Below are 72,089 nucleotides of genomic sequence, written 5' to 3'. Positions count from 1 at the left end.
ATCATCAAGGGAATGCAATTAAATTCCACTGAGCCCAGCCGTCGCGTTTTCCTGCATCGCTCATCTCACTCTGACATTTAATATGCGCTCAGGATGCAACTAATTGAATCCGCTTCGATTACTTCCGTATAGCTTCTTTGCTGATCGCTTCCAGGCCGCCGCCTCGAGTCTCGACCAGGTGTCGACAGACTTTCTATCGGAATTATTCAACGACACTCGTAATGAAGGCGTCGGAATTAATAAAGACGAAGGTAATATCGTGATACGCTCGTGACGATTTCAGTGACAGTGGAAACAATCTTCGTATCTCTTTACAATCAATGGAAACAATTCACACGTAGGTGCGAACTCCTGTGAGTTCACTCTTACGCCCATCGCTAAGAAGAGTGGCCGAGGCAAAAATCTGAGACTGCAATTGAAAGAGAAAAGTTGCATTGTTTGGCGATATCAATCTCACGTCGGAAGACATTCCTAACTCTATATTTAAAAACTCTACAAAACCTTCGTTTAGGAAACGCGAACCGATCCCTACTTAAGTGGTTTATCAGCCACCAGGAACGAAGAACGCTATTTTTTATTAGTACTTAACTCTCCAAGTCTAAGTTAACGATCTTGATTGGATATCTAAATGTTTTATTTTTTTTGATCATTTAGTTTGCCGACGGGAATGGCAGTCTCATTTAGTTCACTAAAACGACTCTGTTAATTTATCTCGATAGAAACTCCGTGTCCTTTGAATGTTTCAACCGATTCAAAGTTGGATTGATCTGGAAATCGAATGATTCCATTTTATACAAGTTAGGCCTGAATATTTTCATAGTGCTAGTCAATGGGGAACGACGGAGTGAAATGAATTCAGAAATATATTAAAAATATGAGTTGATCGCATTCATAAAACATGACATCTCATATATAATATGTAAAATTTAATACTACATCTTATGTTAATAATTGATAGAGAACTCTATTCCTTGGGTTAGGGGTGAAGGGGAGGGCCATGAGAATGAAGTGAGGCTCATTTGATTTAAAAATTCAGGTTTCCAAGGTTTAATCAAGCCATGTTCCATTTGGACCTCAATCGTACAGAACTAGCTTTCATTAACATCTTCTGATCTTAAGTTGAAGTAAAACACGCCGTGGAACTTGATCGACGTCGATAAAGAAGATTTTTCTAAATTTCTGTGTTGCCGACGTTCGTTTTTATATTGACAGCTGGGTCGAATTATATTGGGTATTGTACTAAATGGCATACACTACCTGTCGTTTTCGTACAATAATTATAAAGAAATCGCCGTAAAACTCCAGAAATCCTCTGGATTCATGCTTTTTGGGGCCCAAATTGACTGCAGAGGGAACCCCTGCGCCATTTGTGATTTCCGGGTCAATTAAATTTTCACTCCGAGACCTCGTATTCTCATCGTTTTAGCATAGAAGGGCATAAAACACTTTTTTTTGCCTTTATCCCGTTCAAATGCGAGTTTATCGACTACCAGAGTATTCTAAATTGTCATAAAATTGTACTGACGCTTTCGTTTCTTATATCAGAGCCCTCGATGATTGATCGAAATATGAGAGTTCGACGCCATTTTAGTTCTGGTCTGGGCCAAGTTAAAGAAATGTTTTCCAAAAATTCAAATTTTGAATGTATCAGGACAATTCTTAAATGATCACAAGTCATGTGTCAATGTTTCGGGCAGTTTGGTCCAATACCCTTAAAAAAAAGTGTTGTATTCGAATCGACTGATTTGAAGGGGGTTTCAGTTCACCTTAAATTCTCGCGTTATATTCCAATTTCTCACGCGCGATCGTGAGGTTTTCTATGAGGTAAACGTTGCCGACACGTGTCCCAGCTGTTGTGGGACCGGCGTAAAGAACGCGAAGCTCCACATTCTGGACATTTATATTTTTTCAGCATTTCCATAAGTTTCAGCGTCAAAGTTTTCATTGATGGCGCAGAAAGCAAATCCGGTGGTAAAGCGGGACACTTCCGGTAAAATAGACGGTGAGAATGCCCTGTATCGTGGTTACGTAATTGCACCACTCTCGAGTGACCCGAATCCGAAGGCTTGGCACTCCGCGGCCTAGCGTGAGATTCAGTTACGGAGGGTCGTAAGTCGGCGTTGCTGGTTCTCCTTGAACCGATGCGGTAAGTAAGGCTTAGGCTTCCACCACGCCTCGGCGAGCCAGTCATGAGACGCCACACAGGAAACGTACCGTTATATGCTGGCGCTTTTACCCGCGTCGACTCAACTGTTCTCGAAAGTCGTTACCAGGTAAATTAGATGAACGCGGTTCCATACCGGTCCGGCATAAGTGTGATACGTTAAAATGTGGTTTTATGCTCTTATAAGGTTCCGAGTTGGAATCGGCCCCTTTCCTTGACTGCACTCCAGGCGTCGTCACTTTTACTCTCACTTCGGCGTGGCGCGTTCTCGAATAGGTATTATCCCTGTCCAATAAATCCTGTACGAGGATGATATAAGTCTACCAGACAATTAATAACTTATAATAGAAAAAAATACTCATGGGTTCCATTTAATTTCGTTTTTGCTCTTTCATGATTTAAGGTGAAGTAAAACATCCTTCAAATCAGTCGATTCGAATACAACACTTTTTTTAAGGGCATTAGATCAAACTGTCCGAAACTTTGACACATCACTCCTGATCATCTAAGAATTGTCCTGACACATTCAAAATTTGGATTTTTCCAAAAAATTTTTTAACTCAGTCCAGACCAGAACCAATATGGCGTCGAGCTCTCATATTTCGATCAATATACAATTATCGAAGGCTCTGATATGAGAATCGAAAGGGTCAGGACAATTTTACGACAATGTAGAACACTCTGGTAGTCGATAAACTCGCATTTGAACGGGATAAGGGCAAAAAAAGTGTTGTATGCGCTTCTTTGGTAAAACGATAGGAATACGAGGTCTCGGAGTGAAAATTTAATTGACCTGGAAATCACAGACGGCGCAGGGGGTCCCTCCGCAGTCAATTAAGGCCCCAAAAGGCATGAATCCAGAGGATTTCTGGAGTTTTACTTCGATTTCTTTATAATTATTGTACGAAAACGACAGGTGGAATATGCCATTTGGTACAATACACAATATAATTCGACACAGCTGTCAATATAAAAACGAACGTAGGCATTTAGAAAAATCTTCTTTATCGACGTCGATCAAGTTCCTCGACGTGTTTCATTTCATCTTAAGATATTGAGCGAGGCTGTATCCGTGTCGTAACTCCTCGGATAGTCAGGCCAACAAACCAGAGGATTCCTGATGTGGCTACTTTTACTTGCCGAACGTTGATCTTGGAAATGCTGCGGAAGGTAGTATTTCCAGGAGCAACGTTCGGCTCCTCCGAGGACACCTCGCTTGACCTTCAAAATTTAGCCTTCCGAGTTAAATCATGTGTCCATTAACAACTAAATTTAAAAAAAATATTTGTAGACATTTTTTATCGATCAGCTTAAGTAAGTGGCTCACCGGATTCCCCTAATCTATCTCATTATTGGTCCTAATACAAATATCTTCTACCTCGTTTTTTACTGGAAATTTTTTTCAGATATGTGCCCATAATTATGAAAGTGGTCTGTCACATATTTTTTGTTTCGAAATTACATTGAATTAATTTAGTTTGAAATAATGTGGGGTGAAATAACTGATAAACTCATTTTTTGTTCAATTTTGACTTAGACCACTTTCATAATTATGGGCACATATGGGATACAAATTTTATAAAATGTTTACAGATAAAATGGATACTATGCTTTATAGATTTAGTACATAAGTGTATTAATATTTCTACAGAAGTTCCTAAAATTATAACGAGATGTTAGAAAACTATAAATCTATTTGCAAGTTCGCAATAAACGTCCTAATTCACTTTTAAGACATCACGTTTATAGTTTTACAGGGCCGTGGGTACAAAAAGTGTATGAACGTTGTAAATATTTTTAACGGGGCAGCGTCTGCGTTTAAACGTAACGGCGCAAGTAAACTCCACCTCCTAGGTGCTCTAAGAAGCCAGCGTTTGTATTTTAGACATAAATCACTATAGTCCATTGTTTATCAACGGTACCGCAACGTGCGAATACACCGCAGAACTCGACAGGGGAGAACGTACGCTCCCAAGCATTGACAGAACGAATTGTAGACACGTGAGATCCTCCCGGCGAATCCTAGTCCGCACCTTAACGCTCGTCTAGCCGCCTGAATTACCGTGGAACCCTTTCTCTAAATCGCAGCAGGCTGCGCAAGTCCGGAGGCGTGCATAGAAACATAGTCTCGTCAGGAAGATCCAGAGCGATGCGAGGCGTCCTTGACTCGCGGTGCCGCAACATTTTCCACCAATCGTGGGAGCATCGTTTCGCACGTGCGAGTAGTCTGGCTGTCGATACAGTTTCCCACGAGGGATCCTCGCATTTCAGCAAGTCGAAATGCCGTCTTTGCCTCGCAAAAGACCGTTAAGGTGAAGTGAAACCCCCTTCAAATCAGTCGATTCGAATACGACCCTTTTTTCTTTAAGGGTATTGGACCAAACTGTCCGAAACATTGATACATGACTCGTGATTATCTAATTGTAAGAATTGTCCTGATACATTGAGAATTTGGATTTTTGGGCAACATTTTTTACCTTAGCCCTGGCCAGAACCAAAATGGCGTCGAGCTCTCTCATATTTCGATCAGTATACAATTATCGAAGGCTCTGATATGAGAAACTTTCGTTCTTGACTTCGTAAGTGCATGCATCGAGCTGGGCTCAATTGCCTTTACATCCATAGTCAAGACTTTGGACCACGAGAATCAAATCAGAGGAAACGGGATCATCCATCATTCTAACTGTAAAACCTTGTTAAGTTATTAACTTATGACAACACCGAGTGGGTATTCGAATACAACACTTTTTTTAAGGGTATTAGACCAAACTGTCCGAAACTTTGACACATCATTCCTGATTATCTAAGAATTGTCTTGACACATTCTAAATGTGGATTTTTTATATAAATTTTTAAACTTAGACCAGATCAGAACCAAAATGGCGTCGAGCTCTCATATTTCGATCAGTATACAATTATCGAAGGCTCTGATATGAGAAACGAAAGGGTCAGGACAATTTTACGACAATGTAGAACACTCTGGTAGTCGATAAACTCGCATTTGAACGGGATAAAGGCAAAAAAAGTGTTGTATGCGCTTCTTTGCTAAAACGATGGGAATACGAGGTCTCGGAGTGAAAATTTAATTGACCTGGAAATCACAGATGGCGCAGGGGGTCCCTCCGCAGTCAATTAGGGCCCCAAAAGGCATGACTGGAGTTTTACTTCGATTTCTTTATAATTATTGTACGAAAACGACAGGTGGAATATGCCATTTGGTACAATACACAATATAATTCGACCCAGCTATCAATATAAAAACGAACGTCGGCAACGCAGGTATTTAGAAAAATCTTCTTTATCGACGTCGATCAAGTTCCTCGACGTGTTTCATTTCACATTAATGAACGCAAACATGGGACCATCGGAGAGAAACTGGGGACGACGAATGGTCGGTATCGGCACTTCCATTTGCTACGCGCGTGGCGTGATTCGAAGAGGAGATATACCATCTCCCGACGAGAGACCCCGAAGAAAGTGCCGGAGCGGCTGAAAGTTAATTCCCGATCGTAGATGCAATCTCTCAATGGCAGACAGGGAGAGGAAAAGTGGAAGTTTTCTGGACTCTACGAGGCCGTATAATCTGTTCTAAGTGATTAACTGAACAGCTGTAAAATCCCCACCTTCCAAGATCACCCCCGGAAAAGCGCCCAGGGAGAAAGATAAACTGTTAAACTTACAGAAAAATCACTGAAATGTGCAGATTTTATCTGTCGAAACAGGGACAGCAGATTATATCCCTTAGCGTTACGGTAAATATTTAGTTACTTAACTCCGCAAAGTTTACAGATTAATGTCTATAACGATTACACACAAGTAATTGTAAGTTCCAATTACAGATGACTCACGAAGAAATGTATTTGCTACCTGTACATGTATGGAAGCGAAGCCAAGTGGATTAATCCGTTAATGGGACAGTGTTTAACCGTATCGAGAACAAAAATTCCCAACGGATAGTCTTCTGTAACTTTAAGGCTCTTATTTTTCTCCGAGTACAAAGGCCTTCGGCTTACAGAAGTTCGAGTTGTCGAGGTTCTACCGTACTTTCCGTAAACGGGGGAACGAGAGAGCGCCGAGGAAAGCCTAATGGCTTGGCTGATCGATCGGCGAGATAGGCCGCGAAATCCCCGACGAATCGATACGGCCGATCGGTGATCGCACGAGCAACTTTGCTATCTCAACAATGCCCGCAATGGGGCCGTGTAAGTTAATGGTTCCGCGGTCCGGAAAATCGTGACGCCCGGCTATGTAATCACTGTTGGGAGCTCCGTATCGCCACGACCGCACGTATACAGGGAGAAGTGCAAACACATTCGGTCGATCTGGTTGAAACCGATCGCGGAACCACACCTCGTCTTCACGCTGGAGCTTTCCAGGGAAAGGAGAAATCGTGCCGACTATGGAAATTCGCCGAGAAAACGAGGTTATTCGGCAACGACATAGCAACGAGAGCTTCCAGCAGTTGGCGGAACCTCGACGATCTCGAGCTTCGTTAAGGTAAAGTGAAACACGTCGAGGAACTTGATCAACGTCGATAAAGAAGATTTTTCTAAATGCCTACGTTGCCGACGTTCGTTTTTATATTGACAGCTGTGTCGAATTATATTGTGTATTGTACCAAATGGCATATTCCACCTGTCGTTTTCGTACAATATTTATAAAGAAATCGAAGTAAAACTCCAGAAATCCTTTGGATTCATGCCTTCTGGGGCCCTAACTGACTGCGGAGGGACCCCCTGCGCCATCTGTGGTTTCCAGGTCAATTAAATTTTCCCTCCAAGACCTCGTATTACCATCGTTTTAGCATAGAAGCGCATACAACATTTTTTCCTTTATCCCGTTCAAATGCGAGTTTATCGATTACCAGAGTGTTCTAAATTCTCGTAAAATTGTCCTGACCCTTTCGATTCTCATATAAGAGCCTTCTTNGCCAGTATTGGGTCGCGAGATATCTCGTCCAAGGTAACGAAAGGGTTAAACGGACTTCCTTCGGACTTACTGCAGGCTTGCGTAAATTTCAAATTGGGCTGCTGCGGATCCATTTCGCTCTCTTTCCGGACCTACAGCGGTCACGTTCGTACAGCAATCTTATCGCGTCAGAAATGTCGACTCGGGAGATTTTTAGTAGAGCAATCATTTTAGAGGGTACTACGAAAAAGAAGATGGCGAACGCGAAGAAGCGGTTGGGCTCTTTATCAGGAGCCACCGACCAGGAATCCTGCTAGAAATAATTAATCGCCTGCATTACAGCGACACTTTTCCTGAGCACTTTCCAGGACGAGGGCAACGATCCGTCACGGCGATCGCATAAATCCGCGCGAATCGAATCGACGTTCCGAGTGCTGGAGCCGTGTAGCCTGGAAGACAGTCTCGGGATCAAGGAACTCAAACGTCGCTGGGACGAAGACGGGGAGAAAAGCTCGAGAGAATGTCACGGTTAAAAGAAGGATTAATTAAAGATTTTAAGCTTCCGCTGTCTGAGTTGTTCTTTAAATTTCTGATGGAAACGTGTCACTGTTCATCAGCGTCTACCCCGATGAAGAGAACTGCAATGATTGCGAAACATCGGCCCCCTGGCGATTGGTCATTCCCGGAGGCCACCACAAATTTAAGGATCAACTAATTCCATCTCTTCCTCGCCGACTCGGAAGTAACGCTACATCTGACTAATTTCAAATTCACCCAATAATCCTGTAACTCGTTTCGACGCATTTTCCAATGCACATTTCAGAGGTAACATCCGTGACTATGGCTTATAGCCACGTCCAACATTCATGATTAATTTCATAACCACTTTCTTATTTTCCCCTGATTTTAAATTCTATACTTTCTTTAATGGACTGTTCAAAACATTCATACAATTCACACACCTTTAGTACATATTACTGCAGAAAAGTTATAAATTTGTTATTTTCCAAGTGAGCCGATACTTATGTTAAATTTTTAAATAAATGTGTAATTTTTTTATAACATGTTAGAATTTTTCGAAATTCTGTAGGGAAATTATTACACTTATGTGCTAAAGATATAACATACGTTATAAATCTTATTTGAAAATATGTGATAAAATTGATATATCGTGTCTCAACAAAAGTTCCAGGAAAAATATTAATATATGCTGTTTTATTGTAACGACGTGAGGGTGAACGATGGTGGCTCGAATGCCGCTAGACAATCACAAATTATTCCTTGTCATTGATTCGAGGCATTTCCTGTTACCGTTAAGGCGCGCCAATGCTTCCGTGCTCACAAGGACAGAAAAATGAAAGTGAAATCCACCTTCACGCGGTCGATCCGCAAGTATGAAGGCACGTAACACCGTTCAGGTATGTTGGCATAGGAACATACTGCGGTTCTGGTGCACAATTAACCTTTGCGTAGCGAGTTGCGTGGCAACTGAACGCGTTGCATGGACGTTTCTTTGGACTCTCTTTGGACGACCGTGCACGTTAAAGTCGGTGTAAAAAGGAGGAAAAAAGGGAAAAAGAATTTCTGTTCACGTTCAAACCTTTCTCCACTAGTTTGTGACTTCTTCGAAGTATGTTTGATGTATGCATTTTACACGTTATTGGAGCATCCACATTTTCATCAATTAAATACGTTTAATAAACGTATAATATATCCCTATTTAACAGGCATTTATACCTGAAGTATTACACGTGCAAAAGACATCTAATATATGTATGCTGTGTGCATATTAAAGGAAGGAACGTTAATTTGCCGCATGCATAAAGCTCATACAAAATTAAAATGATGTCGCGAGATATGTGCCCATAATTATGAAAGTGGTCTAAGTCATATATTTTTTGTTTCGAAATTACATTGAATTAATTTCGTTTGAAATAATATGGCGTGAAATAACTGATAAACTCATTTTTTTTTAATTTTGACTTAGACCACTTTCATAATTATGGGCACATGTATCGTTTGGACACGGCGCAAAGATGGCGGCGGTATGGTCAGCCCGCAATATTGGATACTGGTTTCTGGTCTAGATCATTCTTTGGACACATGAGTATCTGCCAGTTCTACCAAGTTAGAAATAATTTAAGAATATGGAGCTCACCTAAGATCTGGTAAAAATTACTTCTCTTGGTTTCCAAATGTGCTAATAACATTTAAACAAACGAAACACTCGTCGCTCGGCTCTAAAAACAGAGACCTCCCTAAACTTGAGAATATACCGACTAAAATGTATGGCAATACGTCGCGGCACGGAGACTACATCTTCATGATACTCGAAATCCGGGATTGATACATCCACTGGAACGATTCCATCGCTTTCATAAATTTCTTATACTTCTTCACTATCTATATAGGCGAATCCGGAGGGCCCCCTCCCCCACCTTCTCAGACGCTCCCCCAAAAACTAACCTAACCTACCCCCGGTTACAGGACTGGGGAAATATTACACGACGGAGATGCATGAGTTGCGCTTTATAAATGCTCTAGACCTAGTTAGTTAATTAGTTTTCTTTGGTGGGTTTCAGGCCTTGTCTTAACCACGATTTCTTTTGTTTTATTGTATTATATTTTTAAAACGTGATTGACTCCTCTGCTTTTTCCCTGTTTCAGTGTTTTGTCGTGTTATATCTTTGTTTAATCAGAATTTCGCTTAATTGCGTTTAATTGCGTAGTTGGTACTGGAGACTCCCGACGATCCCGGTGATGGACATCCATCCACCACCGAGATCGCCGGGCTACTCCTACTCTAGACCTAAACTGGAAACAAATATATCCCTGCCACGAATTGTGTACCATATGAAAGACTGCTACACCTTAGCAAAACTATGATAAATTATGTGTCCAAAAGATTATCTAGACCAGAAACCGGTGTCCTATGATGCGAGCCGATCGCACCGAGGTCATCTTTTCGCCGTCTTCAATAATTCGTGTCCAAACGGCCAGTGTCCAATTGGGACCCTTCCGCTGAGCCAAACATAACCTTGAGAATATTTAGAACAGCATAGCGCATAGAATAGAGCACTAAGAAGTCTGAAAAAAATTACAGAGGTTACAAATTTCGATTCCCTTCAATTACCCAAGATATGAGACCTTTACGAGTTGCGACAATTGACATGTAAATACATATACTTGAGCCGACACCGAATGTGCTGTTAAGAAACTCGGTGCCGTTCGCGCACACGTACGTATGTTGTACGTACGGTATTAGTAATGTAGTGTTAGTGCCCTGTGCGGTCCAATAAAGTTAATAGAATAAAAAAAAATGAAAGCGTTTAGCTATACGAATAGTTGTGTCGCCAATAAGGCAATAAAGATTAAGAATAAGACTAAATAGAAGTTAGAGTGAAATGTAATGTTTATATGATTGTGGTGTGAAATGAGAAGTATTTAGTATACTTTGGATTAAATGACAGCTCGATAGGTGATACCGTTTATGCGTGGTTGAGAGTTCGTGAAGTGCGAGCGGCCGTGTGACTCAGTGAGTGAGAATTTTGACGCACAAAGAAATGTATTGATGAGTGTGGGAATGAGAGAGTGAGGAATATGAATTGAGTGAGAAAGAAATTAGAGTGAGGCTGGATGAGAATGATCGAATGGGTGTTAGTTCTGACTGAGGAGAACTCGAGGGAAGTCGGAGGGAAAATCAACTCCCTTTTTCTGAGATCTTTAGGACGTACTCTTCAATGTATTCAATTTCTTTATATTAATTTTTATTAATAAATCAACCGTTCATGTTAATCCTGACACTTGAAATTTGATCCTACAGTATTTTGGCGCGAAACTTTTCTGAGTTTCTTGAAACAGGAATATTTTTGGCGTATTTTGTTTAGTAAATATTAATTAGCCTATAGTCATACGGTGGATCTAAATCTCGGCTTCGGAGAAGAACCGGCGACAGAGTCTGCACTTAGAATTGTTAGAAAGGGGTGATGGAGAGCGGTCGGTGATACGCGTCGACAAAAAAGGTCAGGCTTCTGTTACGGCTAGATGTCTGGCATAACTTGTAGGCTAGCATGGGCACATGGGCGTTGCGAATACTTCACTTTCGTTCTTGACTTCGTAAGTGCATGCATCGAGCTGGGCTCAATTGCCTTTACATCCATAGTCAAGACTGTGGACCACGAGAATCAAATCAAAGGAAACGGGATCATACATCATCCTAGCTGTAAAACCTTGTTAAGTTATTTACTTATGACAACACCAAGTGGGTATTCGAATACAACACTTTTTTTTAAGGGCATTAGACCAATCTGTCCGAAACTTTGACACATCATTCCTGATTATCTAAGAATTGTCTTGACACATTCAAAATTTGGATTTTTTATATAAATTATTTAACTCAGCCCAGATCAGAACCAAAATGGCGTCGAGCTCTCATATTTCGATCAATATACAATTAGCGAAGGCTCTGATATGAGGATCGAAAGGGTCAGGACAATTTTACGACAATTTAAAACACTCTGATAATCGATAAACTCGCATTTGAAGGGGATAAAGGCAAAAACAGTGGTGTATGCGCTTCTATGCTAAAACGATGAGAATACGAGGTCTCGGAGTGAAAATTTAATTGACCCGGAAATTACAGATGGCGCAGGGAGTACCTCTGCAGTCAATTAAGGCCCCAGAAAGCACGAATCCAGAGGATTTCTGGAGTTTTATTTCGATTTCTTTATAATTATTGTATGAAAACGACAAGTGGAGTATGCCATTTGGTATAATACCCAATATAATTCGATACAGCTGTCAATATAAAAACGAACGTCGGCAACGTAGGCATTTAGAAAAATCTTTTTTATCGACGTCGATCAAGTTCCTCGACGTGTTTCACTTCACCTTAACCCTTTGCGATCGGTGCCGTCGCAGTAGCGGCTTTTTCAGAATGTCGTAGAAGTCGGTGCCGCCAGTTGATTAAACGTGCTCCGACTATCTGATACTTCCATCACAGAAATTTCCCGATCGCAAAAGGTTAATACTTAAAATCATGTAGAAATCAGCTGGAAATTGTTGGAAACCCCCAAGCATTGTCATAATTTTAAGGTCGGGCGTCACGTGTTGCTGAATCACATTGTTGTTTATCATATGAAATCAAAGACAATCGGTTCTCAAAGAAGGTAATTGTGTTTACGGATTTCTGAGTGAATAGCTCCTCGAACAGCAAATTTGTAACGCTCGCGTAGGTACACGAGCGTTACAAATTTGCGTTACAACGGGCTTTACAATTGTGATAGATGCACAAGCGACCTTAGGCGCAACGTGCATCGATTTTGGCTGAGGTTACACGAGCGATTTGTTGATGTTCGTTGCGACATATGTAGAAGAGACCGGAGTTAGTTGAACCACTTTTCATATTATTGAATCTCATTGAAATATTTAATAAATATTGGATTTTGTGGGCACAATTCATCGTATCATTCAAAGTAGGGTCATTGGTATGCGTTAAGGTGTATTCTCATGTCATTGTTCGTTGCCCTGACAAGTTATTGAAGAATATCGAATAATTTAACAGTACGTAATTTTGTACAATCTTTTTACCACACTTTCACATTCTTGTTATACGTATGAATATACTTTTTAATGGTATATTCTTTACTTGGATCATAAAATCGTTAATTTTAATTATTGCTATTATATTTGAACGGGTTGCGGGCTTTAGGAAGGTCTAACTTAAATGGCTCAACCGTAAATCGGTGAAAGTAATACGCCCCGTACCTTATTTCTAAACGATTAATTCGGGATTCAATTTTGAATGGTAATTATTATTGGCAATTTTGCGCGGAATTAGACCTTTTAGTTGTTCGTTTTACGAGCAGGACGAAGCCGCATTTCCGCGAGAATTTGAAATGATCGAGATCTCTCCTGACACATGCTTTTAAGGTGAAGTGAAACACGTCGAGGAACTTGATCAACGTCGATAAAGAAGATTTTTCTAAATGCCTACGTTGCCGACGTTCGTTTTTATATTGACAACTGGGTCGAATTATATTGGATATTGTACCAAATGGCATACTCCACCTGTCGTTTTCGTACAATAAATATCAAGAAATCAAAGTAGAACTCCAGAAATCCTCTGGATTCATGCTTTCTGGGGCCCTAATTGACTGCACAGGGACCCCCTCCGCCATCTGTGATTTCCAGGTCAATTAAATTTTCACTCCGAGACCTCGTATTACCATCGTTTTAGCATAGAAGCGCATACAACACTTTTTTTGCCTTTATCCCGTTGAAATTCGAGTTTATCGATTACCAGAGTGTTCTAAATTGTCGTAAAATTGTCCTGACCCTTTCGTTTTTCATATCAGAGCCTTCGATAATTGTATATCGATCGAAATATGAAAGCCTGACGCCATTATGGTTCTGGTCTGGGCTAAGTTAAAAAATGTTTTCCAAAAATTCAAATTTTGAATGTGTCAGGACAATTCTTAGATGATCAGGAGTGATGTGTCAAAGTTTCGGACAGTTTGGTCTAATACCCTTAAAAAAAAAGTGTTGTATTCGAATCGACCGATTTGAAGGGGGTTTTACTTCACCTTAACATAACGTGTTACGTTACACCCGAGCAAGCATAATCTGGAATGAACGGACGGCAACGAGAATTTGTTGAAATGTGTTAGCACTGTTAAGTAAATGTGATGGAATTCTTCGAGAGCCGCAGGAGGCGGCACGTTGTACAACGAGAGCACGAAAAATGGAGTTCAACAATTCAGCAAGGGTTGCGGAATATCCTGGTTGAAATTCGTGTCACGGTTAAGAGAACGTATTCTTCAGAGTGATTAGAGTGGAAAGAAATAACATCTTTTGCGGAATAACTGCAACACTGCCCGGTATGCGGCGTTCAGACAACTCAACGCGTATAAAAAAGTTTCTTTTTAAATTTGTATAGATTTTATTTCTACGGAGAAAAATCCCGACATTGAAGGGAATAAGGTGAAGCGTTCTACGTGCTCGAGAAATTGTCTTGGTTCCGAGCCAAATGCACTCTTCATCGAGCTCAGGCTACTTCGTTTATTATCACTATTATATCGCCTAGAAATTATGCAAAGTTTTGCATGGTTTAACCGTTTTTGTGAAATCTTTTATTTGAAGGGAAAATTGGTAGTTTAAAGTATTTAGTTACTAAGTGTTTTAAAGTTAGATCGGAAGTTTGTTTACAATTTAACATTCGTTCCTGTAAATGTAGTATACACCGGTTTGCAAGTGCTACTTTTATTGCAGTCTAATGGGCCCTGCATGGCTATTGAAGTATACCAGTTAAGCAACTTTAAAGTTGTTCTGGCCAGTTAACATTTCCAACTTTTCCGGTCTTACATTTCTCCGTAATCGGAAATCTTTATTGTTATCTTTCCTGCGAGGAGTATTCGTCAAATGCCTCAAGCGGACTTTTCCTTATGTCCAACAAGCGTGTATTTTCGTCGAAACGATTTGTGCACTCTCATGAGAGTCGACGTTTGGATTTTATGGAAATTGCTTCAGTTTTGCTCGCTTTCGTTTCCGGATACCCGGACGTTATCGGGTACCCGCCTTGATTCGATATCCGTAGAGAAAGGTTACTTAAGAACGATTCAACATGGAAGTCCTATTTGAAATCAGTGCCCGCTTTGAAATCATTCTCCCGTAGTTGGCAGTGAGAAATTTGTGCGCCTTAATTGATGATTATCTAATGCGCCTTATTAACTTCGAAAATGGGCGCGGAAAATAATTTATTTCATCATGATTTCGTTGTGAAGCGTGGTGGCATGAGAAAGTAACGCGAATATCTAGGAACACGGAAACAAATTGCGTAGTAAAAACAATTGTAGATGTTTTAGCGGGATATAATGTTAACGAGAAATTCAAGCTCATCCCGATTAAAATTGAGATTCCTCATAAAAACTTCACGAATACGATGATTTTTCAACGTTTGTATTTTGTTTCCGTATAGAAATCCCGACGCCTGCTCCTCTGTGAAATGTACTTGTCGCGAACCTTAGGAAAACTGCGCCGACTACGCTTCGCTGACTGCGTTTTAGATATTAATATTTAATTAATAAAATTGAGATTCCTCATAAAAACTTCACGAATACGATGACTTTTCAACGTTTGTACTTTGTTTTCGTATAGAAATCCCGCCGCTTGCTCCTCTGTGAAATGTATTTGTCGCGAACCTCAGGAAAACTGCGCCGACTACGCTTCGCTGACTGCGTTTGAGATATTAATATTTAATTAATAAAATTGAGATTCCTCATATAAACTTCACGAATACGATGACTTTTGCAACGTTTGTATTTTGTTTCCCTATAGAAATCCCGACGCCTGCTCTTCTGTGAAATGTACTTGTCGCGAACCTTAGGAAAATTGCGCCGACTACGCTTCGCTGACTGCGTTTTAGATATTAATATTTAATTAATAAAATTGAGATTCCTCATATAAACTTCACGAATACGATGACTTTTCAATGTTTGTACTTTGTTTTCGTATAGAAATCCCGACGCCAACTCCTCTGTGAAATGTACTTGTCGCGAACCTCAGGAAAACTGCGCCGACTACGCTTCGCTGACTGCGTTGAGATATTAATATTTAATTAATAAAATTGAGATTCCTCATATAAACTTCACGAATACGATGACTTTTGCAACGTTTGTATTTTGTTTCCCTATAGAAATCCCGACGCCTGCTCTTCTGTGAAATGTACTTGTCGCGAACCTTAGGAAAATTGCGCCGACTACGCTTCGCTGACTGCGTTTGAGATATTAATAATTAATTAATAAAATTGAGATTCCTCATATAAACTTCACGAATACGATGACTTTTCAACGTTTGTATTTCATTTCCGTATAGAAATCCCGACGCCTTCTTCTCTGTCAAATGTACTTGTCGCGAACCTTAGGAAAACTGCGCCGACTATGCTTCGCTGACTGCGTTTGAGATATTTGAGTATTTTCTAATGCCTGTAAATGGGGGCTCATGTAATCGAGGAAATTTTTATGTTAGATCATGAACCGGTAGAGTCAGAAGTACTGCAATGGTTAATGTCCCTTATTAAGAGTGACGACTTACGCACATTTGGCGTTAAGGAGGCGACTTTTTTCCCGGGGCTCGAAGAGACTCTTGCTGGAAAGAGATAAAGCAAATGTCGCAGGATTCGATCGATAACTCGAAGAAAGCGCAAAGGCATGCTTCTGTTATTTATATTAGCTTCGCTTTCGCAATTCAGTGTTTCGAGTTTTCTCCGTCATAGGTTTCTAAGATAGAACTGGGTCTCGATGTCACTGAAAATCGTGGCTCCTTGGAATGGGTGGCACGTCTTAAGTCGTTGGACGACTGATCGCATTAATTGGGGATCAATGAAAGGAAAGTGATGATGCAAACGTGACACGGACTTTCAACGGTATGAACTATTTTAATGCAGAAACGTGATTGTAAGTCGATTTATTCTTGCCCTATTTAAACCCAAGCTGCGCTATCAGATCGGACTATTTAAAAACGCTTCGTAGCATTTCAAAAATCGAATAAAAAAAATAATAGCGGTTATTAAAAATGCAAAAGTCATGGTAACATTACAAAATTTGATGGGAGGGAGCCAAAAATTAGACACTTTTTGATGAGCGATACATTCTGGGTGATTTCGTGTCAGGTCTATAATTGGAATATTAACGACTTTTAATTCGTTCTCGTGATTCATCGTTTTTCATTCGTCGTCGTATCCCGCATTTGTCAAATTGACGGATATAAATACAAAATAGGCGGATTGTTGTTTAAGGCATTGAAAGTCACGCGAAACTATGATGAGTCATTTTGGAATCATTGCGCAACGTGGCCTAATTTTGGGGTTGATTTGCCTCTGAAATTCTGAGCCGATATATTTCTCTTACTCGACTCTAGGATTGAGAAGAGTTCGTTACACGTCTTGCAGAAACAGAATGAACTTATCAGAGCGAGTCAACTTCTCGCATATCATCTCGGATGCGACTCGTCTTCACGGAATCGTATCATTTCAATGACTGGTTGACACAAAGAAAAAGTAAATCCGACACATTCTCACGTTGAAGAAATCCCATGCTGGATACTTTATCTGAAATCCTACTAATCCTCGCCTATAATTTTCTCATTACATTCACTACAAGTCATAGAAATTCCAAATCAAAGCTGAAATTGTTTGCATTTCGTTTTTAATGAAATATCTGGAATCTGGAAGTGCGAATTGGTGTAGATATATTTTCTTTCATTTAATTTCACAGCGGACTGGAAAATAGTCACATGTCTAGTTGAAAGTGAACGAAATTAATAGAGCAGACCGAGTCTCCGCGCATCATAATCAACTGTTAAAAAAAAGAAGAAAAAAGGAAACGCTGTCAACGAAAGTCGCAGGCACTTTCCCTAAAGGAAGAAATTAGCGGGAATCACCGGAAGAGAGATGAATCCGTTAATTAAGTATAGTTGATAAGGAAACCATCTCTGTGGCAGTCAAAGAAGCAGCGTTAAGAAGTTCGAAATAATCAGGTGGAACCTTTTTTCCAAACCTCTATCGACCCAAATCTTGAGGACCTCTTTTTACAACAAACCGCAGCTAAAGATCCATAACCACAAACGAGCGTCTTCAACCGCTGTTAAAAGCGTAAACCTAGAACCATCCGGAAAACATCTCGGTTGTGGGGTTCAACAAGGTTGTATCGGACCAGTTTTTAGTCTCCAACCTTTCGATCGAAGTTAACAATTGCAAGGTTACCGTATATTATTATTCAATAATATCTTAATTACATAGATGTATCGTCCGATCAAAGCCTCGATCAATTTTATATATGAAAATATGAGTATTATTTAACAATTCAGTATTTAAATGAAGTGTCCATTTATGACGTCACTTATTATGCGTTAAAACTACGTTAAAATTTTATATATGAAAATATGAGTATTATTTAACAATTCAGTATTTAAATGAAGTGTCCATTTATGACGTCACTTATTATGCGTTAAAACTACGTTAAAATTTTATATATGAAAATATGAGTAATATTTAACAATTCAGTATTTAAATGAAGTGTTCACTCATGACGTCACTAATTATACGTTAAAACTACGCCCCGAATTACTTGAATCGCATCCGTAACGTTCTTGGAAAGATAAATAAACAAATTTCCCGCCACTTAGGGGTATATTATAAAAAACGCGAAACATATAGCGCAATTTCGCGGCCGTAATAGTTCTATAACTTGGTACTATTTAGCCTCGAAACGGTTGGTATGTTAATTTCGAGTAACGTGTGATACCACATGGGAGTACTTTCGTTCCTCGCGTTTTCTTAATTGTTCCCGCGCATGTGCTCTGGTACTTTTTCCTCGGAGCAGGCGCATTATTCATTTGAGACTTTCCTTCCTTTAAATACGCCAACGGTTCTTACGGAATGGGATTAATATTAATGAATGGTCTGCGCGAATTTACGATCGGAGGTCGGAGGAAAGAAGCGAGTCCGTCGACTCGGTTAATCGAGTGCAGGATAGGGCTGACCTATCGGGATTACGAGTCTTCGGGCCGATTTCAATTACTTGCCAAAGCATGGTAATCGTATTCGCAATTATGGTACCTGTAGAAGACCCAATATCTGGTCTTGAGCGAATATCTTTACTGCGCCAAGACGTGATCCTTGGTACTTCGAGTTCCCCACAAATTCAATCAGTCAATAAAAATTCATTTATTTGAAGGCTTTAAACATTTAGACGACCGTCTTGAAGAGAAACGAAGAAAAAATTAACAGATAGGCTTCTGTAATTTTAAAGTTCTTATTTTTCCCTGTACAAGGTCTTATGGGAAACTTCCGAAAGCGTCAATCCCGAGGCTTCGATACTTTTTGCTCTTACCAAATCGCGACCAGATCGCGATTAGTCAGTCAATAGGTCCGTTTTATGATCTTGCAAGGCCATCCCGAAGAGAAACGGAACTTAAGCGAGGAGAAGGGAACGTCGAGCCATAAAAGTGTGAACTGGAACGTTCGAACAGGGTCCCTTAAAATCCTGAAACGACGTTGCTTTCGACGAGTTTCAACGACTTACGACGGTCTTAAAGTCCACTCGGTTTCATTTAACGTATCCACTGGGCTTTTCGGTGGAACAATTTCACCAACCCAGATGGGTCCTATTTAAAGGCCAAGAAAAAAGGGAAACAGCGTACCATCGGGTCAGGTCAATTAACCCTGATTGCGAAAATCCCACGAAAGCGCGACGTGGATGGTTATGGAAGGTCCTTTCCCACTTAAACTGTAATCGTTTCGGGAAACGTGTTATTAAGTCACAAAGCGGCCGTTCTTAGCACGAGACTAGAAACCCGAATTTAGAACCCGATAATACCGAGACGTCCACCCGAGTCGAAATTATCGATCTCGATTGAACCACTAACTTCTCTCTTCATTTTATCATTTAGTTAGTCGACACAAATTTCAGTTTGATTTAATTCACTGATAACCTCATATGTTTCATGAGAACCTTCAAGTCTGACGATTTATCGTACCGTACTCCAAATCCTGACGTGCGTTCACAGAGCATATAAGAGGCAAATATTTTCGACTCGGGCAGCAAGAAACGGAACGTTGTCCACCGCGGAATCGAGCGGGGGAAACGTGCTTTTTGCAAAAGTCTGCTGAACGCAAGAGATGGAAGCCAAGAAGCTCGGGTAGAATGGGGGCCCATTTCGCGATTGCAAAACAGGTCCTGAAATCTAAGTACGCCTGATATCACCCTGGATCGTGAATAAATTACGACCCCAGACCGCCTCCAGCTGTAAAGTTGGGCTGTAACGCGTGGAGTGGTGGGTCTGGATACGTGCTCGTTTTTCATTGAATTATCGAAGCCATTTTATCTTGTAATAGCAATCGTCTGCACGCGTGGCCTTTGCAAATGGCAGCCCAGTCTCAATCCTTTCCTTGAGTTAGGGGATAGATAAAACTATGAGATAAGGGTAGGACGGGTTGGACTCGTCTTTGGTAGTGACCACAGGACATACATGGTGCGGAACTCAGTCGACTTCTTTGGTCGGTACATTATCTTGATGATTGGAATCGTAGAGAATATAGGTATATCGATGATACCGATTCCTGCATGACAAATTCTTAAATTCGTGCAAGAAAAAACACCTTGCCGAGCACCCCATGACGCACGCCCGGATAATTGCGGAAAATTGCGAGGGAGATTATTATGGGAAACCAGCGAAACGCTTACGAAAGCGTCAGGCAATGTCTGGTAGGATAGACGGATCGTAAATGTACACCCTAGCGTGTATACGTGTACCCATAATGCGAAGGGAAGCTGCGATCTCGCGAGCTGACATTTTAAGTTGGGGTCTTTAACCCGAGTACTAGAGACTCAGACTCCTACACGGAACAACCTTCTAGGACTGGTCGTCGCTATCATTGACAGTTGCTATCCCAGATGCCAAATGATCCTATCGGAAGTCCTTGAGAGAATAAATTTTTATAAAAATAGAATACGAAAAGTGAAAATCACCGCGAACCATTCGATTAAACACGCGGGCCGGTGCTATCTCAACCAAGTTACCACAGCCTTCAAATCTACTCATCCAAATATGCCACTCCAAAATCAACTTCCCTAATTTTGAAAAAGTCCGCATTCACGTTTTGAGTTCTAAAAATTAATTTAAAAAATGTCATTATGCATTTACCCACGAAATTAACATTACTCCTAGTTGGGCCTATTAGCAGATGAGAAGTCTTCAAAGCCCGACGAGAAGAAGCAGGAAATTAACTTTTCTTTGGCATATTCGGAAGGTAGTATTTTTTTTTTTTAATTAGGTTACGATCGAAACACGCTTTACCAAGACGCGGAACGACAACGAGTTGATCATACTTGCGAGAAAACTGGATTGTAGGAATAACGTACCAGCAGTATAATCCTCATGTTGCGCGTATGTCGCTGGAGGGGTTGACGCTGAAGAACGGACCTCCGAGAGTTTCACAGAGAGAGTGCAGCCGGATACTAGCAGCGGCGGTCCTTTATAACCTATACGAGGCTTTTACCAATAGTGGGGGCCTTTCTTGGATGGCTACGACTTCTCCGGGGACGCAAACTAGGTCCCAGGGCCCGACGCATGGCCATTGCCAAACGCCCCGACGCCCCTGAACATTGCTAAATCCTTCATCATGCATGTTTCCAGCGTAGACTCGCCATTTTGCCAGGCACTAGGCGTGACTTAAATCAGCGCGAAACTGTGAGAAATGGTACTTGAAACACGAGAAATAAGTATAACATAAAAATCGTTGGTTCGTTACTCTTTAAATGCAAGTTGGCGGCACGTGGACCTGCGTAAGAGAGCTACTACGAGGGAGGGATGCACGTGAGTTGTAAATGCGTGGTCGTTGCATTATTGCTGCATTGTGGTCCATGTAAAATGATACGTCCGTGGGTCGTGAGAAAAATGTGGGCGTGGAAGAGCGGGAAATAATTCCCGTCGATGGGAATATTAATTAGGGGAGACCGGGGCAAGTTGTCCCACGGGGTAAATTGGCCAATGTTTAATAAAGTTTTTGTTCTTCACTTAACATCATTCTTGATTTTATCATCAGTTTCTAACTGTGTCCTACACTTTTGTCGGTACTTAACATAATTTTTTGCAGCATCGTTTAGTTATAAACAATAAATCAAAATCTATGATGGGAAGTCAATTTTTTCGGTCCCCTCCTTTTTTTCTTTTTTAGTGTAATATATTGCTTTTCATCATTTTGAAAATGTGGCATCAATTTAACTTTGCATTGCTGTGCAAATATTTTTAAATAAAATTGTTCATCATTTGTCAATATGCTTTCGATTGTTAAAATGTCGTTCGGGGCAAGTTGTCCAGTTTGAAAGCAACACTGGGGAAATTGCGAGGGTCACGCGGAAGTTCGCGGGACGGTGAGATTTTTAATTAGCCCCCTGGAACTCGAGAGTTCTCATAAATTTAAAACCAGTTTCCTCCGATTAGGCTCGAAAGTTGAATCGAGGTTAAGCCTGGAATCGGCCAATCGACGGCAAGAATGCCGAAGATGAACTTCTAATCCTTAAATCGAATCAAGGTAAACGATCGTAAACGGTGGCATTAAATAACTCCTCTCAGGGTTACTACTTGGACAGGTGATCGGAAACACTTTTCCAGATTTACAATTTTTAGGAACGATCTTATCATACTTCTTGTCTCAATTACTTAAAAAATGTGGGAAATATATTTTGAATAATTGTTTAGAGGTACTAAGGTCCTTGGTGGTACCACGTTAACTTGAAAGATGGCGGAATGCTGCTCGAACAATTTGAAAGGGGTACCTTATCAACCAATGATTGATTTATTATCGACCCGACCAGGAGGCGTTCCTGGTAGTTCTTTAGGAACTGAGTAGACGAGTGGGTGGTGGCTTTTGGCTCAAACTTGAAGTTGACCCTGAAACGGCATTCCTGCTGGTAGAGATGATCTCGATTGTTCTTCTTGTGCACTTACTTCACGTACCTATTAGTGCTCTTCGGACACGACGTTCTGGTATCGTCTTCAGCTTCGGTGCGAGTCCTTTTCCGCCCACTCCCCAATAAGCAAGAAAAGTGGATATTTTCATCGTTATTAATGACTCTTAATAGGGAGGCATTCCGTCTTACAGGCAACGAAGTGGGCGGGGACTTTTCGTCCTTACCAAAGTTGGTTGTGGACTACATAATTGGTACCCATTGTGCGAGAAGAGTTATGTTGAAATTTACGCATCACTTTAGGATCTTCGTCAACATCGCTCATTACACCCTGCCCATACTTTAGTACAAAATTCATCATCATTTCCCTGTTATTTCCATATCTCAGGATTTTAGGTCCTTGACTGAATGGTAGAATTCGATCATCAAGATAGAAATTCTGGAGAACATTTTTACAACTTTTTTCCATATACACCAAAGTCAAAGAGAGGTTTTCAAGAACTCTGTGTGAAGGTCGCGAGAACTGAAGAACCTACATGAACCAGGATTTTCCGTCTTGTTTGGACCATGAAAAGAACCATAAAATTGAATGTCTTAGACAGAAGTTGTCCGTGTTTGTCGCAGTTACATATTTTAGTTTTGATTAATATAAGTTTTATTTGGTCCTTTGGTCATCCTTTGTTGGTCCCATTTGTCATGTAGAAATAATAGCGACTATCTGGCTTTTCCGTTACGATATGTATAGAATTGAATTCTGCCGAATCGAACTTATTTATGCAGTCTGCTTTCGATCTGGCACTGTAGTCGATCAGTCATCGAGCGGAAAATCGATTTTAAATCGGTCTATTGAGCACGTCAAACTTACAAAGGGGAAAGTGATTTTCGAGAAACTATCTGATTATCTTAAGAGACAGGAACGTTCGAGATCACTACTCATTAAATTTTCCGACGACATTTTTACAGACGACAGCTGGTCAAGATCTAAATGTCGCATCAGGTCATAAGTGTCTTTTCCGCTTTTACAATTTCTTATCAATGATTACCTACTCGACATCCCTTCAAGGACAACGACTTGGTACTCGAGAAAGATCAAGTAAAACTGATCGGAAATACGTAATAGAAAAATTTTTATAAACATTGTATTTAGCCCAAATGAATACGAAGATTTGTCGATGTAAGATACGTTACGGAATGTCATTAGGAATTGTCGTTATGAATGGATTATGAAATGTCCACATTATAATATGTTGAGACATTCTAGATTGGTATACTTAAGTGAAAATTTGCTAGAGTTTTTTTTCTGAACCTAATTTTGTTAAATAAAATTAGTCGTTATAAAATGAAACAATGTGGTTAGGAGGAGTTTTAACCGAGTTGCTATTTATATTGAATGTGTATATTTAAAATTACGAGTTTAATTAATGTAGTTTTTCGATACATTTCCGCATTATTTTTTTATCTTTCAGTTATCATAGCTCTTCAGGGTGTCAGCTTGTCTGTCAAGCAGAATCGCGAAATGGAATTTAGCTTCCTGGTAAGTCGAACAGGAGTCAGAGAGCAGAAAAATGTATGGTACGGCAAGACCTTCTGATTGGTTTTGGTTCATTACTGACCCTGTCATGGTTTTGTCAGATTCGATTCAAAAAGATTTCAAAATCAGATTTCAACCTGTTACGACATCCAGTCGCAGATAGTTGGCCGAAAAACGAACTAATTTCAACCAGTTTGCACCAGGATGTATCCACGTGGACATAATCGTTCGCTTCCTGATTAGCACCCTGTTGATAGAAATTTGGCCTAGAGATAAAGTTACAACGGCTATTAATTTGAATCATCTGTCTTATAACGACAGTACGAATTAATCCTCGTAGTGAATTAAAAACAATTTAAAGCGCATCATAAATTAGTTCTTTATTTTTTTTTACTTCGTCGGTGTCATTCTTAAATACCTAATACGGTGTTAACGTTCTTCTCAGGCCCGAGTAAAATGGTTTAAAACTTCTTTTTGATCTCCTTCCGACACTATCTCACCTTTTATATTTGTTTTCTGATGTATTTTCGATCTGATTGCTCGATGTGCCAATCAGCTGATGACTTTCAGCCGTCGTCTGTTCTCTCCGCTTATGCAACGTGCAGGTCTACATTCGTACTTTTCAGTCTGTAGAAATTGCCAAATCCCAAGGATCAAGTATTATCGAGCCCCTCTTCGATAATTATCGAGTACTCGTCAGAAAGTTTGATCAAAAGATCGATGTCATTAATTTCGTATTTTCCCCTATCGGACTAGGGGAGTAATTTTCATGTCCCAATCGATAGCGACGTGTCACTCTTGCAAGTGACATCGTTCTTCTTGCTTAACGTGCACATCTGCATCCACATGACGTTACACCTGCAACCTCGGCGAGGTTGTCCACCCCGTTAGTTTCGCCGAAGAAGGTCGCCCAATGGAGCAATCTCCACGAAGAACAAAACTGCATTATGACATTCCGTCTGGTTCGGTGCCAAGCCATTCATCGGCACTTTCTTTGGCAATTGAAAAGACTCCGTTATTCCCATACTGAGTGAAAGGGGAAAAAAACTTGCAGGCGTCGAAGTCTCCAAAGTAGTGATCGATAAGCCAGCGCCTTTTGCTCGTCCTCTGGGGAGGCCAGAACATCGGTGAGAAATTGTTAGAACAGAGGCGGAAATAGAGTGAAACCGACGAAATGCATCGACCCGAACGAACCCGAACGAAATCTCATATCGACGGGAGGAATCGATTCTCCACAGTGCACGGAGGAATTCCCGCCGACCTGAGATTTTCCTTCACTTCATCAGACATGGATACTTCTGGTGAACTCGCGTGTATCTGTTCGAATAACGCAAGAACTTTTGTAGAAAATCTCTTCGCGTTCCTGCAGACGTTGTACCGCGTGTTAAGGTGAAGTGAAACACGTCGAGAAACTTGATCAACGTCTATAAAGACGATTTTTCTAAATGCCTACGTTGCCGACGTTCGTTTTTATATTGACAGCTGTGTCGAATTATATTGTGTATTGTACCAAATGGCATATTCCACCTGTCGTTTTCGTACAATAATTATGAAGAAATCGAAGTAAAACTCCAGAAATTCTCTGGATTCATGCCTTCTGGGCCATAATTGACTGCGAAGGGACCCCCTGCGCCATCTGTGATTTCCAGGACAATTAAATTTTCACTCGGAGACTTCGTAGTACCATCGTTTTAGCAAAGAAGCGCATACAACACTTTTTTGGCCTTTATCCCGTTCAAATGCGAGTTTACCGATTACCAGAGTGTTCTAAATTGTCGTAAAATTGTCCTGACCTTTTCGATTCTCATATCAGAGCCTTCGATAATTGTATATTGATCAAAATATGAGAGCTCGACGCCATTTTAGTTCTGGTCTGGACTGAGTTAAAAATTTTTTTTCAAAGATCCAAATTTTTAATGTGTCAGGACAATTCTTAGCTGATCAGGAGTGATGTGTCAAAGTTTTGGACAGTTTGGCCTAATACCCTTAAAAAAAAGTGTTGTATTCGAATCGACTGATTTGAAGGATGTTTCACTTTACCTTAAGACCGAGGCATAATATTGAAGTCGAATTGCTAGAATGAAATATGCTGTTACACATTGGTTAATCGGTCTTACATTTTATTATTTATTGTATTATTTTCTACAGAATTTAATGGGGTTAAGAGGTTACGTTTTACCCTATTGTCTATGTTAGAAAGTACGGTTCAGATCCAAACAACTTATTGCAGGTTATGCTCTGACATAAATGATAGAACATAGCTTAAATTAACAAGAGTAAAATAAAAATAATACAATATATTAGGATTTATTTTCTGGTTGCCGTGTGTATAAACAATGTATGCATACCAAGTCAGCGCAGGATATCGTCCATTCTTTAGAAGGTTCTCCATGTTCTTCAGCCTCGCCCAGTCCTCCGGTTTCCAGAAAATAAATATCTTGAACAATGAGCAATTAGCACGGATATTTTCGAGGAGGGAACCTACCTTTGATGTCGTGTTAGAAGCAACGGTCCCACGGGTTTCTGGGATCTAATTACATAAATTTATACATTTACGTCGGATTCCGCCGTAACGAGGATTCCCCGGTCTCGCTAAGCCGCCGTTTCTACAAGGGGGTCCTAACTTTCGTATTCCTGCGCAATAAATAAATTGAATTTACAGTCCTTTCTCTGGGAGTGCAACTTGCGACCATGGGGGCTTCTTCCTGCGATTGTTTCAGAATAGCGAGTTACATTACGAGCGGAATAATAACGCAGGACCGGCCAGCTAGACTTGATCGTTCCGGTCTTATCGGGCGAAGGATCCAAGGATGCTTCAGTTGTGCGAGCAAGCTCGAAGGTGGAAGTTAATGGAGAACTCCTTCGCCAAAGTGGGCGACAATCGGGCGACGAAGGTCCGAGCTTGACAAATGGGAATGCGGTTCACTATTCGCCGCTTCCTCTGGGAAGCGGGCTGCCGAAAAGAAAAGAAAACTCGTAATCTCCGAGGACAACAAGGTTAGAATTGTGACGCAACGAGGTCCGCTCCGTGGGATATCTTTTTGTTCTCCGTTTCTTTTGAACCCCCTGGGTCCTCGGATTGTGCAATCTCTTCATTCGGTCGGTGAAATACCAGCGCACTTGGTGATGAAAATGCGCCTGAAGAGATCTTACGGACCGACACTGGTGCAAGACTGGTCGAGGTGCAACAGGTGCACTCTTCAGGAGAGGTAGATGAAAAACGGAAATCCTTGGGCACTTCGGAAATTCGTGAAGATATGTGTTATTTGTTTGGGTATTTAAAACATGTAGTTTATAATGTTCCAGTTTATAATGTTTAGTTTCCTGTCTGATACTTATGTAGATCATATGTGCCCATAATTATGAAAGTGGTCTAAGTCATATATTATTTGTTTCGAAATTACATTGAATTAATTTCGTTTGAAATAATATGGCGTGAAATAACTGATAAACTCATTTTTTTTTTTAATTTTGACTTAGACCACTTTCATAATTATGGGCACATATGTGAGGTCAGTTCAGTTTTACTTGAAATTATTAGCCGAGTCCAATTATTGGACAATATGGAAATTATTATATGCGAAGAAAATGCATACTTGAATACGATAGAATTTTTTATGATAAAATGTTGATGCAGAGTACCTTATGAATGGTGTAAATAATTAGTAATTCGATAATTTATTCGCTTTAATGGATCTTCGAGCATTTTAGAAACTTGTGAAAATGTCTTATCTGAGTAGTTAGAAAAATGAACTGCCTGTATTGATACTTACTTGGGTCCTGTATGTGATCGCTTAAGTTTTACGAGAAAAAAAAAACACTAATTCAGTTTATGAGACAACATAGATATTATTAAATACAAACGAAACGTTCTTGAATGCCATAAAACTTTCTACGATTAATGTTGAAATTTGGATGGTAAAATTTGGATCCAGGGTGCCATATAAATGATTCCAGTTAATACAAAAACTCGGTAATGAAGTGTCTGGTGAACATTGCGACACTTGCCGTTTCCGATCCCAAAAACGCCATAATTGGCCTCGAAACGCGTATCTCTCCCTCTGGTTTTGGTCTAGAAAGTTGTTAGGTTGCGTGACACAAGCGCATGTCAGGATCATTGCTGGAGGCGAGTCGGCCACACCCTTTTACCTTTCTCGAGCAGCAAATTTAAAGTTGGCACGTGTAATTCTCGGCTAATGTGCTTCCTTGTGCTGTGCACGCCCTGTACACGGCACCATGAAAGACGGAGCTAACTGACAGTCGATAATGACGCGTAGAAACTCTTAAGTCAAGGAATTCGCCTTTGAAATTCCTCGGGAAATACCTGCGGTTTTTATCCTACATTCTCAAATTTTATGTCACCATTTAGAGTCCTGGACATGGAGGACCGAAGTCTACCTTTGAGAGTTAATTTTCAGTTTTGTTCGTGTAGTTTATCCATTTTATAAAAATTCCGTATAAATCTTAATTTATTTTAATTTAGTTAAATTTAATTTTATACAAATTTGAAGCAATATTTCCCTTCGTCTAGCATTAATGACTGGTTGTTGAAAATCGAACCTTCCGGTTTCCTTCCTTCCTGTATAAAGTATTTCCAACACCATTTAAATATATTCATTAGTGCTAAAACTGAGAAGAAAAGTCAGTTGTTCGTCTGAATTAAGGCGTTGAATGGAATAAGGATCGAAGGGGTTAAGAAGAAAATTCTGTATGCTCGGGGACTCGTAATTAACATTTAAGCACAGTATTTCATTCGTCGTAATAATCTCGATAACTTGCACATAAGAATTAGCACGTACATACTTCGTAATAATCTTGGAAACAGTTGAAGCAGAGGAGAACCAACAAACTTCGAACACTTATATTACAACAGTTACGATTCATTATATATGTAAAAAAGGTTACTTTTATACTCTCGACTTTTAACAAGTTATTTGTTGGAACCGTCTATATTCAAATGCAGGCAAGAGTACTTTTAGTTTTCTAAATGTCAACTGTGTCATAATTTACAAGTCAAAAATATTTTTTATTAAATTCTTTCAAATCCGATCAGTATCAGGAAATCATTAAGTCAATGTTATTCAACAGAAAATAAGTAGACATGCAGATACTAACCGAAAACTCTTATTCCATCCAACTCCTGCCCAAGCCAAATAAGTAGCAAAACGTCAAAGTTCGTAACAACAAATAGGCAATCGAGGGATCACGTTAAGGTGGTCACACCCAACGATAAATCGTCTCGATAAATTTACGCACATTTGTACAGACTTAACTAACGCACGAATCACTCATGTACGCTCTACATGACGTTAATTTAACTGCACAAATTATAAATCGCTACGATTTGTCGTCACGCGTTTAGTCACCTGGACCGGTACCGCCAAACACAATCGACGAGAAGATCGCTATACGCAAAACGATAAAACGTCGCGATACATCACTGTAAACCGATCTGCATAGATTTGACAAACGCATGAACAATACGTGGACGCTAAAGAAGAACTCGATTAAATCGCACGGACTACAGGTCGCTACGATTTGTCGTTAGGCGTATACCTACCATTACAACGTTCAACCTACCGAAATACCACGCTCTTCCTCAAGGTACCGTTTCGCATTTATTTCAAGCCATTGAAAATTTGGGGTACATCGAACCACCGAGGCCTCCAGGTGAAACGTCGTGCTCCCAGGCGCGCATCCGCACCTTCCTTAGTGGTTAACCAATGTTCTACATGCCGGCCGGGAAGGAAATGGAAAAATAAGGGGCTCTAACGAGAGAAGACGCTAGACGATTCCAGAGCGAGTCCTCAGGCGCGGGCCTCAGTCTATCGGAAAGGCGCGACAGGACCGGCTTGGCGGGGACGAGTCCATCCAGAGTCATCCCAAGGAGCCGAAAGTCCCCGAAACTCGCGGAGAACCAGGTTTTAGTAGTATCCGAAGCTGATGTCGTGCAAGGGCGCGGCTCCACCCTGTGGGAGCGCGTAGTCCCTGGCAAGTTGGTCCAAGATCCCGCCACTGGAGTGGCTGCGCGCCTGCGGCTGGCTCCGGGGCGCCTGCTCCGGGGCCGGGCTGAACTGAACGGGGCCCTGGTTGTACTGCTGGGAGACTGGGGCGGGCTCGTCGTAGGCAGCGGGCTGGATCAGTTGCGACTGGCGCAAGGGAGGTCTGGAAGCCCCGTACGGCCCCGGGCCCGAGGGGTAGGCCGGCGCCCGAGATTGGGGGGCTGGTCCCCCGGCGGGCGCGAAGATCGCGGGCTTTGGCAGGGACTGAACCTGCGCTCGCTGTAGCTGCTCCTGGGCGTAAATGGCCTGAGTGTGGGACTGGGGCTGCTCGAACTGGCCCTGATACACGGGCCGTGGTCGCGTCACGGGCGCCGGTGCCGCCCTGGCCGGAGCGCGCGCCGGGGAGGATCTGGACTGGTAGTCCTGGTAGTCCTGGTAGTTCTGCGCCTCCAGGGCCTCCTTGCTGGTGGTCTCGTCCACCAGGGTCGGCGGAGCCACCGTGATGCCCTCTCCGGCCGGCTGGAATCCGTACTGGTTCGCCCCGTACTCCACCACGCGGACCTTGCCGGTGTCGTCCACGAAGCCGTACTTGCCCTTCACCTCGCCGGTCCCCAGCTTGGTCTCGATCTTGAAGGAGCCGTCAGCCCCCTCGAATCCGTAAGTGTACGACCCGTCCTCGTTGTGTCGGTTGATCTGTTTCAGGATCGCCACCGGCGTAGGCTTCGGACTGGCCGCGGCTGTCTGCCTTTGCGCCGCTGGCGAGTCCGAGGTCGCGTAACTTCTGGGAGCGAGATGACCCGGTCGTCCTGCCTCGTACTGCGGGATATCGTCGACGTAGTTGCCTCCTGGTTGCTGGTATTGAGCCGACACCGCGGCCACTGCCACCAAGAGTACCTGGAAATTGACGATACTCTGTCAAGTATTTATCGGTTCATTGCCCGGTGTGTCGCACAACTCGAGGTAACACCTGAAACTGGGGGAAGGTGATGAAATTTCCTTCGAGTGCTTATTTACCGAGGTCTTAGCGATTAATGTTGGTCACTCGGATTCAAATGGGCATCTGCCGACATTACCCGGACCTTCGTTTTATTTCACGGCTCTTCTATGCTCTGCTCGCTGTAACATTTCTTATTTATGCGGTTACAATTATTTAAATTTTAAAGCGCGAGTAAACGTGAAGCCATATTTTATTACGAATTAATACGTAACAAATTAATTAAATTAATATTTTTTTTAGTAAGTGAAAATGAACCTTATGAAAGGGTCATTCTATATACATCAAAACGTCCAAGTGTTCATAACATTTTTCTTCAAAGTGGGTGCAATGAATCATTTGAAACTTCAGCGTGTGATTAAGGAGGCCCTAAGGACGAACGCGATGCTCATGAAATTTAATTAAAAAAAAAAATCTGTTTCTGGTTCCGGTCTGGGATAAACAAATTTTTCTTTTTATAAATGAAATTTCACGAGCATCGCGACATTCTTAGGGTCTCCGGAATCACGTGCTGAACTTTCAAATGATTCGGTGCACCCAGTTTGGAGAAAAGTTTCATACATATCTCGACGTTTCGATATGTATAGAATGGACCTTTCATAATACTAAGAGTCTTCGCATTAACTGTGGTAATTATATGTTGATGCTGTAATAATTATGTCACCGTTTGACATACACGTACGCGGTCTGCAATTAAAAATGTATGTGTCGAGTAATTACGATTCTACTTTTGTTAAAGTGCCGATCGTTGCAATTGCTAGTTCCTCATAAACAGTGTCTACACCCCGAGGAAAAAATGTCGTTGAACTAATGAAATATCTTTGAATGGTACCAAAGAAATATTTTATTAATTCAAAGAATAACTGTTGACTAAAATAAACTCAAACAAATTGTCATAATTCCGAAGAAACGTTGCATCCAATTTATTTGAGATTATTTGAGCCAAATAATTATTCTTTGAATTAATAAAATATTTCTTTGGTTCAGTGAAATTTTGTTCTCAGTGCAGTTGCGTTTAAATCGTGACCTCCTTAAAATTGTAGACATTTAAAAAGTGCAATTAAAACAGTGTTTAAACACGATGAGTCCTTCGGAACACTATGAATACTTTACATACCGAGTAACGTTTCACATTCGACTATATCATTTTTCTATGATTTTCACCTCAATGCAGGTATACTTGTATGGAAAACCAAATGTATAAAAATGGTTAATTAAGTTTTTATGAAATTCTAAGTCTCGCCTTGTTAGAAGCTCGCTGGACTCTGGAAATCCACTTTGACCGACATCGGCGATAATTTGACTTGCGCCGATTTGGCGTTAATCATTTTCGACGACAGAAGGGCACAGCGTTGCACCTGCTGCTGCTTTCGGGAGAAATCCTCGAACCAAAATTCCCGAATCCCTTTCAAGATGAAATAGAAGAAGACTAATTTGACAGTGTTTAAGATGAGCAGAATCGGCGAGAAGAAATCCCACAGAGTGGCGATTACGTTCCCCGCAGAGTTGCAGACGGGAACCGACATGATGATCTTGATGATGGAAATGAAACCCTCGTCTCGAGGTTACCTCGACCACTTCGACATATTACCAAAACCGCAGATTGGATATTACTCGGATTACGTCTGTTTTCGACTGTTTCTCGAGTGAACCGAAAGGGTACTTCTACAGTAGGCAATGCATTTGATGCATGGATGCACTGCAGATTCTCACCTTCTAATAAATATTCTAGACGAGGTTGAAAGAGTAAGCAATGTTTTTACAAATGCTTAAATGTATTTTACAGTTTGTAACGAGAATTTTAAATCCACAGAAGTTTTTGTGTAGTGGAAGTTGGAGAGAAGTGGGCGATAATGAACGTCACCTACTTAGAGTATCCTGAAGATGTGCATCTAGAGAAAGGCAAGGTGCATCGTTACGTCTTTAACCTTGACTTTAGGAAAAAGTGGTACATCCTAGGTGAAACCTACGGAAAGTCCGTAATCACTTGTCTCTAATTGACTTTCTTTCGTGATTTCCGTGGATAATCGAGTTATTCAATTGCTAGGCGCTGGTTAATTCAGTAAAGAAGAGCATGCAAATCGCATTGTGAAAGTTGCCAAAGAAAAAGGATCCAACTTCCGCGTGCAACGGGCGTGCTCGATAGTGCATACCGTTTCTTAAGATTTCACTCCAAAATTGTAGCAGAGACATAAGGTCGATAAAAACGCACGTGTATGGTAATCACCGATAACTTAACGGTTTCGTCGCTTTCAGTGAAACATTCCGTGTTACGCTCCTTTAAGTTTCATTGACTTCACCTTTCGGTTTTTTGAGACCGACTTGCTGGGATGGTAATTAATTCGTTTGTGGTAATTGATTGTTGCATCCGGAGTGGTGCAATTTCTCGAGTTGTGTAATGACTCCGGAACACTTGGACCTTTTATCTGTTCACTTTTATTCAATCGATATTTATATTATTTTTTGTTGCTGACTCAGGATTAAAAGTTTGGAATTTAATCGTGGTATTGAAAGTGCTAAGAATAATTGAAGTAAGAGTAATGAAGTCACGATTATTTTTAAACGATAAGAACGCGTGTCCATTAAGATCCTCAAGGGCAGAAAGTGGTATTTGCATCGATTCAGAGCTGGAAAGTTTTCTTGAAGAATGGAACACGATTGATGATCTCTTGAATCACGTCAATCATCTAAAATGTCGACTAACCCAACTGTGATTTTACTGCTAGTTTATATTCGTTGGGAAATAATTCTTTTTTATATGATCCTTACTCCAGATAGTTTAACAGTGATGTCTCGGTGGAGTCGGAAGTACTAATAACGCAATTATTTCTCCATTCAGGATACTAAAGCCTTTCTTTAATTATGGAATTACTGGAAAAAAAGATTCGAGACAATTATCTTCGACTGAAACCGATAATTTCAATGACTGCAGCAATGCCAGTAATCGAACCCGAGCAATTCATGTAACACTGCTGACCCACGTAACACCAATTACAGCTGGATTTCCTGACTACATCGACACCAGGCTCTTTTTGCAGAAGTCACTTTCTACGGAAAGTAAGCCGAAAAGTCACCGAGTCCCTCAGAACGGTGATTGTGTGCCCAGCGTCAGACATGACAGGAGCTTAATTGCGAATCACGACCAATCACTGTCAGATCCCTTTTTACCCGACTTGCAATCAACCACGCGCCATCAAAACTCAAGGATTATCGTCAGCAGGTAATTATTAACGATACAAATAATGATAATTCTACTCAGAGTCTCCGATTACTCGAACTTTACAGCCCGACTTTGCCAATAGGGCCCATTTAACCTTAAAACCCTTCCTTCGCCCGGAATTTCCTCATCATTTTCAGGGACTTTCTTCTTACGCGCTTCACTCCGAGTAGTGAACGGACGTGATCGGAATAACTATTCGTATCCATAGCGAAACACTCCGGTGGTACACTGTTCACAAGTCCACAACGCGGCTCGGTCGACACTCGGATCACACTTGTTGTTCGGGCCTTACAGGCCCGAAATTCCAGGGGACCCGCCAATCGCGATGAGCGTTTCGACGATACGTACCGTCACAAGGGTGTACATAATGCCAGGTTTGTGTGTATGTGTGTGTATAAATATACGTGTGTGTATGTGTGTAAGTAGGCAGCGAGGCTAGAGTACCGGCCGGGCTCCGAACTGGGGCCCTCATATACCTTACTGGGCCCCGTCCCCGCCCCGCCCAATCCCCTACTGACTCGCAGGGACTTTCACTATCTATTCGATTCCTGGTCGTACGGTTACCTTGTGGAGATACGGTAACGCAAATGCTCCGAATACGCGAGTTTCACCGATATGTTCCAATTTCAGGAAAGCATTCTTTTTCTTCGGTCGTGGACTTGGGGACATCGGGCCCCAAATGGCCCACTCGAGGTGGGGAAAACCTTCGCGGTTTCCCTTGATCTTGTTGCCATGTTGCTGGATCCTGAATGTGGATAGAAAACGCGAAAGCGTGGGAGACTTTGGGAAATCTTGGAATTTCCGAGGGGTTATTCACTCAGGAAATCATGGATTTTAATGCTCGAAATCTCGTAGAAATCGTAAACAGAAATCACTGGATTTCGTTTGAAATCACCAAAACATAGCCACGACTTTAAGGCCGACTGTCATTTGTTGTCGATCGCATTGTTGTTTATTATATGAAATCAAAGACAATCGATTCTCAATGAAGGAAATCGTTTTCACTGATTTCCGAGTGAATAGCTCCTCGGGGATTTCGGATAGGAAATTCGAGGGATCGAGGTGAATGGGAACGTTGACGGGAGATGATCATTGAGGTAGGTTAAGTATGTGTCTTTGGATTTCTATCTTATGATGAAGTTCGTGTCTTATGAATCTGCAAATATCCGAAGTGAATTTCCGTTTGGCGCAACGCGATCGCAACTGTTTGGCGACAATGGGACGATATTGATTCGAGGTGATCGAGACGTGAGTCAACGATTCGGAAAATTTACGCTAAATTTAATGCGAGGCACGTGCTACTAACCTCCAAACTAATTTCTGGATTTCTGGAGTGATCGTAAAATGCTTCATCTCCGTTTTACAATTTTTGCAGCATTAATGGCGCGTTAAGTGAATATCACTTATTTGTAGTACCAAAATGGATTCAACGAGTTCAGAAAATAATTCAAAGTGAAATAAAAAATGACTGACAACAAATTAAATTGTACAAAATTAATAAGAATCGGATAACGACTTAAAATGGTCAGAACCCAGTTAGAAATAAACGATCGCCTATTACCGTTCACAACTTGTTTCGCCTATCTCGGTGTGTCTTTCCACCTTCGTACCTGACATCGTTAATGTTAACAGTCACTATGCAACCAAGTAATAATTGTGATCGGTCCGTTGGGGGTTTATGGATTATTAAAGTTGACAATTGGTTACAGAACAGAGTCCAGTTATTGGACTCTTTCCCAGCAAAGGAATCATAGTTTTGAAGTGCAGACTAATCACGGCCTGGGGCTGTGACCCATTTGAAGTTAAAGCCAGGGAATGTGCAGAATGTCAATTTGTCCTGGACCGTTCGGAAGCATTCGGTAGTAAAACGCTATCGTTAAGGTGAAGTGAAACCCCCTTCAAATCAGTCGATTCGAATACAACACTTTGTTTTAAGGGTATTAGGCCAAACTGTCCGAAACTTTGACACATCACTCCTGATCATCTAAGAGTTGTCCTGACACATTCAACATTTGGATTTTTTTTTTAATTTTTGAACTCAGCCCAGACCAGAACCAAAATGGCGTCGAAATCTCATATTTCGATCAATATACAATTATCGAAGGCTCTGATATGAGAATGGAAAGAGTCAGGACAATTTTACGACAATTTAGAACACTCTGGTAGTGGATAAACTCGCATTTGAACGAGATAAAGGCAAAAAAAGTGTTGTATGCGCTTCTATGCCAAAACGATGGTAAAACGAGGTCTCGGAGTGAAAATTTAATTGACCTAAAAATCACAGATGGCGCAGGGGGTCCCTCTGCAGTGAATGAGGCCCCCAGAAAGCATGAATTCGGGGGATTTCTGGAGTTTTACTTCGATTTCTTTATAATTATTGTACGAAAACGACAGGTGGAGTATGCCATTTGGTACAATGCCCAATATAATTCGATACAGCTGTCAATATAAAAACAAACGTCGGCAACGTAGGCATTTAGAAAAATCTTCTTTATTGACGTTGATCAAGTTCCTCGACGTGTTTCACTTCACCTTAACCAGGACAATTTAATGCTCCATCAAGAACTTTCTGCAGTGTGTTTCAACTCTTCGTACTTGTTTCAATCGCTTCAGGTTTCTAATGCATTTATATTCATTTCGAAAATCGTAAGAAACACAGAAACCGTTCAGAGGAAATTCGGTAGCAAGACTTAATTAACTAGGATAGTTGAATGTTTCACCAAAGACATCAGTCCTGCTTGGTCGTATTTATAGCAGTCTTTTCAGGATGATCGAAGAACAGTAAACCATTGCAGAAATAAGGAAACCGCAGGTAGAAGCAAATTCGGTAGCAAAACGTTACCGACAAGGACAGTCGAATACTCCACCGAGGAGGATTTTGCTTACTACTCGTATCCTTTTAGGATAATGGAAAGATCGCAAGCGGTGGTAGAAAGACGGAAACCGTTTGTCACGACCCATAAAAGAATGTATCGGAGCGATAGGGCGATCTGGGATATGTATTGACGCAGCTTGTTCCGGCTTCATACATTATTATTACGGTCAGGCTCCACCTACTTATCGATGTTACTTCGAAACCGTGGGTTAGTTCGTCCATAGTTTCCTACATGGAATCGTGTAATATACAGGAAATATCGAACAGTCGTATTTTACGGTGATAAACTGTATTCTATTGTGGAGGTATCACTGAAATTGTTTCCATTCTACTTGGAAACTATGCAGTCGAACTGCGTCATTCAGTTCTTCGGACGTTTTTTTCTGTACATCTGATTTTTCTCTGTACAATGATTCATATCTTGTACACGTATAATAATGAAACTTCTTTCGTGTGGGACGTATATTATATGTTCGTTGAACGTTAAAAAATACGTACACTAACTGTAGACGACGCATACATGCCCCAGCACATTTCGTATATTATTATATGCGTCTACTTCACATATACGTGTCAATGCCAGATATTTTATACACGTATAATATATATATTTGTTCCGTGTGAGAAAGTGCGTTTCGCTCAACATGCGATAATACAAGTTTCTTGCTTAACTGTATTTGGTTTGAAACCTTATCGAGTTTCTTGGACATGTTTTACAGGAATATTACTTTTTTGCAATGTTTACTTTCTCTTTCGTTATTATACAATTCCTCTGGCCTTCAAAATGCATCCGTATATATAGAAACCCAGACAGTTTACCAGTTCCGGGTATACACCCACTTTAACTATTTTCAAACCAGTTTCAACACCTACATAAAACGCTGATCTACATTTCGTTTGTTCTACCGATCTCAAGCTAGAAAGTAGTTTCTCATTTCCTAAAATCTCGAATATTAATGAAAGGCGTACGGAGTAAAAGAAAATTAAGTAAGAAGAATTCCTTGCTCAAGGCTTGTCCAAAGTTCTTTCGAAACCTGTCTTTTACTGAAATTCCTGAAGCAGGGAAACCTGTTCTCAGAAACTAGACTTTAAATTCGATATGTAAAATCTCCGCTCAAAGTTGAAATTCTGCTCTCGATAAATTATTTCCCACTTGGTATTTTTTTCAGCCAAGAAATCCAGATTCGATACCGCGGTCGACTAAAACTGGCCATTATGGGAAACTAGCCAAAAACATCGGAAAGAGCTGCTGGGTACTCGAGAGTTTTCACTGGTCCAGTCTTTGTATAATTTATATTATATAAGATCGTGTTTTATAACATCCGATAAATAGCTCGTCGGTGTCGATTGTGTCCTCGGTATGTTGTCGATAAAAGAGAAAGGACAATACGAAAAACCGAGAAAAAAGGAACTTTTCGAACACGTGTTCGATTCTGTTATTTAAATTTCAAGGTTGCCGCTCCAATTTCATTTCTGAGCCGAACGATCCTTTGGAATGTTTAAACATAAATGTTATACAATATCAAAAAAACCGGGCGCCACTTTCGACTCGGTTTTCTAGTATTTGGTTTACTGCGTCGACACAACAAACAGCTTTGTGCTCCCAAGTATTACGGAGAGAACTCTCTATTCCTGGTTGATGTATGGGGCGCACTTACTTCCGAGTGTGTAAGAATCGCAACGGCCTTAAGTAACCTTTATATAATTCGCGGCATGAAAACTGGTCGCGTTATTCTTTAACGAAGCAAGTTGGCCGTAAGAAACCCGCTCGGGACCGGCTCGAAACGGTTCGACCGCAGGGCCAGAGAAAATTGCCGGTCGTTTGGCGAGCTATCGGAGACGTAACGAGTCCGATGTATCCATCCATTGCTGAAACGAACCGAGGGAGACGTGGGAAATAAATGCAACTATTGTGGCGGGTTCTCGTTTTTTTTTTCTTCCCGGCGTGGCTCCTGCGACAATCTCGAATTTTGCAATCGGACTGAACGGTTTGCAGGTGCTCCTGAATCAGGCCTTGACAAATTCTACAGGGTATTGATCCCATCGATCGCCGAACGGGGTGGACCTCCCACCTACAAACGAGCCGCTCAGTGCACACATCGATTAACTCCACTTTTTGAAAAATCTTAAATTTGGAGGTCAAAGCACTTGGTATAGTCATAACTTTTTATATTTATAATATCTTTCCTGATTGATAGAGATTAACACCATTAAACGGCAACATTTTTTTGGGGATTGAATAATAAGTCATTTATTTCAGAAGCCATTTTGATTAACTCCATACTCTAATGTAAATCGTAGACGAATACCTGGCAGTATAGTATTATTGGATTATCTGTTGCGGCCGTACATCGACGCTTTTTTTTTTAAACAGCCGAAGATGCTTTCCCCCTTTCAACAGTATGAGTAATAAAATCGCATCAGCAAACGGATAGAGAGAAGCGCAATGCAGACGGTAGTTAGTATAACGGTGATCTCTCACGCTGAATGTTACCGTATACTTCACCAATATTACACGGACTACATATTTTTTGGTCTTTTCAACATTACTCCCTGATTGTTTTTAAAGAACTAAATATTATACCGTTATAATCAAGATGAGTGAAACTAATAACAATGTGGATGTGGAAAGCAGGGATGATTCTTCAATGCGATTTATCAGCAGAAAGTCTGGGGCAAGAAGACGTTTATCGTGTTTCTCGGATTCATCCGATTGCAACCGTACAAATTCCCCAACAAACACATCGATTGGGAGGAAAAGAAGTCGTAATCCTGATAAATGGGCACGAAATTACAAAAGCATAACGGAACAAAAGGTTTGGCATACAGGAATAGGGGAGGAAATTTAATACCTGCAAAAACATTTGTCGATATAAAATGCAGACGATTATTTTTTGGCTATTCTTTCTTATTAATTTTATATACCGTTAGATAAAAACTATAACTGTATTTATGTATTCTACATTATATATTTGAAGTTATATTATAATAGGAATTTTAAAAAAGAATCTACATTACTTCATCGCATTTCTCAACTTTTTGTTTTATGGAGTTAATCAATGTGTGCACTGAGCGGCTGAAATATCCTAATGTATATAACATGCAATGTATTGTAATATATGAACACCTCGTGAAAGCTTCTCCTCCGAAGGTTGTATGTGAGTCTCCTAGCAACGCTGTCTTTTGTTAGCTGTCTATCGCTCCTGACGCATTCTCCGCCAACAAAGCCTTTAATATATAAATACTCGGCTATCATTTAACAACATGTATGCATGTGCGCACGTACAAAAAATGTCAAAAAGTGACAAGTTTATTAGCTAACGTAAGCATCGTTTAAAACAGGGAGAAAATTTGAGAAAGAATTAATATTTAATTAGAAACAGGTAATCTGCAGGAGTAACGCATTGAGGAGATTAGTAACGAGTTTAGGGGCATGTTTAATCCGTGTATGTACAATGTCGATTAAAGCAATGAAGTTAATTATTGCGGGACAAGCACAAATGATATTTAATCAAATAGACATTTACATAAATTTCAATGATTAATGGAGTAACGTCGAAGTCCATCTTTAATGAAGTACAGATGTTTTTAAATATCAATACCTTTGTTTTGAATGTTTGGGTTGGAATTCTTGTCAAAGCCAAGTATTGATACTATCTTTCGATATTGCATCGCTAAACATATCGTCGGCCCCATCTCTTCTTGAATGACATGTTTTATGATATTCATAATTTCGTAGTACGCCAGAACGCCTGAAACTGACCTGCATCAAGTTCGGACGGACTTTATAAAATTAGCCAAAAATTTCGACTTGGGGTGTTCGCTATTGCGCCGATCCGTCACAAATTTCGACGCGTCGCAGCGGGTTTGCGCAAAAATTCGCCTAGCAAGCGATTCGTAATAAGCGTCATATAAAAATTATGAAATCGATCCCGCACGGATTTTTGCAATGCGCTGCGATCCGCTCCGGCATAATGTGCCGAACCTAAAGTGGAACAAAATCGGAGGGGGTACCAAAGTACCCTTCAAGACTCGCGCACATTACGCCGGGGCGGATTGACATTAACTTACCATCATTTAGGCTGCAAGATTGAAGATTCTTACGAAATCAATTTTATTAGAGTCAAGAAATGTCTTTAACAAGAAACATTTATATAGCCGCAAGATATTAACTTCGTCTAGAAAGTAAATTTTTCGCTCAGTGTACGTCGAAACGGTTTAACCCTCAAACGGGTAATTGATAATGTATTCGCCGGCAGTGTTGATCACTTCTCGCCACCTGCCCAGCACTTTTATTTAACACTAGGTTTACGGGACCCGTCAATTTGACGGAATTCAAACTCCAAAAAGAAATACCGAAAAAACCATAACATTAATTTTAACCATTTTTGTATCGTAAATTAATCATTTCATCCAAAGAATTTGTACACACAATTATTTTTTCCTAAGCCTTCTAATTATTAAAATCTGTACGTAGTATACCTATCTCTACGAAACCCGTCAAATTGACGGACTAGCTAATTTCATAAACAATCCATATATATTTGCTTCGTTGCAGGGAGTGTAAGGCGAAGATGAGAGTGAAAGTTTGCATTGAAAGTGGAGAAACAGAAGGATCTTCGGATAGGGAAGAGGAAAACTTCTTGAAAGGGTGCCGTAGCAAGAAAAGGATGCACATTCTTTCTAGTTCTGACTCCAAGGATGAGAGGACGAGCATTCCAATCATTTCCGTGATAATTTTTAAAAAAGGACTTTTTACTTCTTAATAATTTATTTAAACGTAAAGTCTAGGGTTGTTTAATACAGACGTAATTTGAATAAATTGATTTTTTAAAGAAAATGCGTGTTTTTGTTTACCCGTCAATTTGACGGGTGCTCGTAGAAACAGGTATATAAAAAAAACCCCGTAAACCTAGCGTTAAGCATGAAATTATCTCCAAAGAAAATTTTCTGTCAACAAAATTGGACCGCGAACTTGTGGAACAATTCAATATAGTACCCGATTAAATGATATTCCGGATAAAAAATCAGGAAATGTAGTTCCAGAGTGGTTAGGGATGCGCAGGGGGCTGTCTCCAGGACGCGTGACTCGCTGGAAAAAGAAGGGCGAGTGGCTGCAGACTCGTAGGTTGCATACACGCGGATCACGGATCGGCATGCAAGGTCTGCCAACGGTTGCACTCTGCCTTTCACGAGTGCTACTGTCTCGGACGAAACCACCAGCCCTGACATTTACTAATCCCGAGCGAGCCGCGGCGAATTAGATCTTTCCCTAACTCCAAGTGCGGCCGGAGTCGCGCCGAGAGAGGCTGCTTTCTTTAATCGGCGTTACGCCACTTTCTATTTTTTATGCAGTAACCGGGCAGAGGAATGTGCACGCCTATTACGAGGATCTCGTAATTGACCCGGCGAGCTCATTAATTATCCTAATGCTAGTAGACCAGTTTCGGAGAGTACTCCGCCTATTGGCTGATACGAAACGTGTCACTCCTAACAAATTGGCCTTCCAGTAGGGACCAGGGGGTCGACACTCCTTATGGGAGAGGTGTAACGCTGAAGTTAGTTCACCTACTCCAAGCAAAGACTGCGCTGGTGTCGTGACTTTTCAGTCTAATAGAAAGAGAAGAACAGAGAAAAAATTTTCTAACTAATAGCAAGAGACTCCAGGAGGCGCAGCGTAGATGCGTATAAAAATAGTCGGGACAACTGAACCAAAGTGAACCTAACCTCGATTAGTGGCAATATTTTCACAAGTTTCGATTACCTCGAGTATTAAATCGCGAACGTGAGTTTGTCAGTAATAGTGTAAATCAAGAACAGTTTGTAGTCTCTTACTATAATAATTATAATAATCATAGTAATCATAACAAAATATAATTATAGTAATCATAACAAAAATTAAATTTGTATAGAATTTGTATATTTATACATTCATATTAATTAATATTTTTATCTTAATAAATATGTGACTTTTTAACTAATGTTTAATGTAATTATTTCAGTTCTTACAGTGATTTAAAACAGGCATTGCACCACTGACACTTTTGTTACTTATTTTATGTTTAATATACTGTTTTCTTACATTTGTGTGTGTCAGCTTAAGCAACGCCTGTTTTAATCATTGCAAGTACTTTTTAAATCCCGAAATTACCCCTTCGTTTAATAAATGAATTTGAATAGCCCGCCAAATAATTTAGTTCGCGAAGAAGGTTTACTCCAACCGAAGATGGCAGTAGTGCATAAAGCGTTACACCGCAATACATGGCAGTGTCGACCCCCTGGTAGGGACTGAATCGAATTAGTCCAAAGGAGTGGAATTGCTTTCTCTCGTGATAAGTAATTGACATTACTCGTTCAAGAGGTTCAGAAAACGACATCCTTTGTCCAGTTTGACGCGCCAAAGTAAACATCGCAGATAATGACTGGGTCAGAGTTTTGCGCTTCTATATATACATATTTGGCACGAAACTCTACCGAGTTTCTTAATCATCTAAATATGTCCATATAAATGGTCGACATTTTTGTAACCGGGAGAAATTTTCATTGATCTTTACGTCAGATTCCTAGACGTCTGAAAGAGTCAACATCAGCTGATCCGGGTTTGGTACAAAACCGCGACGACTTCTCGAACTTTTGTAGTAATCGTAATTACAATATTCACGGAGTTCACGGTGAATCATGCTAAATTGTTAATTAACAGAAATTGAAATTATTCCAATAAAAGGAAGCAAAAAGATAATTGTACCGATGCAGGAATGCCATTCGCGCAAGGATCGAGGAAGCGATAGAGATCAGGATTGAAATAGTCAGTAATTAGCATAGTCGCGCGTTCGCTCCATATACACGTTCCTTTATCTGTTTTACGCACGAGTGGAAATTCATCGTTTCTACGTGTTAATACCTCCCGTAATTAATGAATACGATAATTAAATGCCGAAAGAAGTAGCGCGAAGCTTCGTGGGAAATTGTAATCGACGCCGCCGGTTCCATCGCGAAGATGCGATGTTCAAGCCAATACGCAAAGTTCAATTATCTATTGCTAATATAATTTCTCACATAGTTCTCATTATCCGCGACCCTCTTCGCTGTCTCCGTTTCATGTAAGTCTCGCTCTTGAGATCCATAACTTAAAACCTCGAATTCTAAAACATGGACTCTGTTCAGATCAATAGGAAAAAGCAATTAGCTATTGACAAAACCAAATCGAATCCGCGTCTGTTTTCTATTAACCCCACTTTCATTCCTGCAAATACAGAACTATTCGAACTAATTTATAATCTAACAATTATAACGCTAGATTTTAATTTGGAATGCTCTCTGCACCGATCTGGGTGTTCTATTTCATCCGTATTTTAAGTTCCGTTTATTTTTCCTCGTGTCTCTCATGTCATATAGCACCATTGATTCAGTCACGTATTATGCTCATAATTTAAATTGATGTCTAAACAGAAACTCTAGCGCTTCGTTTAAACAGCACTATTTTATGAGCACCCGAGTGTTCGAGCCGAATGAACAAGGGCTCAACCGAGAACGAATTCCTTTATCTCAGATAGCAATTATCATGTCACGTGTGGTTTTCAAGCCAATACGCAAAGTTCAAATTATAACGCCAAATTTTAAGTAGAATACTTTCTGCAACGATCTGGGTATTCTATTTCTTCCTCATCTCAAATTCTGTTTATTCTTCCTCGAGTCTCTCCCTGTCATCTCGCACCATCAATTCAGTAACGTATGCTCATAACTTAAATTGAGGTATAAACAGAAACTCTAGCGTGTCACTCTCTTATCCACTACCGCGGTCCTTTAGCCCATGATTCGTTTACTTCTAGTCCTATAGCCCATTTTTTTATTCCCCACCTAAGCCTCCTTAAAAAACACTAACTTTTCCCCTTCTCAGTACTTATTAACCAATCGCTTTCGATTACTAATCCCTCTTTTATTTCGCTATGCCTATCAACGAACGCTTTGCAAAAAATTCCGCCCTAGAGGATAGCATCCGAAAGCGCTTAAAAAAGGAGTCTCCCTGGGCACAGACAGAATCTCCTACGATCTCCGCCAAGTCACTTCCTCGTCAAGTGACCAAAATCCACTCTCGCCAGTGGTCCGCATATCCGCGCTACTTAAAGCACGCGTCCGCCTCTCATCTAACCGTCACGATCGGTATTGATTTGTTTAAGTTTGTGAATGATTTAAAACTGTTATCAATAAATTCTTGTTGTTGTTCACTTTTTGCACCCGACACCGCTTTCATTTCTTGGAGTCTGCGATTCCTCGACCATACATGCGAAGAGGCGGCCAAATGTTTTTGAGTGACAATGCCTGTGATAAATTTCAATCAAGCTTACTTGATGATAAACGATCCGATAGGACGCTTTGACAAGTCGGTAATTTGTCGCCTTAGGAAATACTGTTGGGTAATTTTATGAAGTCCAAATAGAGCGGCCTGAAAAGGGAGCTGAAACGCAGTTGACAGCGCGCTCGCCTGAAGGGTTTTTTCAAACAGTGAAATAAGGAAAGTCACACTTATTACGCGGTAAAGGAAAGCAGTTCTCGGGGCAGAACTCGTTCGGAGACCGTTATGCACCACGCCTTGCAACAGAATGCACCAAGTGCAGTTCCGATGACCCGGTAAGCGGGACCCGAGCGAGAATTAACCCCAGATCTATCGGCGGATATTTTTTGTCTTTGCTGGACCATCTGAAATCCGTCATTTTCATGGGTATGGTGGTTCTAGAGTTAATAATAGATATCAATGATCGGGCATCAAATTTTCCACCAAATCTGACGAAATAAAGCCTCGCTGAAAAATGAAAAGGAAGTTGCATCTACGTGTCTCTTTTAACTGCTTTCGAAATTAATTTTACGAACTCTAAAACGAGCTGAATAAAAAGTAATAACCGCTGAACAAGAAAATCGGCGAGTACCTTGAGCTTACCAGGATGTGCATCTTCAACATCGGGGCAAGTGTACTTCGATCTCCGCAAAAACACCTTTAGTGTAAAAAAAAGGGCATTCTTTTATCCGCCGGCTTAAGGTGAAGTGAAACACGTCGAGGAACTTGATCGACGTCGATGAAGAAGATTTTTCTAAATGCCTACGTTGCCGATGTTCGTTTTTATATTGACAGCTGTATCGAATTATATTGCATATTGTACCAAATGGCATACTCCACCTGTCGTTTTCGTACAATAAATATCAAGAAATCGAAGTAAAACTGCAGAAATCCTCTGGGTTCGTGCTTTCTGGGGCCCTAATTGTCTGCAGAGGGACTCCCTGCGCCATCTGTGATTACCAGGTCAATTAAATTTTCACTCCGAGACCTCGTATTCCCATCGTTTTAGCATAGGAGCGCATACACCACTTTTTTTGCCTTTATCCCGTTGAAATGCGAGTTTATCGATTACCAGAGAATTCTAAATTATCGCAAAATTGTCCTGACTCTTTCCATTCTCATATCAGAGCCTTCGATAATTGTATATTGATCGACATATGAGAGCTCGACGCCATTTTGGTTCTGGTCTGGGCTAAGTTAAAAAAGTTTTTCCAAAAATCCAAATTTTGAATGTGTCAGGACAATTCTTAGATGATCACGAGTGACGTGTCAAAGTTTCGGACAGTTTGGTCTAATACCCTTAAAAAAAATTGTTGTATTCGAATCGACTGATTTGAAGGGGGTTTCACTTCACCTTAATAGCCTCTGTAAACCTCGAATAAAACTGGCTGAGCGTGCAAGGGTGCAGGTGGTGCACGGCAGCTGCGACGCCCAAGAGTGGCGCGACCTGCGTCGAAGTGTTAAGTCGTTTTCGGAGATTTCTTGTCGGTCAGGATCTGGTTCCTAAAAATGATTTTCTGCGACGTCGCTTCGTTTAGCGCCGAGTAGTGCCAGTAGACGAAAAGCTACTTGTCGTCGAGCGTATAAGTCACGGCGAGCAGAAGGACGTCCGTTGTGAAAGGCAAGGGCGGTGGTCCGTGACGTTGGCCACGTATTAGATTTAATACGAAGTCGGTGGCAAATGTGCAAAGCGGCCTCAAGAACTGCACGAGGAAATCTTCTCGTTTAATGAAAAAAATTAACCAACATTTTTGAAAAATTCGTCTTTAATATTTATTAGATCTTCTAATCCATATCCAAACAATGTTGAGTCTAAAAAATAAATAAAATCTGTGAACTTGTTTTCACACATATTATTCACGCGTGAAAATTCAATACATAAGTAAAGATGCGTCGTGCCGAGACTATCAGATTTCTGTACCACTCGATTTCCGGACTCGCTCGGGGAGAGTCTTCGAGCTGTTGTGCCTCCGAATCGGTGATGCCGGGTGTCCGGGTATGTGGCGCGCCCCACGTGGAACTGTGCTCCAAAGGTTCATGTATCCATGCCCCGATCCGGCGGTAGGCGGCGTGTTTCGTATCGAGTCTAACTCCATGTTCAAGTGCCCGTGTCCGGGTCCCGCGGGTGTGATGCCGAGTCGGCGGCTGATCTTGCCCCGATCATGCCGGTCCGGGGGCTCAGGGGTTTCCTACAAGCGAAGGGATTCTGTGTGTGGACAGGTCTCTAAAGCGAGACAGGCTGGTTGTGCCAGGGGGTCTCTAGAGCGAGGCATAACGACGGATGGCTGAGGAATCACCCGCGGGCGGGAATCCCATGCCGAGTGATCTCTGAAGTGAGACGAGTGGCTGTGTGCCGGAGGTGTCTTTGAAGTGAGAGAAGTGACCGTATGTCGGAGGTGTCTCTCAAGTGAGACGAGTGGCTGTGTGCCGGAGGTGTCTTTGAAGTGAGAGAAGTGACCGTATGTCGGAGGTGTCTCTGAAGTGAGAGGAGTGGCTGTGTACCGGAGATGTATCTGAAATTAGACGAGTGGCTGTATGCCAGAGGTGTCTCTGAAGTGAGACGAGTGGCTGTGTGCCAACGGTGTCTCTGAAGTGAGAGAAGTGACCGTATGTCGGAGGTGTCTCTCAAGTGAGACGAGTGGCTGTATGCCAACGGTGTCTCTGAAGTGAGACAAGTGGCTGTATGCCGGAGGTGTCTCTGAAGTGAGAGGAGTGGCTGTGTACCGGAGATGTATCTGAAATTAGACGAGTGGCTGTGTGCCAGAGGTGTCTCCGAAGTGAGACGAGGGGCTGTGTGCCGGGGGGTCTCATAAGTGAGACAGGTATCCTTGTGGAGCATGGATGTCGTTCTACGGCGCGCCTAACCCGGTCTGATGGCCCTGACTACCGAGTAACCGAAGCATGATTGTGGATATCCCGTGGAGAACTGCAAGATGATGAAAACCAGGTAACCGACCAATCACCGGCGAGGGTGAAAACAACACGAAAGAAATGAAGCTGTGCCGCTCAGGGGGCGCCTTAGCGTCGAAACCTAGCGACAATAAAGTTTGGCGTTATCGGGTGCAGTTTGCGTATAATAATTAATTAAAAAATAGTCAACCCGGCGCCAAGCGGAATGCGAATCGGAGAAATTGCTGTGCATTTTTTTGCTCCACACCATATACAGCACAATGCAGTTGATCCGCGTTCGGGTAACCGACGCGCGTGCACGGAAAGAAAGATATTTGCACTTTTAGCAAAGGGCAGCATTGCTGATAAAGTTTTACTCACACTGCAGCAATAATCGCATCAACAATAAAAATGTTTTCAATTATATCGAATCGTAGAAGTAGCCACTGGAGAGCTCTCTTTAAAAAAAAGTACTTACTGAATTAGCAAATGAATTTGTTGCAACAGCCAAAAAATATTGTCGTCACTATTCAAATTAATGAGCGATATACAATTTGTTGCCGCAAGAAAAGAATATAGTACTTGTGAATAGAATTCGTGTTTCCACAGGGAAGTAATCGCCTTTTTGTTGTCAATATAACAAAAATGTTTCTGGACAAAAATGTTGCTGGTCCATTTCCAAGCGTTCATATTTGTTGCAGCAAGTAACATTTCTTGTTATGTCCGTGAATTATTTTTCTACGTGTCCTTGGCTGTTTTTCAATTCATTATTATAGGTAAACAGCGTACCATAGAACAAAATTGTACAAGATCTGTAGGTTATATTTCAACAAAGATAGCGATGCGCAAACCGTGGGGACGAATTTTGTTATACTCTGTTAAATATTTGCACTTTCCGGTGAGTTATCCAAACAGGCGTTGAACTCCTCGGCCAAGTTCGCAGTAGCTGAAAGGTTAATACAAAGTCGTTGCCAAAGTGCACAACTACTTCGAGGATTGCACGTGGTAATGCTCTCGTTTCCTGAAAAGAATCGACCGAAAATTCTAAAAAATTCCCACGTCTTCCGCGCCGAGGCAAAAGGAGTCACATCCTGGTTAAGTATTAATGGTATGGATCTACTTTATTACTCTTTTCCTTCGGCATACTTCCGAGGAAATAACGGAAGCTCAAGGACGCAAGCAAGACGGCCGTCGTCAAAGCCGCCATTTGTCGCGCCTTTCTCGTGGCGTGGCGCCTGGAAAAAGGCCCTAGCCGAGTTTTCAGCAACAGTTTGCCCTGGAATCGGTATTCGTTAATTCTTATTGAACCGTGGAATGTCGCACGGGGGAACGTTCGAAGGAACAAAAGAACCTCGGCGTATTTAACACTAGATTGCCGGAACGAGTCAATTTGACTCATTTACGATTTTATTGCTATACATATATAAAAACTTAAATAATTCATCTTTAAAACATATGTTGGTTTTTAATAAAATTATGAAATGTATACAAATGCTGATTCCTTCCTCTCCCCCCTCTTAGTTCCAAAAATGCATATGTGCTATACCTAATTTGACGGATGTGAGTCAAATTGACTCATTAAATATTTTTAATCTTGGTCGCTTTAGATACATGTAACTTATTTCTTGCCCATAGAAATTGATTGTAAACAATCCGATTCGATAGTTTTCACGTTCAAACTTATCAATTTACTAGCTAGATATCTATTGAAAACTTGCACATTCAATATTGTGAAATTATTTGTTGCAAGTCTTTTTTGTTGAAGGCTTTTACGAAAGCTCTGATAAAAAATTCTTTGTGTTCTTCCATTTCGATGTATGGCATCGGAGAGAATAATGCATTTTTAGTAATGTAAATTATTTTTGAAGAATTTTTGCGTTCCAAGGTAATTTCAAAATTTATTTATAAGATGTATTTACGTAAATGTAAATAAATATTTTAGTTCTAGATAAGGGTTGCTATTGTGACAAAAAATGTAAGAGATCTTAAATCGCGAAAAAAAATGACCCAAATAAGAGGAAACCAGTCAGATATCGAATCCGATGCATCCGATACCGAACTATATGAAATAGAGAATCAAGCTAATAGGATTGAATTTTCGAGCAGGGAAGATGAAGATCTTCATCGTATAGCTCCTAGAAAAAGAAGAGCTTGTTTTCTATCTGAAAGTGAATCAAGTGCTAGTGATAGTGATCGTTACATAACTGTTGGCAGAAAAAGAGTAAGATATATTCCTGATTTTTAAACCGAAAGTGAATTACACCCCGCAGACAGATCCGACAATGAAGAAATTTCAACACAAAGGGCTGCCGACGGGACATTATGGGAAACATTGAAAGATGGTAAAAATACTGGTAGATTTCCCAGTCATACCAAATTCAAAGACGTCTCAGGGCCAACTTCCTATTCCAAAAGAAATATTATACTTGGTACTGTAAAGAGTGCTTCCAGAATATATATGTAACAATTGTTTTGAATAAAGTTTCATTAAAAAAAAATTTTATTTTGTTTTAAAAACTCAATTTCGATGTTTGAGTCAAATTGACTCATTTCAGGCGAAATAGGTATATACCCAACATCCGGCAATCTAGTGTTAAAAGGAATCGATCCCGCGGTCCCCTAAGGGCCCGTGGCCGGCCTTTCACGTCACCTCAAAGGTGAGACCAATTATGGCGGCTCCGTCGAAGCGGATGGTCGTGGTGCCGAAGACGGGAGTAATGGAAGAAATTCCTGGGTGTGGCCGGCGAGTGCACGCGAGTACTCGCCGCGTCTCCGCGGGTCCGCCGAAGGAAAAGAGATCATTGCGAGCCGTATCCTGAAACGGCCACGCACCGGCAAACGGACAAAGGTACCGAAGCGACAAGGTCGCCCAGTGATACGCCTATCGCAATCGGCGACCGACTGAAAGCGTTCCCAAAGGGAGCGGCTACGCGGATCCACGTAACTTTTACTTCTTTTTTTGCATAACAAAGATCCCGACTCGATATAGACGGCGCGCTTACGGCTTTCCATTTACGGGCGGAGCTCGGACGCGCGTCGGCGTTTCCGCGTGCGTTGTAAACGCGACCGATGCGTGCCTCGACGACTCGAGAACAATGCAGAAGAGTAAACGGCGTGTCGTTGACCAGAGGGATCGCGTTTGCGTCACATGTCTCGAAGTCAAATTTTAGTCGTTATTCCCAAGTTTTGAAAAGCTTGCTCCGAATGGAACCAAGAATGGTGATTGAAAAAAATTCAAACTCTTAGGTATATTAGGATGTCCACGAAATGTGTTGTGATTTTTAACGTTTAAAATTTGACGCTCGGTTTTCAAACAAAGTATATTGTTTCTCCTTTGTGTCCGTGTTATATACGATTTTAAAGCACCGACTTCGCTCTACATTTTGAAAATGATAATTGTGTTTTAAATATTAATTTCTGTGTCATTTCGACTGTTGCTGATTACCTGGAACCTAGGTTTTCTTTTCATGCGAAGAAACAGTAAAATATATATTATATATTTTGATATGACGTTAAATTTTTAAATTTTAACTTTTCGATAATAACCTGCTATTTGTAAACCTACTGTTTGTAAGTTTACAATGTATAAACATTTTTATACCTTAAAATGTTTAGAAATTTATGATTCACAAATGAATTGTTTGGTCACAAACGATTGGAGCAATAATAACGTTCTGTACTAAGTTTCGCCGGAAAAATCAAACAAGACCTAAAAATTATTGATATATGAGTATGTAACATCAACGTCACGTAATTTTACATACCCATATATCAATAATTTTGAGGGCTAAGGAACGCACAGGTGATTTCAAAAGTTCCGTGGCGGAGACGCGAGCTTTGTAATTTGAACAGCATTCTAAACAACTTTCGGCCATTCAAGGAATGAACAAAATCTTTGAAACAAAAATATTGTTATTAAAATGTAGAGACAAGTCTGTCCTTTAAAATGTTTCTGAACATTCTAACAGCACGTTGCACCCTATAAACAGAACACAGAAAAGGAACGTTGCTACACTTTCGTTAATTAGAATAATTGCGGTACATCGAGCAATTTTCAATTTTGTAACTTTTTCAACCCAGTTAACGCAATAAATGGCTCTAAAACTTGTGGAAAAATCTGAAAATACTTCTATCGCTTTTCGACGTAAATTATCCTAACTCACAGAAATGTTCATGAAGTCGAATAAACGTTTATGTACTCGTTGCGCCAAGACATAGTTTGCATTTGTTTAGTCGATTGACAAATTCCCTCGTAAACTTGAACGCTTTGTCGTGAAACGATTTGACCACTTTAAATCAACAATTGCAACATACATTACTTAAGACATACTGCAGGTCCAAATATTACAAAACCGGGTCATTTCCTAAGAAAAAATGACCTCCTTTTAAACATGAATTATTTTTATCTCTCTAAGCATTCTTCGAGTACAAAATATTAAAGATCCTGGATAAATTCCGCTCTCTCTTTAAAGAATGGAGACCGACGCCTCAGAACGAAAAACCCAATTCCCATCATATGCTTGAATTTCATTTTGTTAAATCGACAGTGACTATCAGATTTCGTTTATTTAGGTGCAGAGACTTGTACCCTTAGTATTGCGAAATTTACGTTAGGCCCGCGTGACACTTACGATGCATAAATATTGTTCTTTAGACCACTTATCGGGAATTGAATCCTGCTGCCCTTGAAATTCCACGTGCAAAGGTTGCCGTAGGTCGGGGTGCGTAGGAGGTAGAAATATAAAAGGATTTTTGAGGTATCAAAGGGTGAAAGCCACAGTTCTCTTCAGGCCTGCGAATTGACCGTCTCAGATTACGAGCTTGATATCGAAGAACCTTTTTGTTGCTCTCACTGGAGAAAAGCTGCCAAATTTTTCAGCTCGATTACCCACCAATTCGGTAGGTGAACTATGTACATAAGAAATATTTTCTAGGTATGTTTTAGGAGTCTTATCGCCTGTAGTGAACGGTGTAAGATCCCAAATTGACTCCTGCATTGGGTGTGGGAGATCCTTGATAAGGAGCCTGCGGCAATGGAGATGCAACTGGAGCGAAATGTGGTTGACGATACTGGCCCTGATATTGTTGCTGATATTGTTGCTGGTATTGTGGACGATGTTGCGATGGGGCACCAGCTCGTGGACCGTATGCCGAAGGTGCTGAATAGCTGTAAAAAGATTTAATTATTATTTAATTGTAAACATTGTCTTCTAGAAGTATTTACTGGATAATAGAAGAAGTACTTGAAGTACCGTTGTATTATACCCTGGCGGACACGAGACCGCCTTTAATACATTGTATTATGTACGCATATACTATTTCATGGACTTTCTACATCACATACCCACTGAACACCAAACCTAACAGTTATATAACTTAAAACTAACAAATAACATAACGTTTGCTGCAATGTAGTAACCTAACTATTACGTAACATAGAGCTAACTAGTTATATAGCGTTTGTTACAATGCAGTAACTTAATAATTATGTAACAGGGAGCTAACGGGTTACATAACATTTGTAACTATCATATCTATATAAATGTAGCGTAACTTTGTTACTTTTATCTTACATTATGTTACTGTCCTGATAATACTGTGTATATGCAGCACATATTTGTAACAAAACAGAACTACATTGGTGCTAACCGTCATCCGTTTTATTACATCATCGTCATCGTTAAATGTCATAAAATTAATATATGTCATATTTTGTTTACTACTCGTATGAAAAAAATGTGATTTTAATTCGTACTCGCATACACATTATCATAATTGTTTCCTAGTCGAATGAAATCATAGCCTTTAAATAAAATCAGATAGTATTTCATTCACATAATTTCATTTAAAGTCTGATTTACTATATAATACCTAATTATTGCCAAGTGCCACAAAATATTACAAAATAAAAAATTACATAATTTCTTATAAAATTGCATTATTTTTGTATTAAATGTTTGAAAAACTAATATTATTTTAAGGTAACTGAACTTATAACATTAATATAACATGTTACATAACATGTTACCTTATTAAGTGGGAAATAATAACAAACATCTAACTTCCATGTTACTTTTATGCTACATAACACGTTAGCTTCGAAAACGTAACATTTACCTAACAGTTATATAACAGTGTTCAGTGAGTATGTCCTATTTAGGGATTTATGTCAACCAGGAGACGATCACCTGAAATTGCAGAAGAATTTCATTTTCCGAATTTTAAGTTTACAATGTGCCCTTATCGTCCATTAAAATACACAAATCGAAATTCACGATTTAGGTCAAATGAGCATTAGCTTGAAGTGAAAACCATTAAACAAATTGAGGCCAGGGTTGTTAACCTTTCCCCACCAGAGAAGAGTAATAAGTTAGTTCCGGCAGAGAAACTAATGACGTGCTTCAATATGTATAGGAAACGATCAATCGTGTTTGAATGATAATCGATTCAAGGTTTATCATCGCGAATGAAAGTAAATACTACTTTCAAATTCCTAACTTCTGCCACCGTCCTAACTGCAGCAACTGTACGTCTTCCTCTATTTTAAATTCGAGTTTTGTCAATTTTCTATAGCTCCACCTGACCAGCAAGACAGTACCTATGCATTAACTTCCCTTTAAGGTGAAGTGAAACACGTCGAGGAACTTGATCGACGTCGATAAAGAAGATTTTTCTAAATGCCTACGCTGCCGACGTTCGTTTTTATGTTGACAGCTGTATCGAATTATATTGGATATTGTACCAAATGGCATACTCCACCTGTCGTTTTCGTACAATAAATATCAAGAAATCGAAGTGAAACTCCAGAAATCCTCTGGATTCATGCTTTCTGGGGCCCTAATTGACTGCAGAGGGACCCCCTGCGCCATCTGTGATTTCCAGGTCAATTAAATTTTCACTCCGAGACCTCGTATTCCCATTGTTTTATCATAGAAGCGCACACAACACTTTCTTTGCCTTTATCCCGTTGAAATTCGAGTTTATCGATTACCAGAAAATTAGAAATTATCGCAAAATTGTCCTGACCCTTTAGTTTCTCATATCAGAGCCTTCGATAATTGTATATTGATCGAAGTATGAGAGCTCGACGCCATTTTGGTTCTGGTCTGGGCTAAGTTAAAAAATTTTTTCCATAAATCCAAATTTTCAATGTGTCAGGACAATTCTTAGATGATCAGGAGTGATGTGTCAAAGTTTCGGATAGTTTGGTCTAATACCCTGAAAATAAAGTGCTGTATTCGAATCAACTGATTTGAAGGGTGTTTCACTTCACCTTAAGATTCAAACAGGGCATTAAAAGTCGCTTTTATTATAAAAATATTATTTAATTTGTTTTTTCTAGTTGATATCTGACCTCTTAGGCGCAGGGTTGTACGCAGCAGGAGCTGGCTGTTGCCGAGGAAGATTTAACGCTGGTTGCTGGTATCTCTGCTTTGGCGCTGGCTCGTAGCGTTCTCCATTAGTGTACTTGGGGTCCGTGTAATAAATCGACGGGTCTTCTCTATATTGGCCATCGTCTTCAGGTTCGCGTGTTCCAGCGATGCCGTTTCCCTTCAAGGTCGGTGGAGGAACGTTGATGTCGGTACCAGCTGGTTCAAACCCTCGACGAGAGGCACCGTACTCGATTTCTCGAAGACTGCCGGTGTCGTCAAGAAATCCATACTTTCCATACACTTCTCCAGTTGGATACTTTGACTCGATCTTGTAGGACCCATCTGCAGCTTCGTAACCGTAACTGTAGCTGCCATCTCCGTTGTGCCTCAATAAAAAGAAGTCCAAATAGAATTCCGTTGAATAAGAAATTCCATTTAATTCAGGGCTTCAAAAAATGTCGTCCAATAATAAGACCAAAAGTAATTATCTATTATTAAGTACAAGAATTTTGGACAATAAAAATAATAAGAAGTGATTCCTAAAAAATTGGTAATCTTTGATTGGTCGGAATGAAATACAGTAAGTTATTTTCTGATTGTTATTAAAGGAACAATTGACTTCCGCGTAGACAGAGACCAAAATTGATGGTTCGAATAGAAAGCAGGATACGCGTTTGCGTATTATGGAAAGTGCTATTAAACCGAATAACTTTTACTCAATAATGTGTTTACGAGAACGCAGTTGTTAAGCGTTATGGGGTAGGTTCAAGTATTATGTATAACGCAGTTGCGAAACAGAGATTTGTGTCCCAAGGCATGTCAGCGTGTCCGTCGACTGGTAAAATATGACAGAAGTGCCTATCAGGATAATTAAACGAACCCTCTGTCAATATTTTGGTTGCAATGTTCTTTTCCGCCTTTGGTCGAAATAAAAATTCTTCACAGAGGGAATCAATTTTTTTTTAGTTTCAATAAAATGAAAGGGAAGATAGTTATGCTTGGTAACGATTCTTTGGTTATTGATATAACTGTGTGTCATTTATTTACCTATTTATTTGTTTCAGAATTGGCACTGGAGTCGTCGTATGGTACTGGGCAGCCGCAAGTCCAACACACAACAGGAGATATGGTACCTTGAAAACATTCTGTCAATGACATACGACATATAATTATCACACTACATAAGTAATGCAAAATAATCTCATCAACATTTAAAACTTTCCAAATATTTAAGATATACAGTGAATATTCATGGAACGCAGAATGTCCGGCCGGTGGACAATCATATAATATCCACAGGAATATTTGTACAGATATTCAGAAAATATTGTCATGCTAGTAATAAATAGATTCCATATACATATATTACTGTAAAACGATCAGGTCATAAATAATATATCAGACTTTGAATTCCCCGTTAGGCATTTTTATGTCACTGTATTTTTGAACTAGAAATAAATGTTCTTTTCAATTGACAAAATATTGTCACCTATGAAACAACAAAATTTTCTTCGGTCATAGTAATTACTAATCGTAATTCTGTCAAGGTACGTGATGACGATTGAAACGTAGGGTGTCTCAGATAGAAATTCACACGTATTTATAAATGGATAACCAGGTACGGTAAAGGTATAATAAACACAACCTCAATTTATCAAAAACTTATTAGAGCATTCAAAGTGCGTGACACGAGTAAATTTTAGCCTTTATAGGTTAGAAAATAGTAGTAGCGCATTACCAAGTTACATTTGTAAGAAATACTTATGGGTAGAAGTTAGCTTTTATTTTCATTTTTTCCGTGCGTGTTCGATTTCGACCCAGTATCACAATTGTTAAGATTTATTTTATTACTATTGTTCAGACGAAAAAATGTAAGATTTATTCAAAATTAATTGGTGGGTATTTTATTTAATAAATCAGTGCACTGTATATGAGATGTAATTGTTCTACAGTCAGATAGAAATATATAAGCAGTTTAGACGTTATAACTATCATCCTATAGATGAAAGTATTCCTTACATTTAAAAAAATTGTAAAAATTCATACAAACCTTTTTGAGAATATTCAAAGCATGTGCTGGCTTACGAATGTAAACAGAATATTCACTGAGTATTTCAAATATCCAGAGTATATTAAAAGATTTGAAGAATATTCATAGATGTGATCTAGGGAATGGTACACATTTTTACTCTACTGATAATTCATATTTACTCAACGTTTAATTCACCACCGTAGTAACCTCTCCTTTCGATTTAATGTACAAATGGAAAATCATTAAAAGATAAATAAGAAAATAATAAATGAATGTTATAGAAGCACCGTATTAAATATTTCCCGAAAGATCGAGCATTTGTCTGGACAGTATTTCCTGCAAACTGCGATTTCATTTATCTGTAGACATCATTCTCTTCGTCAAAATCTATTTCCCCCGTCTCGAATGAAATTGTTCCCTTAATAGAAATCATGATTTGTCTCCGCTAAAATAATCCTCTTCGTTAAAATCATTAACCATCTCCATTTTTCTCGTTTCCGACAAAACCTTGGTTTTTCCTTCATCAAAATAATTAATGATGCTGATTTTCCGTTTCGCCGACAGAATCATTCTCTTCGTCAAAACCATTAATCGTCCCTACTAGTTATCCATCCATTTGTTACCACTTTCACGTTCTCACAGTAATTCGCGATCGTCTCACAGCGGATTCCCACGCGATCCTTAGCACTCGACCGATACAATCACGATCTTCTTGCAGCCTCGTTACCCGGGCACACCTCGAACGTCATTTAACTGTTGACAGGAGGCGGTTCCTCGATGTTAAATAAAAAAAACAGAAATCACAAGTCCTCGGGGGTCAGTTCGCGCATTGCGGGCCCGCACGCATATTCGGTGCGTTCGTTTAAGCAATGTTCCGCAGAAGCAATGGCAAGGTGTAAACTACTCACGAGGGATGCCATATTGTAGTCGAAGAGGCTCCAATGGTTGTATTATAAGGATCGCGTTACACGGTCCGCAGGTCTACTTATATAGGTCCCCTTCGGGAGCGGCTGGACCCGCCCATGGGCCCGACCACCACCTCGGCATAACCTCAGCGCGAGTCCGCAATGCCGCAGCTTTGAAAACGCTATCTGCGGCCTGTTCTGTCCCTGATCACGTCCCAAAGATTGAACGCATCATTTCCAGGTCCTCCTTGCAATGAACCTAATATCGCGAATAGTAATTTCACGAGCAGGTCGGGTCTCCAGAAGATGGACAACCTTTTTGGGAGCGGAGCGCTGCACCAGGAATGTTACCGCATAATCGAATATAATTACAAAGGAAAATAAATCCGACTCCCTGCTGGATTTTTAACGATTGTTATTTCAGTCCCGCGGATTCAAACAAACGATTGTTAACGATGTAGAAATCATTATTTCTGTAGTGTCAGTGCCCTGTGCGATCCAATAAAGTTAATGGAATAAAAAAAGATGAAAGCGTTTAGCTATACGAATAGTTGTGTCGCCAATAAGGCAATAAAGATTAAGAATAAGTGTGCCCATAATTATGAAAGTGGTCTAAGTCATATATTTTTTGTTTCGAAATTACATTGAATTAATTTCGTTTGCAATAATATGGCGTGAAATAACTGATAAACTCATTTTTTTTTTTAATTTTGACTTAGACCACTTTCATAATTATGGGCACAAATAGGAGTTAGAGTGAAATGTAATGTTTGTATGATTGTGGGGTGAGGTGAGAAGTATTTAGATTAAATGACAGCTGGATAGGTGATACCGTTTATGCGTGGTTGAGAGTTCGTGCAGTGCGGGCGGCCGTATGACTCGGTGAGTGAGAATTTTGACGCACAAAGAAATGTATTGATGAGTGTGGGAATGAGAGAGTGAGGAATATAAATTGAGTGAGAAAGAAATTAGAGCGAGGCTGGATGAGAATGATCGAATGAGAGTTAGTTCTGACTGAGGAGAGCTCGAGCGAAGTCGGAGGGAAAATCAAGTCCCTTTTTCTGAGATCTTTAAGACGTACTCTTCGATGTATTCAATTTCTTTATATTCATTTTTCTATTAATAAATCAACCGTTCATGTTAATCCTGACACTTGAAATTTGATCCTACATTTCAGGGTGGATTATTTTTTCGACATTGAATATTTGTTCTTGGGACGTTTGCTGAGGAGCCTGATGGGTGGTCTTGACGTCCTGGAGCTGAGAAAAAGGTACATTAAAAGCATCTATTGTATTTTGGAAGGGAGAGTTCATGGGTTTATAATTCCAGTTATTTGCCGTTTTTCAGAGCAGGTCGTAATGACATTATCCGTGTGTGGTGTTGAAATTGAATTGCACGCCAGAACCATATAAATGCTGCGGACCTGCAACAGGCAAGGTCGCCGAAGGAATGCCGACGCTGGGTGCATTGACGGGGACGATTGACAACTGGTCCGAAAGGTCGGTTTGCATTTTTCGGACTGATCCCCGGTGGTTTGCCGCACAGTCGGGTAACCGTTGGGGGCAGGTTGCATAATGCCCGCCTCTTCGGCTGGATGCAGGCAACCCTCCGAGCAGTGAACTTCTTGACATTTAGCGCGGGCCAGGCGTAATGCCGTAACAAGGGCGGTACTGATTCCTCGCCAGGAAAGTAACCGGCGAATGGCGCGTATAGAATATTTCCTCTTCGCCGTTTCCTGAGCCCCGCGTTCAGCAAAGTACGTGGGAAACGAGATTACCGGGTCATCCGAGAAGGATTAATTGGGGGCTATTCACGAGAAAATAGAGTACTTCAAAGGTGCACGAAAAACGATAAATTATCTACGGAATCGACCCTTTAGAGCAAAAGTACAATAGCTTCGGTCTGCACTTGTTTTTGAAGTCACGGAACACTTTTGATTGGAAAGAAAATTTGCAAAATGCAGGCTTGGTTTATATTTTTTTTTAAGTCGCGCAACACTTTTAATTAGAAGGAAAATTTGCCCACTAAGGAAGTCGATAAAGTAGGGATGTCCAACCTTCTGATTTGCCTGGGCTGTATATAAATTATATAATACACAATGTTTATATATATTAATTACAAAATTATCTTTTTTTTACTTGCGTTATATGGATGTTAAAAAGATGTGGAGTATCGGTGAAGCATCGGATTGGAAAAAGATTTGAGGGTAAATGAGATTTTTGTAAAGATTTAAAAAATGTTCTAGGCAATTTTTCGTACGTGTTACGACCCGGAAGGTGAATTCTATTATATCCCCAAGCGTGGAAATTGTTTCCTCGTTTCGTAGGAGGGTACCATACAACGGGAGGGATTATTGCAAACGCAGTAACGCAAAACTGAAGAAGTAAAAGGTGGGTCGTAAACGTGTCTACGGATTTCGAGTGTTCAGGAAAACGGCGAGCCTCGTCGAAAGCAGGGCTCGTTTCTTCAAGGCTCCCGCGTTTCCCGAAAGCGGCAAAAGTCCGGTTCATTTTTACGAGCCATTTCCTCTCGCATAAAGGATAGTTAGTTTAAAGACATCTCGGGAAATAATGCTCGGCGACAGTTTGGGCGCACCTATTTTGTGCAAACAATCGGTTGCCGAGTTTTTACTCCGTTCCCGAGGTAGTTCCAGGGTCATTAACCAGTTCCTAATGAAACCCACAATCTCTCCCACATCGTTCCCCGAATACCGCTGCATATCCTTTGCTGCCCCTGACATGCAAAACGCATTCTTCAAGGAAATTTCCAAGTTTTACGAAATTGAGATTCGCAGGAAAGCCAGGCAGAAGACGATCGAACTGCCCTGAGCTTCTTGTCTCGAATCTTTATTCCTTTTACAAAATAAACTGTGAATGGAATGAACGACTCCGCGATGCCCTCCAAGGAATTTCGCCATTCCGTTTTCGAGGCAGCTTTTCTTGCAGGCGCAACATCACCGCACAGTGGCGCAACATTTGCAGACTAGTCTCGCTCGAAAATGCAGGACTTTCGTTTCCATAGTTCGATTTCGTGGAGCCATTGTACGGCATCGAGGCGAGGCAAGAAATCGAATTTCTCCGTTCATTGCCAGTCGGTTGCACGATCGGTGCGGTTAAATCGACGCAGAATGCACTTGTCGCGAAACGCAGTCGAACGGGATTGTCGATTCCTCGCACGCTGACCCCTAGTCGAGGGCTCCGGTGAAATGCATTCTCGACGTGCATTGAAAATCGACATGAACCATTACACCTATCGCACGTGGGTTTACCCGAGAAGTTACCAACGCGTGTCTGAAAATTACGTAAAGGATCCCGGTTGATTACGAGACGGATTTCTCACTTGCGAATCGCTCGTTTGACACACTTTGGCGTTCTGTCTATCGGTGGAAGACTTTAATTGCCGCTAATTTGCAAATAATGGATACGGATGGACATGTGCTGATTGATGACACTCCTTTTGTTTGAGGGCATAAGCCATAATTATCGGGAATAGTAAAGAGAGAACTCTCGCAAATATGAAACGGTGTATTATCAAACGTGAGTCGGTAAATTCAGGAATGTAATTATTAATGTAAACGTGAAAAATATATGCGTGTGGAAATCATAAGGTCTTGAAATTATGAGGATCTGGGGCATCGTGAGGTGTTTTAGGTATATAGAGGGATGCTAAAGAGAACGCATAGCGCCTGGTTGATTTTACCGCGGGTCAAAAGTACATTGTTATGCAAATCTGTGTGGCGCTAAGCAAAGGTTTACGGGATTCCTACGCATTTTCAGAGTTATAAAAATTATAGTCATTTTTACGACCCACCTCTTACCGAACGTATTGCTGCACCCGTTCCTTGGATTTCGTTCTGAACATGGCTGTAAATGCAACCCGTGAAAGTACAGCAAGGAAATTGCACGTATCTACTTTCTTACGTAGGACTTTATTGGGAAGACTTTTTTAAAAATAAAATATTTTTGAAACGTTTCTTCTTGTGAAATTCCTATGATCCGCATGTTACAACTCATACAAATCAATCGGTCATGTTTATTTCCACAATGTACTACTACTGTTGATAGCCGTTGATGAAATGAAGTTCCTTATTTTATGCAATTTAATCATGAATATAAAAATAATTTTAAAAAAGTGTAAAAAAACCTGCGCCAAATACATCCAATTGGGAAAGAATGTTTTGCAAAACCATATCCATATAGTGGCGATTAATCGTACAAAAGCAATGAAATTGGTTACTTTTGCCAAATACGTGCATTGGGTGTTATATGCAAAACAAAATTTGACGAAAATATACCCACAAAGTAATAATTGAGCGCGTAGTAGGAATGAATCACTCTTGCTTAACACATATGGTATGTTACATTGAAAAAAAAAAATATATCTTAGAAATATAAAAAATATTTTGCCAAATATTTGTTTATTCTTGAGATGCGTTGAATTTTAGATGTAAGATGATACATTAATTTTAGATGTAAGATGATACAAGTATTCAGAAAAACAAATTACTTTACTTTCATGCGTTTAATTATTATTTGATGGGTGTTTTTGTAATATTTTATTTTATATGTAACATAAAATGTATGTATTTGGTAAATCGGACTAATTTCATTTTTTTCGTTTGCTTATGTATTAATTTATTGTGGGAATGTTCTTGTAAAATGTAAGTCTACGAGACGTATTTGGCACCGTGCTTTTTCTTTACACCGAAGATGTTTTTGTAGTCATCTTTTTACAGAATATCTTATAAGTACTTACGCAAGAATATTCTCACAATTCTTCGAAGACATCATTCCTAATCCTGGTATAGTAAACCGCAACTTCGATGCAGATGCGAGAAGTGCATCTACCTTCTAAAATGTTAGTGCGTTACTTATGTTAGGCCAGTAAGGAAAATCGCGTATTTAGCAATATTTTTCGAGTTATTCAACGATGGGAATGGAAACACTTAGATTACATTTTGCCCTCAGAAGCCACAATTTCTTAAAGAAATAAAATTAACAAGTTACTGCGTTCAGCAGTAACTTACGTTGAGCAATATTGAGAAAAAGGCAGATGGAATCCTCTGCATGCAGACAGATAAAGTGTTCTTGTTTATTTGAAAACTATGGCGAAAGACGATTTTCTTTATCGTAGCCGGGATTTCATGGAGGATGCGAATATCTTTATTATATTTTATACTAGGCTTCAGCAATTTATTTTGTGAAATAAAGTGAACGAGTTATTCCGCTAGAGCAGTAGTCTACGTTAAGCCATGTTACAGAAAACGGTGCGTACATAAACGTAAAATATTTATATCCACAGGAAATACGTGGCGAAAGACGATCTCACTTATTTATCATCGCATGAACTGCAAGGGTAACTTTATACAACAACCAATGCCGAAGACTACCTTGAGGCGATCCTTCACCTCGACATTCCGTGTTTCATGATCAGGTTTTAATACCTTCTTAACTCCGTCACAAGAGATATTCTTACCTTTATAAAAGTGTAAAAGATAATGTTGAGGATCTCTACTTATGCCTTGCCGTGAAGAAAATTCAGAGAGAAAGGAACAATTTTTATGATTCGACGGTCAGTGGTATCTATTAAAATATATAAAATATTGCAGTTGAGTAATGTGGCCAGTGAATAATTTCAATTTAAAGAAGCGGAACTTTTACATGTCATTCCTGTTATTCCGAATATCAGATTAAATTTGTTTCCTCGTGAAAGAAATCATTTCTTAAAAGTAAATTCATTGTGTTTACACTTCCAGAGGAAAATGGAAACGTGCAAGAGAATCTATAAAAAAATTAAAACCATTTAGATTCATTCGTTGCCTTTCATGACACCCAGCAGAAATTTAGAAAGTTAAATAAGTACCCAGAATACTGTAATGCCATCTGTTCAGTGCATTCTGCATTTTGCTGCACTGCTGCCTTCTCTTGCAGTGCTCTGTGGGTAACTGTATACCCACCTGATGAAGAACTGCTTGGGCACTGTGGAGTAATACCGTCCATCGGTAGAGGACGCCACCTAACCGTTCGGTATGCTGCGAATGCTTGAATATGTACGACGCTACGCAACAAAAAAGTAAGAACATGCACGTATAACAGAACCAAATACATTTATCTTTACACAGTAAATTGCAAATGTAGCTCAAATTTCTTCCTTCCTATGAAAAGCTCATATTAACTATTTCTGCCAAATATAGTAGAGCATTCATTCCATTGAAATCCTAGGTGAAATCTTTTTGCCAAATGTTAAAGTACATTTTGTTTCACGTATGTTGTAGGTACAAGATTTTCTACTTCCTCAAAGCAAAGACAAATATTGAAAACTATATTGAACATTTTTATTATTCCCCACCTAAGCCTCCTTAAAAAACATTAACTTTTCCCTTTCTCAGTCCTCATTAACCAATCGCCTTCGATTGTAAATCCCACTTCATTTCGCTAGGCCTATCAGCGAACGCTTGGCAAAAAACTCCGCCCTAGAGAACAGCATCCGAAACTTTTTAAAAGGCAGTCCCTCTAGGCACAATCAGAATATCCTAAGATCTCCGCCAGGTCGCATCCGCGTCAAGTGACCAAAATCCACTCTCGCCAGTGGTCCGCACATCCGCGCTACTTAGAGCACGCGTCGCCTCTCATTTAACCGTCACGATTTATTGATTTGTTTAAGTTTGTGAAAGATTTAAAACTGTTATTAATAAATTCTTGTTGATCACTCTTCGCACCCGGCACCGCTTCCATTGCTCCGAATCTTCGATTCCTCGAAAATATACGTAACACCGAGGTATACTCATAATATATAATATTTCATTACATACTATTTCAATCCCAGCGACTACTGACCTGAATAGACCCATCAAATCTCGAGCCAGGTAAGCAGGTGAATCGGACGGCGATGATTGAATACGCATCTACGTCAACCGAAGAGAAAAGGAGGATTGTGAAGTTATTCCTACCGTTAGATGAAACCAGCTACGTGTCAAAATGGAATGATATAACGGTCACGTCCAACTCTTTTTTGATTCGATGCAACGTCTTCACGTTCTCTAATATGCCTGTAACATCCAGCCTTAATATGTACCTTTACCATGAATGTTACAACCGAAGGTTTTACTGTGACAAGTGTTAATTGTCATTCTCGTAAACGAGTGAGTCGATCAAAGGCAATGGACTAAATAAAGCAGTTTGCAATCATAATCTATTTGCATTACAATTGCGATATTTCACATGAAAAAAAAATATATATGTATGGAAATCATACATACAGCTGGTAATATGGGTTTTGAAATTTAATAACTAATTTTATGAGGAGGGTTTTCGAGGTTGTAAAGTGTACTTGAGACCTCCTAATTGCTAATTGCAGGATAATAAAGCAATTTCGGAAGCCAGTATTGCACGCATCCATCGATGAACTTTGATGCAAGCTAATTGGCTGCAGGAGTAAGAGAACATATTTATGTACATGAATTGTAATCATTGGAACAGAATTGATCGACTGTGCCAGAAAACTATTTTAATGAGACATGCGTTCTGGAAACGAACGAGGAGATGAACATGATGACGACGAGGTGATTTCGGAAACGTGTAATTCAATTGTTATTTAATTCCTGTGAATTGCGGCATCTGGAATTTTAGTATTAATTTGTAGTTAAGAAATAATACCAAATAAATCTCGTAAATAATAAACCCTCTAAAATATCCTGAGGAAGCTGATAACGAAATGTACATTTTTTATGTGTCTTGGCCATTGGTAGGTTTAATATTTTTCTATTTAATTTTAGGGAGAAATGAAATCGGTATATGCATTAGTAATACCAATTCACGTGTCTGTCAACAAGTTCGGTTAATACACATCGTGAGTTAACACCGTTGAGCCCGTAAACTTAACCGGCCACAATCGAGCCTAATTCCAACCCACTTCTAAGAAACTAGGTCAGAGAATCGTGATTAATCAGGGCTCTTATATCAAATCTTGGTACAGATCGGAACGAATAACGGGCCAAACCCGTGGAAAAGCAGAGAGAAATATGACGAGGGATAAATGGAACGGTTGGAGTAAGAACGGATTTTATTTCGATGACTTCAACCCGTTAGGGTCCTAAATGTGTCAGACAAACGCCAAGTCCCGTGATGAAATTCTCGACGAAAAAAGAAAAATGTTCCTCGATTATTGTGACTCCGGATTCGAGTACCTCGAGGAGAACAACGCGATTCATGTCGAAAATAAAAATTCCGGACGTCACGAAGGCCGCTGGAAATTTTTCGAGATCGCGATAGCCTCTTCCCTGAGGCGCGACCGATTAATTTCAGTTTCTGTTTAATTCTTCCACGTAATGCGCTTATTCAAGAGATCTGATTATTTGTGGTTATCCACATTCATTGATTAATAGGTTCTGAAAATGTTGCGAGATAACTAAATTCATAACATTCTTTAAACGTTTTTTTATTTACACTGAGATTTTGTAGGAATATTCAGAACATTTTTTCTTAAGTAAATTCGAAAATCGTTTTGTTAGAGGATAATTGTTTTTTATTTGCCAGGGAATCAAGAATGCTCGTCAAGCGGGGAATTAGTTTAGTGGTTTTATTTCTTCCTCTCAGATAAATAATAATTCCTTGACGTCAGTACTTGTCGGGTACAACCTAAGCTACAACAGCATTCGTTGTCCGAAAGGGAACGAATCCTCCCCCCGTGATCCACGATGGAAATTAAAATGCATCTCGAGCGCAATCAGCGGCAGTCATCTCTTGAATTAAGGATGAAACATGAGCCCGAGGTCTAACCGGTTCAATCTTATTCAAATTATTTCGCGGCATTTATCATAATTGAAAGCTAATTATTGTGGGGCGCTCGTACACCCCACCGGCGTAATATCGAGTTCATAATTGAGTTGCAGCTGCAATTGAATGCGCCGCACAGACAGAAATAAATGACTTTTTGTGCACCTCGGCAATCATAAATCAGTTCCTTTATTTGGACCAGTGTAAACACCGGTGTACCGCAATAGTAGTCCTTTGTGCGGTTAAATCAGTACCCGAAGAGGACTTCTCTGATACGGATAACCCGTAAGACCAGATAGAAGCCCGGACCTGCACCGAGTGCACATTCTCTTGCACGGACGTGCCTTAACGCGAAGATCTCAGAAAAATCGGGGCCCACTGAATCAATGTCACCGCAGAAAAAGCCGTTTCCCTTGGATCGGTTTTCAGGACTTCCTGGGCAACGCGAAGTGTCAGAAATGCCCGCAGTGAAGACTTTCGACACGTTTAACCATTTTTCTTTTTCGGTACCTTCGGAGGCGACTTCTTGGCCGGAGAAATTCCTCTTAGACCGGTCTCCATTTTATTAGCCGATTCATTTATCGGAAGAATTCCCTCCAGTATCTGAATCGACGTTTTATGCACTCCGTTCGCGTTCATGCAGTGCGCTGCACAATTTGGTGGGCGATAAGCTCGCTCTCGGAAATTTCTCATAAAATATAGAATAGCTATCGGCATCGTTACTTTACTAAGTACCGCCCCGGCGACCCTAAATAGGATATTTAGCCCTTATCAATTTGATACAGTATCCCATAATTCAGGGTCAGTGCGACAGGTGAAGTTGGTGGTGATTAATGAAGTCGCTCTGATTACGGGTCCTGCAAAATTCAAATTAAATACCCGTAAATCAGCCGGCTGTAGCAAGGAAAAATGCCGCAACGTTGACGTATTAATCATATTTATAACAGACTGCATCAACGACATGGGCTCATTTAAATACGGTTATGGGGAGGAATTGAGCAGTCCCAAAAAGAACTCTTAATGGTTGTCCTTAAAAAGATAATTAGCGCTCTAAAGACGAGGATAATTTCGATCCCGATGACTGCAGCTTGACACCCGGACGTCATTGCGCCTTTAAAACTGAACAACAAAAAGTAACCACTTAATTTTCCAGTCACCACTATCATTGAAATCGTCAACTTCCACCTGGGATTTTTTTTAATCGAAGAGCAAGCGCACATATAAACGTCTTGATCATCTACTCCGGATGAAGATTGACTTTGCTCAGGTAAAAAGTACTTATTTTTTCGGAGAAGATAATCAACCCATACTTAAGGTTTGTCAGTAATGCAGATTTTTTTAAAAGGACAGCACCTGCCTTTCACGTCGCCATAATGAGCAATGTGCTACAGTATCTTCGATCTGACATGTACATAACATTATGTCGATATATCAGAAGCCGTGACACGAGGGACACAAAATTTCGATATAGGTATAGGACGAAAAGTGTGCGAGAGGTAAAAAGGGAAAGAGATGGTCCGGTACGGTTGCCAACCTAATGGAATCGAAAAATTCGATTTACGGTTCGTTCCGCTGTCTCGCCGATTTTGGCTTCAATGAGGACTGACCTTGTTTAACTCGTTTCCTGTCACTCCGAAAAAAGGGACCACTTAGGTGGTACCGGAACGTCTGCCAATGGTAAATCTTGAAGCCGCCGACGTCCGACCATATTTGCAATGGAATTTAGTGCGGTCGGTTAATTTTATTTCTTTACGATTTTACAATCAGGAAATCTTGAAGAATCATGAGAAATTGATTGATAACAATTTTCGAACACATAGTTCCCTGAAAAATTTGTTTTACTGGAGTACGTAGCATTACATACTTTGATACAGATTTATTGGCATATTTAATGTTTTATATTGATTTATTGGGATATTTATTAAAATTTGTTGGATGCATGCGCAGGGTGATATTAATTTTAACGTAATTTAATAACATAACAAATATTGTTCAAACAGGGGAATCTGGGTCCAGTTCCGGACTGTAAATTGATGCCCTTGAGGAAGGGAGACCAAAAAAAAGACATTGGATGATAATCTTGAAGCATTCAATAACAACCTGTCGTCGCTTTTAGATGCGCTATCCATTTATTGGGCAGAGATCGGAATCGTCGGGGCTTATTAATATTCATACGCCGGCCGCGTCGCGAGTACTCTATTTCGGGTAAGAAAGGAACATCTAAATTAATCATGTAACATCCTTTGAACGGTGATTAAATCATCGTGTCAGGGAAGTGATTTAATCTCTCTCGCGGGAGCAAATAAGTCCCCAAAAACCCATCGCAAATTGCCAAAGCATCAAAACATTTGATCCTCCGCTGCCAATCGATCGGGTCCTTTTACGAGTAAAAAAAGGAGTACAATTTTAAGGAGACTCCCAGAGACCTGAACTTTCAATTTCGAGGTCCACTTTGCTATCGGAGCACTTTATCGGGCCCCATTCCGAAAGCGGAGGTACGAAATGTCCCTTCAAGATTCCCCTTAGTCAATCGATTTTTTGGTCCCGGGCTCGGTTACCTTTCTTCTCTTTCAGCCGACATTGTGCATCGGGCTGTGCTATGCGGGCTGTACTCGGAATGCAAAGCGAGATTCGTGCTCGAAAAATAATTTACCCTCGAGATACGGGTTCGTGCCGAGTTGAATCTGCTCACGTAAAGGGTCGAGTTACACTTTAACGTCGACTCCGGGGCCAGGTGCAAATCACTTGCAGTTTGCCAGGTCGTTTGACTCGATCTGAAAAGCGAGGCGAAAAAGAAAGAGGAGCTCGAGGGACATCTCCGAGAAATTGAAGCCGAAGAGAACGCCGAAGAGGCGTTGGATCGTGGGCCTACTGGACGACCTTGATGACAATACCGATCCCCTGGGAGCTCATTGACAAACGGAATGTAAATCGCGTCCACTCTGCCGGATATTAACGTCGTCTTTATCCGGGTGGACTTTGATTTCGCGGTTGCTAGTCAGCGATCGGTCACGGCACCAGCGGAAGACGTGGGTGATGAGGGCAAATTATATCAACTTATTATATATCAATGTTGCGGAGATGATCCTTAATGCTGGAAAGTCAAGTGGTTCTTGACGCATGGTACATCCAAAATACATGTCCTGTAGCTCAAAACAATTTTTTCATTACCCGAGGAAGATTCTTTTACTAGATCACGTCCCAGCAGGGCAAGGACTAGCGTTGGAACTCGCAGTCCACTTCTTGGAGAACTCGATCATGGGTATGGACCGACCCCTCCAGGTTTTCAAACTGGAGAACCGGATGACCTCTCAAGTACGTTCGAAGAAACCTAAGAAGTGCCGTGTTTAATACGTTCAACCCGGCGCATTTTTTGCCGCCAGATGAAAGCAATGCCTGTGAACCACCGATGGTTCACGCTGGGTTGAACGTGTTAAAGACCGCAGAACGGAGGAGCGCCTTGGAAATTCTAATTACGACCATTGGAAGGCTCGCCGAAGAGTTTACTGTCAGTGGGATATGACCCCCGGGGTAGAGATACTACGAATGATCCTGCATGGTACCACTTGTCTCTGGTGATTTTCAGTAGTCCCGAGTAGTTCCTCGAAGTCCTTACCGATTGCCATCGATCCCTACCTGTAATGGGGTGTACTGGTACTTACTGATTTCTATTGGTCCGTAATAGTCCCTACCGATCCCAACTGGTCCCTCCTGCTCTTTAATGATTCCAAATAGTTTCTAACGGTTCTTACCGATCCCGGCTGTACCGCTACCCAGTGGTGCCTAGTGGTTCCGCGGACTCTCAGACACAATTTATAGGGGAATGGCAGATCGGACCGGCGGTCGAAAAAGGACGAAAGGGGAAAGCAAGAGGAAAGGAAAAGGAGTATCGAAGGTGGATTCGGCTGGCGCGAAATCGAGTGGCGCCTGGCGTCGCGGCAACTCCGGCTCCAGCTTGGCCAATCTTAATGTCAATCTCGGCCCCCGAGCCGCTACCCGTCTTACGTGCGGCGCGCGGCCCGTCGCGAAAACACCATGAGAAATGGCAAGGCCGGACCTCCTTCCTTCCCTCGATTAATTCTGCCAATGGGGAACATTTATTAAGCCGGTGTTTTGACCGGCTTAATGGCCGCGGATGGCGCGGACCAGCGTCTGGCACTAACACCCTGAATCCTGTACGTCTGCCCATCATGGGTGCCTGGTTCGCTATGGATCCTCCTCCTCTGCTTCCGAGAACCTACACCTTCCACGGCCCAGAGTGAAAACACAGAAATTAAGTGACTGTGCGAGATGCGGGATTTCTGGCATTATTTCTACCCAAGAAGACCTTCTTCATCAGGCTTACGTGATGTCGAGCAGTGGAACTGACGAATTGGAGTTAATGGTTTGACAAGCTCATTTTGAGTGTTAGGATGAGTCTATGGTGTTGTCATCAGAAAGTAGGATCTGGCATCAGAAGCCAAGATTCTCGACGTTTGGTCATTGTAAAAGAACATTCGCGATTTCGGAAAATTAATGCGATGCATTTAGAACCCAAGTGAGGTAAGTTTATTTTCGGTGTCAGATGGAACGAGCCTAGTTGATAGTGGCTAGGGACCAGCAATTGGTACCAATAACCAAAAC

At 40.6% G+C, this 72,089-nt stretch overlaps 3 protein-coding genes across 3 annotated transcripts in view; all 3 read right to left on the bottom strand.

Annotated features, from left to right (window-relative positions):
• Nucleotides 1–375, bottom strand: part of LOC105700177 (putative mediator of RNA polymerase II transcription subunit 12) — a 2,312-nt gene extending 1,937 nt beyond the window's left edge. The window contains exon 1 of the mRNA XM_012425818.1: nt 316–375. Within this exon, the coding sequence (XP_012281241.1) occupies nt 316–375 (60 nt within the window). The remainder of the gene's footprint in view (nt 1–315) is intronic.
• Nucleotides 376–28,619: 28,244 nt separating this feature from the next.
• LOC105700178 (pupal cuticle protein 27) lies at nt 28,620–34,894 on the bottom strand. The gene is made up of 2 exons (XM_012425819.1): nt 34,635–34,894; nt 28,620–30,966 (listed from the first exon to the last, which is right to left on the bottom strand). The coding sequence occupies exons 1-2, from the start codon at nt 34,650–34,652 to the stop codon at nt 29,995–29,997; spliced, it is 990 nt and encodes a 329-aa protein (XP_012281242.1). The 5' UTR covers nt 34,653–34,894; the 3' UTR covers nt 28,620–29,994.
• A 17,181-nt stretch (nt 34,895–52,075) lies between these two features.
• Nucleotides 52,076–58,707, bottom strand: LOC105700176 (extensin-2). The gene is made up of 4 exons (XM_023431794.1): nt 58,696–58,707; nt 56,803–56,900; nt 55,737–56,141; nt 52,076–53,549 (listed from the first exon to the last, which is right to left on the bottom strand). The coding sequence occupies exons 1-4, from the start codon at nt 58,705–58,707 to the stop codon at nt 53,333–53,335; spliced, it is 732 nt and encodes a 243-aa protein (XP_023287562.1). The 3' UTR covers nt 52,076–53,332.
• Nucleotides 58,708–72,089: the final 13,382 nt, after the last annotated feature.

This window comes from Orussus abietinus, unplaced genomic scaffold (genome assembly GCF_000612105.2).
Source record: "Orussus abietinus isolate OABI.00-Male unplaced genomic scaffold, Oabi_2.0 scaffold122, whole genome shotgun sequence".
NCBI classification, from domain to species: Eukaryota; Metazoa; Arthropoda; class Insecta; order Hymenoptera; family Orussidae; genus Orussus; species Orussus abietinus.
This window is presented reverse-complemented; position numbering and strand designations above follow the sequence as displayed.

Bases quoted from the DNA above. Each gene is read 5' to 3' on its own strand.
- LOC105700176 (XM_023431794.1), bottom strand. The intron at 56,142-56,802 runs GTAAATAAATGA...CTTTTTATTGAG, and splicing joins ATTCTGAAACAAATAAATAG to GCACAACGGAGATGGCAGCT. The intron at 53,550-55,736 runs GTCAGATATCAA...ATCTTTTTACAG, and splicing joins TACAACCCTGCGCCTAAGAG to CTATTCAGCACCTTCGGCAT.